Source organism: Eurytemora carolleeae, unplaced genomic scaffold (genome assembly GCF_000591075.1).
Source record: "Eurytemora carolleeae unplaced genomic scaffold, Eaff_2.0 scaffold34, whole genome shotgun sequence".
Classification (NCBI taxonomy): domain Eukaryota; kingdom Metazoa; phylum Arthropoda; class Copepoda; order Calanoida; family Temoridae; genus Eurytemora; species Eurytemora carolleeae.
The window spans coordinates 309,214-381,302 of record NW_019396116.1 but is presented as its reverse complement, the minus strand read 5'-3'; the positions used below and the strand labels follow the sequence as shown (position 1 = coordinate 381,302).

The 72,089-nt window shown below is 31.2% G+C and overlaps 3 protein-coding genes and 2 long non-coding RNA genes across 5 annotated transcripts in view; 4 read left to right on the top strand and 1 right to left on the bottom strand.

Annotated features, from left to right (window-relative positions):
* LOC111695413 (uncharacterized) overlaps positions 1–6,512 on the bottom strand; it is an 8,621-nt gene extending 2,109 nt beyond the window's left edge. The window contains exons 1-7 of the mRNA XM_023464735.1: positions 6,443–6,512; positions 6,062–6,156; positions 5,468–5,525; positions 3,998–4,068; positions 2,125–2,180; positions 1,787–1,830; positions 325–386 (exon numbers count right to left, since the gene is read on the bottom strand). Coding sequence (XP_023320503.1) covers positions 325–386; positions 1,787–1,830; positions 2,125–2,180; positions 3,998–4,068; positions 5,468–5,525; positions 6,062–6,131 — 361 coding nt within the window. The 5' untranslated portion in view covers positions 6,132–6,156; positions 6,443–6,512. The remainder of the gene's footprint in view (positions 1–324; positions 387–1,786; positions 1,831–2,124; positions 2,181–3,997; positions 4,069–5,467; positions 5,526–6,061; positions 6,157–6,442) is intronic.
* Positions 6,513–26,926: 20,414 nt separating this feature from the next.
* Positions 26,927–32,768, top strand: LOC111695424 (uncharacterized). Its single transcript, XR_002763866.1, has 4 exons — positions 26,927–27,021; positions 27,381–27,430; positions 29,588–29,687; positions 32,740–32,768. It is a non-coding gene; the product is annotated as an uncharacterized LOC111695424 (long non-coding RNA).
* Position 32,769: 1 nt separating this feature from the next.
* On the top strand, positions 32,770–34,630 carry LOC111695426 (uncharacterized). The gene is made up of 2 exons (XR_002763867.1): positions 32,770–33,153; positions 34,459–34,630. It is a non-coding gene; the product is annotated as an uncharacterized LOC111695426 (long non-coding RNA).
* Positions 34,631–36,199: 1,569 nt separating this feature from the next.
* Positions 36,200–47,284, top strand: LOC111695412 (serine protease 55; the record flags this gene model as incomplete). Its single annotated transcript, XM_023464734.1, has 12 exons — positions 36,200–36,290; positions 36,765–37,089; positions 38,713–38,764; positions 39,779–39,868; positions 40,474–40,553; positions 40,867–40,951; positions 42,114–42,192; positions 43,089–43,174; positions 43,628–43,746; positions 44,338–44,461; positions 45,212–45,339; positions 47,090–47,284. Coding segments are annotated over 12 exons (1,440 nt in total), but the record flags the coding sequence as incomplete, so codon positions are not given.
* Positions 47,285–70,131: 22,847 nt separating this feature from the next.
* Positions 70,132–72,089, top strand: part of LOC111695390 (angiotensin-converting enzyme) — a 9,902-nt gene continuing 7,944 nt past the window's right edge. The window contains exons 1-3 of the mRNA XM_023464710.1: positions 70,132–70,198; positions 70,921–71,011; positions 71,243–71,282. Of these exons, the coding sequence (XP_023320478.1) occupies positions 70,146–70,198; positions 70,921–71,011; positions 71,243–71,282 (184 nt within the window). The 5' untranslated portion in view covers positions 70,132–70,145. The remainder of the gene's footprint in view (positions 70,199–70,920; positions 71,012–71,242; positions 71,283–72,089) is intronic.

Below are 72,089 nucleotides of genomic sequence, written 5' to 3'. Positions count from 1 at the left end.
TTGTTCCTAAACATCGAATTAGTTTACTGTAAAATTTTTAATAGATTTTTTGTTGTCATTATTTAATAATCTTTAAAAAATCCATTCTCAAAACGTAACCACCCAAATGAAATAATTTTGAACGTCGATTTGCGCTCAATCTCACTTATTATACATTATTAAAACTTTTTATCTGTCTCAAATGAATACCCAAAAATTTCTCCACAAAACTACATTCTCAGTTCAACTACCATATATTCTTAGTCACTCCCTTTAGATGCTTCAAGAAATCTCTATATTATATAAATTAGCATATATCAGACTCAGTATATGATTGTATCTGACCTGAGGAGGAGAAAATTGTGTTTTCATGAACACATACACTGTTAATATATTCACAATGCTCTCTAAAAATAATAATATATACACAACTCAAATATAAGGTCTTTTTGATTTATCAAATTGTAAAAAAGCCGATCATTGTTTATTGAAACTTGAACACTTACAAGTTAGTTCACATTGAGAACTAAATCTAATGTATTCGTCCAAGAAAAATAAAAGTAAAAGCAAAAATTGGTTTGGTTTTTAGGTTATGTAGAGCTGTGCATAGAGAAATATATGCAAAAGGCACATTTCAGTTTCTCCCATGGTAAGATAGAGCTTTCAAAGCATCAATGAATTTTCTTACAATCATGATAAACAGATTTGGTAATATGTTTATTAAATGCTTCTGCTGGTTTTCTAATAATTTCTACAAAATTGTTGCAGAATTGTGAAAATGATAGCCTTTTTAGGCTAAACTTGGGAAATATAAATTCTAACTTAGCTTCTCATTCAAAACCCCATATATGCTGATCGAAATGGAGAATTTGTTTATCATGACTTCAAGATAACTTACAAACGTTTTGAAAGTGCTGACCATGAGAGAAGCTAAGATGTGCTTTTTCAACATATTTCTTTATAAAGCTATATAACCTTCAAACCAAGCCAAGTTTTTTCTTCTGCATTTATTTTTCTTGGATGTACATGCTAGATTTAGTTCTAAGTATGAATCAACCAATATTTGGTTTACCCTATTCTGACTTTTCTTACATACCCAAAGCCCTCCCTTAAGGCCTAAAACCGGGCTTTAATACTAACTGCCTGAGTCCTCAGGCACACTGCCTGAATGACTGCTTTTGCCTGTAACAAACTAAATCTTTGTTTTGACCCACATTCACTTGTCAGATTTTGATAAAATTTAGCTTTTTGGAAAGCCTATGACATAAGGAAACGTATTGCACAAGTTTTGCGAAAAAAAATTGCAAATTTTTTGCAAACAACCTGTCAAAGGAAATTTGCACATTTTTAGTTTTTCTTGATTAAAAATCAGGTTATTTAAAATTTTGCAAAATTTTTTGCATATTTGAAATGGCATGGTCAAGGGCTTTTCAATAATGTATAATTTTTCATTTTTTGGACAAATTTTTTTTGCAAACATTTTTACTATATAACTGGATTTTGCGATAAAAAATTCAATTTTTGCAAATTTGCAATTTTTTTTGCAGATTCTAAAAGTAGAGCACAAGAGCTTTATAATGATGTATCATTTGTCATAGTTTGACATTAAACGTGGGATTTAGAGGGGGGGGGTCAAATTGACCCCCCCCCCAGAATATCCTGGTTTTCAAGTACCCCAGCAGGGAGAGGTTTAGGTAAAAACATAAAAATAATCAGATTTTTTGTACAATTTTATTAATCCTAAAAGCCTGATATATTTGATATTAGTAAATATTAAATTTAAAATATAGATATTTCAAATGTTCACCTTATTGTATCAATCTCTTGAAATTCACTTAGTCGAAAGCTCTCCTGAAAATTTTAAAATCCCTTTTTGAGAAGTTATAATACTTTTCTATCAAAACCACTATTTAATTAATGTGCACTTTGGATTCAATGATGTGTGTCATTCTTTTAGACGTTTGATCGCTAAAAATAATAAAAAGTATGTCAACTTGAAAAAAATGAAAAAGACTAAGATAGAAAATTTTTCTTTAACATTTGTCACAAATAATTATTTACTTAATTCGTGTAACAATGCAACTTGTAAAATTAAATATAACTAACAAATATATACACTTTTAATTTATAAATATAAAATTTTACCTCTGATTTTATAATATTCCACAATCTAACTTGTCTATCCTCGCCACCAGTTATAACTTCACAGTTTCAAACTTTTCTTTAGATTTGGTAGATATTTGGTAGACATATTTGTTGATATATTTGGTAGATATTTGTTAGATATTTGCTGCTATAGATATGGTAGATATTTGTTGATATAGATTTGGTAGATATTTGTTGATATAGATTTGGTAGATATTTCTTGGTATAGATTTGGTAGATATTTGTTGACATAGATTTAGTAGATATTTGTTGATATAAATTTTGAAAATACTAGAATTAACGTTTAATTTTAAACGTGAACTTTATCAATGTAATTGGTGAAGAAAGAAAAATCTCAATCTCAATCTCAAATACAAAAAGATAGGGTTTGTATAATATGTAAATGTAAAAAAGAAAAAAAGAAATTAAAAAATCAATTCCAAAAATCAAGAGTGAGTTTTATACTAAACTGTATTCTATCATCCCTGGTAAAATGATATCCTTGAAATATTAAAAGCTTTCGAAATATGTTTGATCATGAAAAGGATGTGAGGGGGAGATTTACTTTTTACACTGTAAATTGTATAATATTAATTTAGAAAATATTATCAAAGGAAGATATACCAGGAATCATCATACCTTTTGTTTACAATACAGTTACAACCATAAAACTCTGAAATAGGAAGACGACTTTAATAATCATTTCAAACTTTAAAAAGTCCAGTACACATGAGCCTAAACATTTATGCAGTGTAAGCAGACCCGTTTCACTCAATTAAAGGTTCTATAAGTGTCTAGTAACTTGTAACAACACTAATTGCTATAATTTCGTCTTCCATATTACATTGTTTTCTGGTTATCACTGTATAAGTGTACTGCAGTTTCTGGGAGGAATATAAACACAACCCGGCCCAAAGAATCAAAATGTAAAGATGGTCATTTCAGAGGTGTATGCATTTTTTGTACTGCAGTGTCTCTGGGCTGTAATGCAAACACAAGACGGATGTCACCGCCTGATATGAGATCCATTTTTCACATTAAACATTAAAATTCAATGAAATATTCTGGCCATAGGAAAATATTATGGGACTTACTAAAATTATCAAAATTAGAAGCGAGTATCCTCCTCGGATACGAGAGAGAACACTGATGCATCTATTCTTCTTTATAAATACCGCCCAGAGAGAATAGGTTTCAATATGTACGCAGAGAATACGAAACAACAACAAACTTTCATTGCCTTATTACCTTGATCCGGCCTAAGCAGCGCTGAGTTGGTTTACTGAAACTCAAGTACACATAATATACACATTAAACCTTAATCAGATCAATATTGTGAAATGAATCGATTATTAGAACCACGGGAGTAGCAGAAGGTTAAAGATTATATATTGGATGGGTTGAATTTTAAAAAAGAAGTTTAGATTTCTAGGCAAATCTGGGTTCCCCAGCTAAATTATGATATATATTTATAAACATATTACCTACATGATAGATATCCAACATTAAAATAAACATGACTTTGATGGAGGCGTAATTTGACATTGATACTATTAGGCCTTGATTGATATTTAAAATATTTTAGTATTCAAAATTAGCTCGATATCGTCACATTCCCCACCATGTTTTGTATCTGGTAAAGACAAAAACGTTTGTGGCTTGGGAACCCTGCTTTACCTGGAATCTGAAATTTCTCTATAATTATAGGCTAAGTTAAACCAGGCTAAGAATATTCCCCTTGTTCTAACGAGTTATTACAAAATCGGCAAATCGGTGAAGGGAATCGGGAACATGGGAAATTCAAATAAACAAACAGACGTCTGAGGCGAGAAATCAGCTATTTTAATGTATAGAAAAGTTTTTATGAATGTGCCTAATTTCTCATCTTGACTGTACTTTAGTGAATCCACGCTGCCCTGGTGAAATTTCAAGGCTTTCCGAAACCTAAGTTAGAGTTTAAGATTNTTAACAGGGGCTGTCGATAAAGGTTAAACTAAGAAACACTTCATTCAGACAGTTACGTTGCTGCTTTACGACAGTACCCTTGAGTCCGCAAATTTGTTATCTTTGTTTGTTTCTTCTAAAATTTTATCATCAATAACAGACCGGTGGCCGAATTTAAAGAATTTAAGCGGCGGTTTAAATTCAAGCCGCGGCTTAAATATGGTTGGTTCCACTTAAAATTGTATCAAATGTTTCAAGATTTAAGCCGGCGCTAAATTTAAACCAGGTTTTGGCGGATTTAAACCGCGGCTCAAATTCTTTAAATTCCATCTCAGAAGACAATGCCAATCTTCACAACAGACCGGAAGACAATGCCGATCTTCACAAAAGACCGGAATACAATGCCGATCTTCACAGCAGACCGGAATACAATGCAGATCTTCACAACATACAGGAAGACAATGCCGATCTTCACAACAGACCGGAATACAATGCGGATCTTCACAACTGACTGGAATACAATGCGGATCTTCACAACTGACTGGAATACAATGCCGATCTTTACAACAGACCAGAAGACAATGCGATCTTCACAACAGACCGGAAGACAATGCCGATCTTCACAACAGACCGAAAGACTATGCCGATCTTTACAACAGACCGGAAGACAATGCAATTTTCAAAACAGACCGGAAGACAATGCCAATCTTCACAAACGACCGGAATACAATGCCGATCTTTACGACAGACCGGAAGACAGTGCCGATCTTTACAACAGACCGGAAGACAATGCCGATCATTACAACAGACCGGAAGACAATACGATCTTCAAAACAGACCGAAAGACAATGCCGATCTTCACAAACGACCGGAAGACAATGCCGATCTTCACAACAGACTGGAAGACAATGCCGATCTTTACAACAGACCGGAAGACAATGCCGATCTTCAAAACAGACCAGAAGACAATGCCGATCTTTACAACAGACCGGAAGACATGCCGATCTTCACAACAGACCGGAAGACAATGCCAATCTTCACAACATACCGGAAGACAATGCCGATCTTCATAACAGACCGGAATACAATGCCGATCTTTACAACAGACCGGAATGCAATGCCGATCTTTACAACAGACCGGAAGACAATGCCGATCTTTACAACAGACCGGAAGACAATGCTGATCTTCACAACAGACCGGAAGACAATTAAAGGAATTTAACTGTTTTCAAGATTTGAAAACAGCGACATCTTTTTACCATTACTATTACTATAGACAAAGTTTAAATGGTACCGTTGTGAATTCGGCATGTAATTCTCAAAATGTAAGGTCTGTAGTCTTAATATAGAGGGGTTCTTTTAATTGTTTAATTATGAATATAAAGAGAAGATGTTTAACCTGTCCATGCTGTATTTGATAGAAGGGATGACAATACTGCTCTGTCCGCTTTGCAAATCTACAAATTACACTCTTTAAATCATTTTTTTAGAATTGGGGGGAAATATTCCCACAACCCCTATCTTAGGAGGTTTTTGAATATTTTCTGCTGACACACTTAATTTTTAATTTTTTTGTTATATTTCATAAATAAATATTTACTTAGTACTTAATTCTCATGAAAACAAATAATATTTCTAAAAGAATAAGAGAATTTTAAATCTATTTTCAAACTTCTACTTCAGTTGAACAGTTATGAATTTTCAATGTTTTTACAATATTAAAGGAAGTATTGACTTGAAAAGTTGCTTTTCATTTGAAAAATTGCATTAAGGTTAAAAACTATTCTATTTAAACCTTGTTCTGATAAGAGCAAAGTCATGGATAAAAACTGTCAGAATTCAATATTTGTTTACAATAGAAAACTTACGAAATCTTTCTTATTTTTGCCAGATTTAATTACATTAACAATCTCTTTATGATTCAAACATATTAGTTTTCAAAGTAAAAGATCAAAGGCTTTCTTTTGTTGGTAGTATTTTGATAGTAGATTACCTAAAAGAGACACTTCCCCTTCCTTTCCTCCGAACAGAGCTAGATTTAAATTGATCAGGTCGAGAGACATAACTGGAGAAAAAACTGGATAACTCCTGAAAAAAAATTAATTGAATAATTTGAAAGCTTTGATAATTATGAAACTTATTTCTAATCAAATTTTTTAGATGACTCGTTAATTTTATTAATTAACTTCCCGAAGTGTCGTGCAAACTGTAATTTTGATAAAAACAACAGAGATTCATGTCTCTAGCCATGCTAAGCCTTTGCACTTTTACATGCAAATCTGTTTTACTTCCAAGTTTGCAGACTTTCTGAGTTTGCACATTGGAAATAATTGGAAAACCCGAAAATAAAAAATGATGGTTTGATTTTTCCTACCTTGTTTGATGTCCGGTCCAAAGATCCCAAATTCTTACAGTTGAATCCAAACCTCCGGACACCAACGTGTTTCCTATGACAGTGGTAGGCGATTATATCAATACAATAAAGGCGACTTTCAATTTATTTTTGATTTATATCAACCTGTTAAATAGCATGATTACACATAAACTTATGAAGTCAAGAGAATCTGTCTTTAATTACTTGTAAACTTGTGATTAAAAAAAAGATAGTTAACCCTATCTCTGCTGGGGTACTTGAAAACCAGGATATGCTGGGGGGGGGGCAATTTGACCCCCCCCCTCTAAATCCCATGTTTGATGTCCAAATATGACAAAATATACATCATTGGAAAGCTCTTGTGCTCTACTTTTAGAATCTGCAAAAAAAATTGCAAATTTGCAAAAATTGAATTTTTTATCGCAAAATCCAGTTATAAAGTAAAAATGTTTGCAAAAATAAATTTGTCCAAAAAATGAAAATTTATACATTATTGAAAAGCCCTTGACCATGCCATTTTAAATATGCAAAATTTTTTGCAAAATTTTTAATAACCTGATTTTTAATCAAGAAAAACTAAAAATGTGCAAATTTCCTTTGACAGGTTGTTTGCAAAAAGTTTAAAATTTTTTTTCGCAAAACTTGTGCAATTCGTTTCCTTATGTAAAAGACTTTCCAAAAAGCTAAATTTTATCAAAATCTGACAAGTGGAAGTGGGTCAAAACAAAGATTTAGTTTGTTACAGGCAAAAGCAGTCATTCAGGCAGTGTGCCTGAGGACTCAGGCAGTTAGTATTAAAGCCCGGTTTTAGGCCTAAAGGGAGGGCTTTGGGTATGTTGGAAAAGTCAGAAAATTTCAACAGCCTCAGACCAATACTTTTTGAGTTATGTAAAAAAAAACAAGAAGGGGGGGTCAAATTGAAGGGTTAAGGAATAGGGAATAGGGTTAACAATCAAAACTGAATTAAAAAAGTCGTCTTAATTGTATTGATATAATCGCCCATCACAGTACATAATTATTTAAAAACATTAAAAACCGTCACAATCCAACAAAATGGATTTTTTATGGACAGAATGAGTTAAAATAACAATGAAGATATTGAATCCACTACGGTAGTAATAACTAAGTATAAATATGACGTTATTGCGTCAGGTTAAATCATACAAATTGACAGGAGGTCTAACTAAACAGATAAATAGTTCTCAATTCTATATTTAGAGAATATTTAGAGAATTTAAAGGGACTGTTAGCGTAATTCCAAGTGACCTCATATGCAAAGATGGCAATGTCTGAATCACAAAGGTACCCTTTAAAAGCTGTATATATCAATGTTTATAATTTTTAAAAACTGATAATTTTCAATTGGGATTTAATGACTTGCGCATTTCTACTGAAGGAAAACATATAGGAATTATTAGAACTTCTAAGCCTAGAAATACAACAATATCTTCCACATTATTCATCACATGAAGGTTGTGAAGCGGGTATTGACATCTTTGCATGTCGAGAGTCACTTAATATAACGCCACAGTCCCTTTAAAATATGTGTATGATACAGAAACTATTTATGGTATTTAAAGGGAGAGTTCCCTATTTTAAATTTTGAGATTTTGAACACTTAAAGATGTTACTAGGGGACCGAAGGTAAAAAGAATTGAATTATTGAACCAATCGGATTTTTGTCTAATCTACCTAAATTCAAGGATAGATTTAAAAGCAAACTTCATGAGCTTACATTTTTGCTTTAGAGATTGCTTATTTTGGTTTGCAGTGATATCCGAACCCTCTAGATATAGGCGTACACACAACTTTGGTGGTAAGGGCTCTTTTTTCTGAGGGGGGGGGGTGAAACTCATATTTTTTACTTATTTTATTAACATGATAAACTAGTTATTAACATGATTAACTAGTTATTAACATGATTAACTAGTTATTAACATGATTAACTAGTTATTAACATGATTAACTAGTTATTAACATGATTAACTACTTAATGACATGATTAACTAATTATTAACATGATCAACTAATTATTAACATGATTAACTAAATATTAACAATTGTATGAATGTTTTTGAAAAAAAGAAAAAAAAGGTTTTCTGTTATAAGGAATGTTTTGTTTGAAATATATCCCACCTTCTTGTCTCCTTGTCCCCCTGTTGCAACCCAGGGATTGTTGAAACCTGTAAAAAAAGTTTTTTACTACAGTAGTCGGCGTTTATATCAATACAATGAAAACAACTTTCTATTTAAGTTTTTATTTCTACCAAGCTTATTAAGTGAATAAGTTTATAAGTGAATACAGAGAAGCTGGTAATTGACGAAATAAAGAAATAAAGATGAAATGTGTCCCTAACGAACTATGAACGAACTATGAACTAGCTATGCACGAACATTGAATGAACTTTGAACGAACTATGAACGAACTATGAACGAACTATGAACGAACTATGAACGAACGATGAACGGAATATGAACGAACTATGAACGAACTATGAACGAACTATGAACGAACTATGAATAAGCTATGAACGAACTATGAACGAACTATGAATGAACAATTAATGAACTTTGAACGAACTATGAACGAACTATGAACGAACTATGAACGAACTAGGAACGAACTAGGAACAAACTATAAATGAACTATGAAAGAACTATGAACGAACTATGAACAAACTATGAACGAACTATGAACAAACTATATGAACAAACGAATTAAAGAAGGAAAAACAGAACGCGTCCATTTCTATCTGCAACATGGCGCGGAACTTCGAAATAAATTACTGATTACCTAAACACTGAACATAGTCTGCATGATCAGAGACCTGATCCAAACATTTGCCTTCATTCAAGTCCCAGCTCCGTAAACTCCTACAATAGAAAATAAATTCGAAATTATATGTTATAAAACATAATATTGAATTATATAATTACATATAAGAAATATATTTGCGTCCATAACGTACGTCCACAATATGCATTCACAAATCACCTGGGGAACACTGGGTTCTCAAGCTAGTATACATACATAACGCTACATCAGATAGTAAAAGTTTGAAATTTTGAAATATCAAAAATGGAATTCAACAAATATGAGTAGAAATTGGGCTCCTATGAATCCAAATTATTAGCGGGAAACTACAACGAAGTGCGCATTAGGTCTGAATTGGAATATTTTGATCTCTCATTCATAATCCGTCAAAAATACCGTAAAAGACCTGATAACTGTATAAACATATATTCTATACTACCAGTGTTCCCCTGGTGATTTGTGAATGCAAATTGTGGACATACGTTATGGACGCACATTGTTGACGTACGTTATGGACGCACATTGTGGACGCACAGTATGAACGCACATTTTGGACTCACATTGTGGACACAACTTGTAGACGCACATTATAAATGTTAAAGCACATTGTGGTTGCACATTGAGGAACCACATTGTGGACGCACATTGTGGACGCACATTGTGGACGCACATTGTGGACGCACATTGTGGACTCACATTGAGGACACACATAGAGGACGCATATGTGGATGCACCTTGCAGACGCACATTTATGATGCAAAAAGTGGATTCACACTGGGGACGTATATTTTGGAAACACATTGTGGACTCACATTTAGGACGCACATTATTGATGCACATTGTGGACGCACGTTTTGGACGCACATTTTGGAAACACATTGTGAACACACATTGTGGACGCAGATTGTGGAATCACATTAGTTCATTGTGAACGCACATTATGAACGTACAATGAGGATGCACATTTTGGTCGCACATTGTGGAAAAACAATTTGGACGCACATTGTGGAAACACATAGTGAACGCATATCGTGGATGCACTTTGTGGACTTTGTGGACGCACATTGTGGACACACATTGAGAACATACATTGCGAATGCACATTGTGGATGCACATTAAGGGTGAACGTTGATGCCGAAAATTGATTGCGTACATTATTGTTAACGCAAAAATATATGTGATATATATAATACATTCATGTTACAGCTTCATATTATAATATTGAAATGTTTGAATTCAAATGGAAAATGTTCAATTTGATTTTAAAAGCAAAGAAGCAGAAGAGGTGATAAAATAGACTCTGCCCACATCCAACCTTTTCATTTTTTTTTATTTTAAACTTACTGTTTCTGTATATTATCTATACCTGAAGTATAGAGATATCTCTGTATACAATCAATACCTGGAGCCTACAGATATCTCTGTATATAATCTATACCTGGAGCATACAGATATCTCTGTATATAATCTATACCTGGAGTATACTGATATCTCTGTATATAATCTATACCTGAAGTATACTGATATCTCTGTAAATAATCTATACCTGGAATAATCTGATATCTGTATATAATCTATTCCTGGAGTATACAGATATCTCTGTATATAATCTATACCTGAAGTAAACTAATATCTCTGTATATAATCTTTACCTGGAGTATACTGATATCTCTGTATATAATCTATACCTGGAGTATACTGAAATCTCTGTATATAATCTATACCTGAAGTAAACTGAGATCTCTGCACATAATCAATACTTGGAGTAAACTGATATCTCTGTATATAATCTATACCTGAAGTAAACTGATATCTCTGTATATAATCTATACCTGGAGCATACATATATCTCTGTATATAATCAATACCTGGAGTAAACTGATATCTCTGTATATAATCTATAACTGGAGTAAACTGATATCTCTGTATAAAATCTATACCTGGAGTAAACTGATATCTCTGTATATAATCTATACCTGGAGTAAACTGATATCTCTGTATAAAATCTATAACTGGAGTAAACTGATATCTCTGTATATAATCTATAACTGGAGTAAACTGATATCTCTGTATAAAATCTATACCTGGAGTAAACTGATATCTCTGTATATAATCTATACCTGGAGTAAACTGATATCTCTGTATAAAATCTATAACTGGAGTAAACTGATATCTCTGTATAAAATCTATACCTGGAGTATACTGATATCTCTGTATATAATCTATACCTGAAGCATACTCATATCTCTGTATATAATCTATACCTGAAGTATACTGATATCTCTGTATATAATCAATACCTGGAGTAAACTGATATCTCTGTATATAATCTCTATACCAGAAGTAAACTGATATCTCTGTATATAATCTATGCCTGAAGTATACAGATATCTCTGTATATAATCTATACCTGGAGTAAACAGATATGTATGTATATAATCTATACCTGGAGTAAACTGATATCTCTGTATATAATCTATAACTGGAGTAAACTGATATCTCTGTATATAATCTATACCTGAAGTAAACAGATATCTCTGTATATAATCTATACCTGGAGTAAACTGATATCTCTGTATATAATCTATAACTGGAGTAAACTTTTATCTCTGTGTATAATCTATAACTGGAGTAAACTAATATCTCTGTATAAATCTATACCTGGAGTAAACTGATATCTCTGGTTGAACCCAATGCTGACAAACTATATACAAGGGAGTAACTACAAGGCTTGTCACTTCATCTTCACAAACTATCCTACTAACCTAGGGAAGGACAATGTTAGTGGCATAGATTAATAACAAAACAAATAGATCACAAGATATCGTCTTGTCAAGATTTAGGGGTTTTCTCTTTCTTGTAATTCAATTAGGCAGAACTCCCTTGGGATTCATACTCAGGGTTATTGTGAACAAACACCTATCAACTATCTTGATGTTTAAAAAGCAACATTGACTTTTACCCCCTGCAACGTTCATGGTTGTAAATGATAAAGTAATTGAACAATTGTCACAAAATCTAATTTTCTAATTACTATATCTGTGTAATCTAATTTTGTATACCTTTGATATTTAAATTTTTTTAAATCTCAAAGGTCTATGCATGGTATCAGGTTGGAAAGTTAAAGGAAGTATTCAGTGATTTTATTAGAAAAATCGTAATGATTGATAAGGTTATAGTTGATTACTAAACTGTTTAGGCTGCTGGCAGCACACATAATTATACGGGAGAGTAGTTTCTGCATCTGCAATATTTCTCAGAGTGGTTGTTTACTTACATAATAGGGGGGGCGGGGGGTACAGGCCGACTTTTACATGTTGTAAAGGCCCGTAAAAAAAACATCGGTCCATCCCTGATACCATTATCGGTCCATCCCTGAAACCATTATCGGTCCATCCATGATACCATTATCGGACCGAATCCATTATCGGTCCATCCTTGAAACCATTATCGGTCCATCCCTGTAACCATTATCGGTCCATCTCTTAAACCATTATCGGTCCATCCCTTTAACCATCCTCAGTCCATCCCTTAAACCAGTATCGGTCCATCCCTGAAACCATACCATTATCGNCTTCTTAGTTTTTTTAATTAGGATATTTCACTTTTAGATTTAATTTCACGAAACTTTCCATTAATATAGTGGCATGTCCGATTCACAACGGTATCCTTGAAAGCTTTGCCTGGTCAAAAGTTCCTAAAATTTGTATGATTACCTTGGGGTCAGGCACAGTCCAATCTACAGACATTTTTGAAAAATTATCTAAAATTATCTAAAATTATCTAAAATCTCTGAAAAAAAAACTTATCTTTACAAATGCACCGTGCACTAACAACAGATAAATCGGCGCTTTGTCACTATTTGCGCGAATGCTCAATAAGCGCACTTACCGCTGATGATTTCTTGGATTTTGATTTACATTAAATAAATAAGTCCTGGGGCTTATTTCAATCTTGACAGAAAGAAAAAAATAATTGACTTTTATTTCAATAATAATGTTTTTCATCATACATCTACCATTTACCCCCTTTTTTGTCTTTAAACGATTAAAATATTTTTTTAGTAGAAAGTTCGAAACATAATTTTTATGAATGAGTTTTTTAATTTCCTAGTTTTTGATAGATCTAACGGAATTAAAATCTAATCTAATCTTATCCTGGGCCTTAAACAGAAATATTTGTAAAATACAAATTGGAGAAAAAGTGTGACTGAGTTTTAGAAAGTTGAAATTCAAGAATTTCCTAATTTTAAAGTGAGTGTTTGCGAAAAATTAAAGGGGGTTTAGGCTTATATAGAATCCAATTCGATATCGATCATTACTAATTTTACAATTATCTGTTGCGTCTATAAGAAGAAAATGGTTAAATAATAGTAAAATTCGATATCAGCCTATACCCCCTATCATTCATTCATTTGAACACTCCCTTTAACATATCATGTTTCTAGAAAAATAAATATCCTTGTCTATTTTTATAAAACTTCAAGTCTGAAAATAATATGTCCTTGATCCATTATTTAAGCGTACCTTAATTAACTATTTTGTTGTTGTAAGCGTTGTAAATGTAATTCTCACAGAGAAAAATCAAAAATAATTAAATGGGCTCTTCCGAAACTTTGAAGATGTTTTAGCTCGAATCGCCGTGTTTGCTTTTTAATTAGAATTATTTAATTAAAAGTAACTAGAGTTCCCACAGAATGGAGGGGAGGGGGGGAGGGGGGGGGGGAGAGTCGTATTAAGTAAGTTTTACTTAAAAATACTTTTTAATTACAACAATTTGTATTATTTATAAAATCCTTTTGTTGACAATTATTTTGTAATAAGTTCTACATCGTCGTATCGATAAACAACTCAAATGAGAAAAAATTCTGAAATTGTTAATATTTGTTGTTCTCAATAGAATTAAAGCAATTTTTTTGTCAAAATTAATTTATCAAAAATCAACCTATCTCAGTTATAAACGGCGGTAAACTTTGGAAAGAGTAAAAATAACTGAAATCCATGATTGTCTACTTGTCTACTCACGGAGAAATGTTGTATGTGGTTCGAAAGGAAATATTGCCTTGGTTTACTTTTAAAAATATTTTAATTCGAAAATGTTTAAGTTTTGAAGTTTTGAAGTTTACTATTCCCTCTGAGCTGAAAACTTTAGAGTGGTGGATATCGAGATCAATTCTTGATCTCCTCTTTTTCTTAAACTGCAGATTAAACAGTGCTTGTTCTCCTTTTGTTATTAATCTCCAGATTAATTAACAGATCGGGATTCTAAAGTTTTCAGCTTTGAATGCTTTTCTGGCAAGATATGCAGTTGAACTGAGTTATATTGGACCGTAATCTGAATATATGTATGAATGTATTCGACTGCCTCATATTTAATCACTGTGACTGCTAGACGCTAAATCAAAATACTACTGGGTTTATTTAATATTGAATATTTTTAGGATTAGATTATGAGACAAGGAAATAATGTTCTTACCTACTCTAACAGATGCGTAAATATTCATACCTGAAATTAAACATAAATCAAATATTATTTTTAGTTTGTTTTGTCTTTTTATATGTCTGTCTCAGGAGACTGATGACCGATTTATCTCAAATTTATATTGGGGAACTCGTTAGAAACTAGGTAATACTCTTTGTTTGGTTAAAAATTAAGTTAAGATCGTGAGAAATAAAATATTTCTAAGGAAAACCAGATGGCAAAGCTAGTATCTTTATATATGTATATAAAGTAGTAATCTCTTGTGTTCTCCAGGCAAAATGCGTTTCCAAGCTATTTATATATTTATAGAAAACCTCATAATAGATGTATGTCTGAGGAGTATGCACGATACCTTTAAGCCGGTCAAAACGCAGTAACTCTTTTAACAAGAATTTAAAAGAATTAAATTTGTGTCATATGTTTTATGGGGGGTGGCCCAACTTTGTTGTATACTCTGTTTAACTTTAAAAAAAGATAATGTTGTTGAAAAACTTTTTGAATTTTTGCTTAAAGTTTTTTTTCACAATTTAAACTGAACTACAACTTGAAACTCATCTCCGCCAAAAAAAAGAAATGTTATAATCTTATATTTAACAGGCTGAGGTGCCCGGGGAGTTTTAGAAAACAATATTCGATGTTTCCTCCCAAGCACTCATGGGTTCTCTCAAAAAATGTCAGCCTATTTGGTCCAGCCGTTTGGCCAGATTTAGCTAGTTTATACAAATATTGTTTAAGAGCGGAGAGCTTTATTATTTAAATAACACAAACTCAATTTTGTTATCAGAAAAAAAATCCAGCCCAATAACACTACTCAACATGAAAAGTCATAAATCCAAACCCAGCCTTAATCTTAAAACGTGTATCACATTCAGGTTTTAATAAAAACATTCTCAAGATTTAGCTCTCATTTAAGCCATCGAAAAAAGCAAAAATTGAAAGGAACCTAAGCAAGAAAAATGATGGTTTATAGAATGCGCTGCTAAAATTAAATTTTTATTTTTCTGCATATAAGAATAATATATATTTCAGATTTCTAAAAGCCTGATTCTAATATAGTGTTATGGTATGCTATCAAAGTGCACCTAGCTTTCTATAAAAAAGACAAAGGTCATAATTTGCAATACATTTTCAATATAGCCCAGTTTTTATCTCATCAGAAAAATGTTTTTATAAGTAAAATTTAGTTTTTGACAAATGATTTACGTGACAGAAGTTTTTATATCTATATATGGCATTGTAATGGATATTATCCTACAACGAGAAAACTAGGTATGAAATTTGAAGTTTTTATAGCAGGATGAAAAAGTAACTTTGTTGCCCTGCTGTAGAGAGATAAAGTCATTTATTCACCCAACAACGGAAAATCTTTGGTGTGATGAATTCTTTCAAAATTGAATAAAATTAATTTCTATCAGGGCTAAAAAAAAAATTAAGACCATAAAAAAACTTTTTTGCCTAAAAAATCCTTTATATTACTTTTTCTTAGAACTGCATGTTCGATTAACAACGATACCCTGAAAAGCTTTGTCTGTTAAAGAATGTATAGATATAATCCATTATCTTATCAGAATTAACACTTTTTAAGCTATACAAACGACAATATCCTCATAATTTTTGATCAGTTAAAGTTGAAAAATGACCGTTTTGAATGTAATGTAAGCTCTTTAAATGAAAATATAATTGAACTTACTTTGCCATTGTTTTTAATTTTGAAGACTAAACATTTTAACTTTTTTTTGATAAAAACGTATATATTTTCATACATATTTTACGAATATTAATAATGCGCTAATTCATTTTTTCTCCATATATTAGTTTTTCAGGTAGTTTTGGTACTTCTCGAGGGTATTAAACTTATCCCTAATCAGAAATATTTTAAATCGAATCTCGTGAATCAAGATTTGAAATCATGATTTCTATATTTGATAAATTCAAAATGTTAAATGATGCGTAATCACTAAGCATCGGGTCATAAAAAGTAAATGTTTTTTTCAAAGTTTAATAAAGGGACAGTTCTCAGTGATCCAGCTGTATTTAAAAAGCGTCATCTTCGATTTATAATGTATTTTAACTTTTATACATGTATGAAGTTGAAATATTTGTTGTAGTTAAAGGGAGTGTTCGCGAAAAATTCATTTCTCATAGGAGAATTGCCGGCTGCTGCGTCATTATCATTAAATCGTAATTTTATTCAAAGCGAGAGTAATTATGACTATCAATAACATAAACCTGTGTATTTAGCTTCAAAGAAATAAGATAAGATTAAGGATCCCATTAGCTGACATCACCTAATCTCTTCGTCATCTACGCTATCACTTTCTTTGTTAACATTTTTATCATAAACATGTATATCTTTCAAGCCGGGGAAGATATCAGCAACAGAGTACAATCTCAGACCCCCTTTCAAGACCCCTTATTGCATCTTATAGGACACCCCCAGATTTTCATTGGAGACCCCAAGCTTATCATCGAAGACCCCAATATTTGCATTAAAGATCCGCTAATTTTACCGGAAAGCAAAGGGTGCCACAATAAAATTGGGGTCTCAAATGAAAATCTGGTGGTCTCCTCTGAAAAGTTTTCAGTATTAAATGAACTTCTGAGGGTTTCTGATGAAAATCGCCATGATCTCTAATGAAAATCTGGGGGGATGGGTGAGTCTTTGATGTACAGCATGGAGTCTCCGATGAAAAGCTTGGGGTCTCCTATAAAAATATGAGATGAGATGGCTGTGTGGGTCTCCAATGAAAAGGGAACCCCATACATCGCTCCAGGGATAATTATTCTCGGACTCTTGTCTTTCAGAAATTATCAAAATGAATGTAAAGCAACATTATGTTAAATAAAATACATGTTGGTATAAAAACAAAACTAGTAGAAAATAATAAAACTACACAAAATAATGAAAACATGGAAGCACAATATATTCCGAAGTTAGAAAATTGTTTAATGACCGTCGTCTTTGTTCTTTATCTAACCTAAAAAATATCGCAATTTTTTATATAAAAAATTCAGAGCATTTTCTTAGAAATAATTTATTTGGATATTATATTTTAAAAAAGCTGAGGACGAGAATTCTCCTGTATTCTGGTTCTCGCTGTATATTGAATTAAAAGTATCTGACGCTGTTTCTAGAGCTAATTGGTCTATAGTTGACGACAGGGACGTCTGGGACTTATAAAAATAATAGATTAGGACTAATGTGGATTTGTGGACAGATAAATCGATAAAATGACCTTAAACGACGCAAAATTTTCTTTTACAAATTTACGTATATGCAGCATCGTAGAAAACTGTACAAATGTTACATAATTTTAATAAAAAATGGGTTGATTTAATAATTTACAGGGTTAATAAGCTCACCTAAGATAGGATTTAAAGGGACAAGTAAGGGTAATTTTTAAGCATAATTTAATAATAAAAATAAATTCCAGCTTTATGGTCATTGGTCGTGCATGCTCAATTCATGTATTTAAAAATTAATTATTTTCTATTTTGGTTTCTCAATAAAATTGTGACTTACGGATTTTGGTTCAGAAACAATGCAGGAAATTGTCAGTGTTTTAGTTATTTGACACAAAAAATCGACAATATCTTCCAAGTTATTGATCAGATTAAAATATTAGTGTGGACTTTTGGTTCGCTATCGATATTTTATATTAAATGATAAAAAAGTGCACAATGGCAACCTGAAGGCCGCTAAAATGGCTCTAAAAGTAAAATTTTCGTCATCGTAACCCGAGCTAACAGATTAAACGATAATGTGTTTTTAAATCACAATAATAAATTGGTTATATCGATCGTCTTGTGTTTAACTAGTTCTGGATATATTATAATACCTAATTCTACGCACAATTTAACAATTGTCTTTGTATAATGTAAATATATATATATCCCTTTTCCACATCCAACCCCACCCCCGTAGAATTCATCATTACATAAATCCCTCTCGGTCCCATTCCCTCTTCCGTCGTATTCCCTCCCTTCCTCCCTCAATATCATCCCTTAATCCCTTTTCCATTCCCATTACGTGAAATAATCCCTTTTCCATTCCCATCAAGTGGAATAATCTCTTTTCCATTCCCATTACGTGAAATAATTCATTTTCCATCCCATTACGTGAAATAATCCCTTTTCCATTCCCATCAAGTGGAATAATCTCTTTTCCATTCCCATTACGTGAAATAATCCATTTTCCATTCTCATTACGTGAAATAATCCCTTTTCCAATTCCATTACGTGAAATAATTCCTTTTTTATTCTATAACTTTGTATTTCATCTTTTTTTAATTGATGTTGAGGATTCTCATATTACGTATACAAGATACAATTGTAAAACTTGTATCCCGTGTTTGTAAAGAGGTTCTCCATTTATAGAGTGCAGCATGGCCGATTCACAACAGTATCTTAAACAGCTGTATCTGATCATTAATAAAAGTGATATCATTTATCTTCTCTTTAAAAACTTATTCTTTTTAAATGTGGTTTCTCTGCAAAGTACACAATAGAAAAAAATGATAGAATTGCCAGCAAGAAACGTAAGGAAGGATATGAATTCCACATTATTGTTTAGATAAATGTTTAAAGGGTACCGTTCTGAATTGGACAAACCCCCTTCTTTAAATGGAATGTTCACGAAAAATGAAAGGGGGTATTGGCTTACGGCGATAAATAATCGATTTTGGTCGCTACTAATCTTAAATTCAAACTGTTGCGTCAATAAGGAGAAAATTGTTAAAAACGACGTATACCGAAGAACTTAGTGTCCATACAAATTGAGAAAGTTGCAACATACGACTAGGATCATAGTAAAATAAAAAAAAATTTCGCGAACACTCCCTTTAATTGATTAAATTGTACAGTTCATTTTAAGAAAATATTCAAGATTCAAAATAGAAAGGCAATTGTGTTAAGAACTTCAAATTATTGAAAGTAGATTTAGGTCGTCATTGAAGTATCATACATTTTGAGAAACTGTAAGGTACACGATTACTGATTTAAGTATAGATGCAGAATAAGTAAACAAACTAATTGCAGCTAGTTTAACTAACTTTCTCTATTCCTATATATACCCATATTTGGTCTCTGATTCTACAGGATTATAATGTGTTTCTAAATTAACTCTTCTTTCAGTATATTTACAAAATGTTGTACAGCCCATATGGTTCATTTATGTGTCTAATAACGTCGGGTATTAATCGATATCTGTATCTTTGTATTCCCCCCCCCGCACCAGCACACCTCCTCCCCCAGTACTTATCCCCCCCATCCCTTGCATCCCATCTTATTCCCCCCTCCCCTCATTTATGTAGTTACTTGCACAAGGCGTAATAACACGGACTCAAAAAGTTACATTCACAAACATCAGACATACTAATCCAGATAATAAACATTGACGATGTAAAGGCTATCAGACATTTAACAGACATCAAGACTTACTATAACCGGGATAATAAACATTGACGATGTAGCGGCTATAAGACATTTAACAGAAATCAGATTTACTATAGATGATAAACATTGACAATGTAACGGCTATCAGACATTTAACAGAAATCAGATTTACTATAGATGATAAACATTGACAATGTTAACAGCTAACAGACATTTAACAGACTTCAGACTTAGTATAACCAAGATAGTAAACATTGAAAATGTAACAGCTTTTAGACATTTAACAGACATCCGACTCTCTGACAAACTTTTTAAATGATAATAATTAAATTGTATTTCAAGTGTGAATATAAAGTATGATTATGAATAAATTCAAAATTGTTGACCTCTTAATTTGTGGGACTCTCTGTGTCTGTAGACTTCTCATAATAAAGCTGAGATTAAGCTCATGTGTTGCTGAATGACTCAGAGTTCGGGGTCTTTTATGTCACATAAAATTAGTTAATATTGATCCACCATCAGTAAAGGACGGGGAAAAGATTAAGATTAAAAAACTAAAAAAAAACTAGGACCCTTGAACATCTTTTAAACTCAAACTAAGATAAAAAAAATTTAAAATCTTAAAGGAAAAGTTAAATCAAATCAATTTTAAGTTTTTAAAAATGTCTATATATTAGAGATGGTGCTGCAGTTATTGTTCTGGGGGGGGGGCCCCTGACACTTCGCAATTATCTTCTTATAAGCAAGAATAATATGTTTTGGAATATGTCTCAAACAGATAAGTCCAAAATGATATATATTATTGAAATATAATCATAAAATTGTTAATAAAATAATATAAATAAAAACAATATTTTGTTGGGATATGTACTCTAAATATTTTATGACAATTTTGGCGGATTTTTAAAAGTATATAATTAGTAAGCTGTTAAATAATAAAAGCATTTTTAGAATTGCTTTTATATTGAACCTAAGCATTTTGATTCAGTAAAAGTATCAATGTATTCTCGTCGACTTTAGTAGACTTTGACATCCATCATTAGCAAAAGGGTGAATACATATTCGTTGATTGTAGACTTTGAGATCCATAATTACCAAAGGGTAAAAACCCATTCTTGTCTGTGGTAGACTTGACATATTTCCCTCCCCCCCCCCGGTCCCTAATTCGTTTCTAATCCCCTTTATGATTCAGTTTAAACCGACATAATAATAGGATAACAAAAGGGGCAATGTTCAGTCAATATAAAATGGTATTTTTTGTGCGATTTGCACTGTAAGAAATAAATATCCCTAACAATTTGTTCGTAGAGTATGATGTTTAGTAAATTTATCAAAGGATTCACCAAAAAATCATCAGAAATCACAGCAGTAATAAAACATTTGAACAGTTCATTATTGCGTTATAATAAAAAGATATTTTCAACAATTAAAAGGAACAATTATTCGTTTATTAACATATTTTCAATATCTTAAAATAAAACAAATTTTGACAAAACACTACACAAACAAAGTATTATTATTAAATATTGAATACACTATTTTTTAGAATTTATACGCAAGTACAGAAATCGTAAAAAAAATGATACAATAAATCAAAATAAATCAGACTCACTGCAGCAAACTGAAAACTGATGTAAAAAATAGTCGTAAAAATGAATTTTTGATCACAATCCATGAAAATATAAAGACATGCTAATTGTGCTCAAAAACGCTTTTTTTCAACCTCAATTTTCCAATCTCATACTTTTCTAGGACTTGAATGTGACACAAATGTGTTGTTTATATGAACTGAAGATGCTAAAATAACAATAGAATTTATAACTGATTTTTTAGCTGAGTTCGCAGAATATTCCCAAAAAAAATTTGGGGGATTTTTAAAAAACCATTTTATAGTTTACATTTTGAAAAATTCAATTGATCTTGATTTTTTCATATTAAAAATTTTAATAACTATTTTGATCACATTCTAAATATATTTTTATTTTATTTTAAGAACTGTTTCCATCAATATTCATATATCTTTATATTAGTATAAATGTGTTCCCGGTCTGTAGTTTCCGAACCTTGAACCTAGAAGTGCTTGAGTTTGATGAGTTTGCTAAATAACCCGTTTTCTAAAATTTCCAACAAATATACCCAAACTTAGGCATATTCGGGATATTTTGAAATATTTTTAAATGAAATTTAAACTTATACTTTAGAGTCAATAAATGTGAGGTTTTGTTCTCATGACATTTTAATACTTTTTATCTAATTCTTAAACTGAAACAAATATACCCAAACTTAGGCATATTGGGGATATTTTGAAATATTTTTAAAATGAAATTTAAACTTATCTTTTAGAGTCAATAAATGTAAGGTTTTGTTTTCATAGCTCTCTACATCTTTTTTTATATTTTCAAAACGATCGTTTTTTATTATCGAATACTATTATTTTTATTATCGAATACTATTATTTTTATTATCGAATACTATTATTTTTATTATCGAATACTATTATTTTGACATTTTAATACTTTTTATCTAATTCTTAAACTGAAACACTTTTTGGATATTTTTTTATTGTTTTTAAATTTGATTTTTAATTCGATTTTAACAAAAATCAGTTGACTTTAATATTGTTAAATTAATGTAAAGATGCAGTATTAGGATCATCTGTTATGATTTTTCCTAGATTTGTTTACAATTCTATAAGGTTGTAGATCAAATTGAAATGTATGCGTAATTGTACTGCATAATTCAGCATTTGAACATTTGGCATTTTATATCCTGATATTTTTCAATGTGGATTTGTGTCGATAAAGTTAAATTGATCTAAATCAACAGTTAAATGAAGGTTTATATACACCTTTATAAGATTTTTTTAAAATGTCGTCTTGATTTTTACTGGAGTTGAGAAATATATAATATGAAGGATTTTATGCGTAAATAAGCTCCAACTATATCATTGTATGAAGATTTTTGTCGTATTTCAGGGCAAATTATGTAGCTTTACAAAACATAAATTTAGAAAATTTCCGATAAAATCTTTAACTTTGACTAAAGCTGCGAGAAAATACAAGACAGCTTTAAGTTCAAATAAAAGGCGACATTTTATAAGTTCTTCCGATTCTTCAAGATTAATTTATTTCGTCTGGCCCGAATATTGTCTTTAAATGGCTTATTTAATGATTTAGCAAAGAGAGAAACGAGTTTACGGTTGAAGGGAATCATAAATGTAAGGAAACAGAGACAGTATACATTTCTTAAAGTCGTCTCTGAAGTTTTATCCTTTGTGGGTAACCCTGTATAAGTTTAACTGAGAAATGAAAATAAAGCTTTGATTCAATTAGTTCAATTATGTTTGAAGATTAACAAAACTGTGCTATGCTCCGATTGAAAAACAACAAGGATTTTTTAATTTTAAGTTTACAAGTAACCAAATAGAAGATGTTAATTACTGCCAACTTCTCTTTGTTTGCATTTTTTAGTGTTTCTGCTGTTTAAAAGCTATGGTATTCAAAATTAAAATCGAAAGTCGTCTTCATTGTATTTATATATTCGACGATTACTGTATATCAAATATCGAATTTTAAATTCTAATTTTACAAAATTTGTCAAATGAAAATTATGATTTTCTTGTGTAATTGGCAAATTTAAATATTACCAAAATAAAATATTTATAAAAAAAGAATTGAGTTTTGTCACAAACTCTAATTTTCTATTCCCTATATCATTGCGTCTTGACGATATAACCTTTGATATTTTAAACTAAGACTATTCGATTCTTTCATTCATTCTTCATCCTTTCAGCCTTTCATCCTTAGTTTCAAATATCTAAGGTCTACAACACTGGGTTGCAACGATAAAGGTATTAGAAAATCAGAGTTTGTGCCAAACACTCAATTCCTCAAAGTAGGAAAAGTATGAAAACTTTTGAACTTAGAGAAAGAATGCACAATTCAAAGCGCGAAGGGCCAATTATATTTCTCGCACTTTATTTTGCAATTATGGGTTTTCCTAAAATCTGGGACAAATCTCAGTGTAAAAAAGTGTTTATATATATATCTACAAGTTTATGTTAGATATTCAACATATGCTACAGTTAGTTATTCAAGTTCTTTTACAGTCTACACACTACACACATGAAGCAAATTATTAAGGTAAAGTAGTTTTTTAAGTTTTCAATTTTATTTTACTAGACATCTTCTATTTCAACTATTAACTGTGGCTCTATCTGTGAACATCTTCTCTTTTTACAATCATAAATAATTAACAAAAAAAGTTTGCAGATTTAATAGTTTTTTTCGCGCATTTTTAACATTTAGAAAAAAATACAAAACTTTTGGGCATAAATTTTTGTAATTTTGAGCATCCAAAAACCTTCCCTGGGTTCTTATAAGTTCGGTTTAACCGTACTGACGTTTATTGGATACAAACGATCAAAATAGAGCTGGAAAATATATCTATAGATTCGGTAACCTTTTTACAGTGTGTCCAACTAAACCCAAAAAATGAGAAAAATTTTAAGATCGTCTCTGATCTACAAATCTTTTTATTGACAAGGTTTTCCTCATTTTGAACATTTTTGTGCTTTAGGGAACAAAAAAAATCAAGTTTTTGATTTAAACATTTCATTTATTGTTTAATATTTGAATTCTCCAAACAAGTTGAGGAAGATACTTTCTTCTTGTCAAGGAATTATCTCGTTTTGTTGGAAAGACTTATTTTTATATTTTGTTAATTTCTGAACTTCTTTCTTGACTATATAACAATACAATTAAGTTTATATACTCATATTATTGCTCAGATGATCGATTGTTGTCCCTTTTGTTTTATTAATTATTTGTATATTTCAATTTCTATTATAAATAGTCCTTTGTAATTATCAGCAAAGTTGCTTCATATGAAGACGACATACAAAAGTCTTCTGCTTTTGGTAATGATATTATCAAAGACGATATTAGAAACGTTGATCTTAATAAAAAATTAGCTTAACTTAAACTATTGATTGTGAAATAAGGGCAAAAACTTAAACACAAAATTGTTGACTGATTCTTGTCTTTTTTGTCTCTACCTCTAAACATTTATAACTTGTAAATTAAAATAGAAATTATAAAATTTTAGAATCTCCTTTAACTATAATTAAATAATTTCATCAAAAAACTTGATCGATGAAGTTATCACTTCATCTTAATATTTGTACAGTAGTAACCAGAAAAGATTAACGCGTTTGATCTTTCAATTATTATAAGATGCTATAACATGTTGCCAAACATGTTGTAATTTACAAATAAAATTGCTTCCTAAAAATTGCTGGATAATATTTTAGTTATTAAAGTTACAAATTACAATACCATTCGCAACATCTATGAATTACGGGAAAGCATGAAGTCGACAAAAAATATCTAGACATCGTCTTCTTTCAGTTTTTTTTCTTTTTATATATTATTTATAATTGATTTACATTTTTAATTTATCTCTTTACATAATTTATATATTTGCATAATTTTTTGTTTATTTTTTCTATAATTTTCTTTATTTTTAAAACATTTTTAAAACATTTTTAAAACACTAATTATGTTTTTTTAGTATTCTTTTCCTTTTTTTATGTTTTTAAAAAAATATTTTTATTTACTTTCGCATACATGTATTAACTGTTTAGGTGTCAGCCTGGTTGATGGCAGCATTCAGATCAAAAATGACTATAACATTCTGACTTAAGAAGTTGGTTATACTTCTAAAAAGTTGGAGGGGCAATATAGATAGTTGTTAAGATATTCACTACAATTGGGTCTAACTGTTCGTGAATTTACTCAGGAATATATGAGATTATGTCAAGATATTCCTGAGGTAGGCTTGAGAAAATCTTGGGAATAGTTCCCAGGAAATTCCCAGGAATTGGTTCTGAAGAACTTTCCTCCACAAATTTGGTCGACATTTGCACAAGTTATTTTCCAGAACTGGTAACAAGAAATTCCCTGGAATTGGTTAAAAAAATTCCTTGAAATGTGTTACGAGAAACTCCTAAGAATGGGTTATGAGAAATTCCTCGAAATGATTTAAGAGAAATTCCTCGAAATGAGTTATGAGAAATTCCTCGAAATGAGTTAAGAGAAATTCCTCAGAATTTCTGTCAACATTTTCATCGGATTTTCCTGTAAAAAATTCCTTGAAATTTCCGCGGATTTTCCGCAAAATTGCTACCTGGGATAATAAGCGATTAAACATATTTTCTTTTTATCGATTAATTGTCCATCAGATTTTAGGTATCCTATGGCATCCTTACCTTGACGGGTAAATTTAGTAAGTCTTATCAGAGATACATGGTTTTGAAAATATTGTAATTTGGCGGATTTTCTTCATATTGAATTTTATAGAAGTACACCTGCAAGCTGGAGTATGAGTTAAAAAAATAAATCTTTAATTTAAATTTGTCCCCATACTGTTCCTTTTAACTCTAGGGTATAGTTGATAAATAACATTTTTTAAATCTGAAGAAGAATAACCTGTATTAATAACCTGGTGAAAGAAATAGATTTTTTTCCTCTCTTTTTTCTTCACTTTTCGTTTTCACTTTCCTTTCATTTTTTCCTTCCTCTTTTTTTGTCTTACATAATCTGCCTCCACCCCTTCTGGGTAGAAGGGGAGGCATGTGTCCCTGTGCCCCCCTCCTATAGATACGGGCCTGATAGATTCATTACTACTACTTCACTTCACAGATACTTTTTGCTTTTCATTAAATCTGGTTGGGCAGACTTTAAAGATATTTAAGTTTGTTGCAGGGATTCATTTCTTTGACTTAAAATATTTAAAAGTTAAATTTTGTGTTTGTTTTAGTCAATATTCGGAGCTGGGATGGATTCTGCTCGCTATGGTGGAGTAGGGGAGGAATGGGAGGAAATTCAGGTTTATAGGAGCAAAATATATGTTACCCACTCCCCCTACAACCCTCATAAATATTGGATATCCCCCCCCTTATCTCCCTCCCATAAAGTGTCAAATGCTGTGAATTTACCGCACTTACTTATGCTTTTTTGTAGCTTTAGACAGGGAGACTTAGAAAGCTAACAAACTTGTTAGCTTTAGTTTTTAAGAACTATTCCGCAAAGTTCTCATCAATTTTACGTGAGAGCTTGCAATTTTTGAACCCCTTTTTTAGGCTTAGAGGTACCTTTGTCCCTTAATTATTACAAAACTTCCTATTTTATCTATCAAAAATATCCCCCTCCCCATAACAAGGACAGCAATTGCGCCTATTTATACAGGTTACCCTAATACCAGAGGATGGGGAGTGTAAACCTATTCAGAAACCAAGGTATGAGAACTCTTATAAACATCAGAATTTAAATATACCCTTATACCAGAGGATGGGGAGTGTAAGCCTATTCAGAAACCAAGGTATGTTAACTCTTATAAACATCAGAATTTAAATATACCCTTGACCTGTTTTGTAATCTAAACCCAATGTTTGTGAAAGTCTGAAGCCTGAAGCCTGAAGAGGCTTTATAGTGGTTTGAAGTCAAAATTCATATTGAGGTTTCTAAATATTTGAACTTTGAACCTAACTGCAAGATTATATTTAGACAAATGCATTTGCAATTCAACTTATTTTTTTAAATAACTTAAATAATTCTTTAATTCTTTAAGCTTCTGTTTTTAACTAAAATTGTAACGATTCATAATATTTACTGTTAATTTTCAAAATTCCTTAAATCGCTAAACTTTCGTTTGTTGACGAAACTTTGAGCGCCCTACCACTCAATCTAATTTGAGAGCTTTTTAAGAACAAAAAAAATCGTTTAAAAAGTCAAAGCGAGGTTAAAATTTTAAAAAAACATTATATTATCTACTTTTGGTTCCGATATTTTTCAAATTATAGTTTTGGAGCTTTTGTCAGCCCTACTCTGCAATCCTGCTTGCAGTCAAAAGTTTCTGCGAAGTTGAAAATTAAATCCCGAAGTTTCAAGATGGTTGGTTACCAGCATAAACTGGGTATTCAAACAACCAATCTTTAATAAAATTTAAATTGAGAAAATGTCAGTTTGAAGAAACTTACAAAGATATATAGATTATAAAATAAAATTAGGAAAAATAAAGATAAAAAGAAATTTTTCTATTTTCATTAAAAGATCTTTAAACAAACTTATAAGTTTTGAAGCTGCATTCTTTTTTAAAATTTCAACCGTTTTTTTATCTGTTTAAAGTTTAAATATGTATGGTTGAAAATCCAAACATAGAATTTATAAAAAGATACATAAAGAAACCCAGATTGTGACACTCTTTTTTTAAACTAAACTTTGATTTCATTGTTATTTTATTATTATCTTCTGGGATTAAAGGTAAAAAAGAGACAAAGAAATAAGATTTTTAATTAGAAAAGAAATGAATTGAATATCGTGTTTGAATTTGATGTCAATTTAACAGAATCGAAAACTTTTGGATTCAGTTGGAGCTAATTGCTCCAACGCTTTAACTTGGAAACTTTTGGATTTGAGAGATGAGGATTCAAAATTACCGTGAGAAAAGAATAACAATTTTTAGATCACCCTTTAAATTAATTTGATTTAGTATTATGATGCCTACACTAGTAAGCCTGTTATCCGTAAAATGTTTTAACTTTCTAAATTATGAATTACAATGGTTATAATTCTTAGTCTCTCAGTTTTTATATTTATCAAAATACCCTGTACCTAGTTAGCTGGGTGAAAATTCTTATAAATTCCAACAGAATTAGGGTTTTAAATTATACCGTTGTACACCGCTGTAAAATTATATCGTTGTACACCACTGTAAGATTATACCGTTGTACACCGCTGTAAAATTACACCGTTGTACACCGCTGTAAAATTACACCGTTGTACACCGCTGTAAAAATACACCGTTGTACACCGCTGCAAATGTAGTTAAAGGGAATAATGTCACGTAAATTCAAGTTACCTCCAAATAAAGAATATTACCTCCGATTCATAACTGTACCCTTTGTACAACATTATCTGAGCAAACATGAGATAGATATTGTTGTATTCCCATCTTTTAACAACAATTATTATCAAATTAAAAATCATAATTTTTAGTCAGAAAAAAAAGGATATTCTGGTCTGCTCCATAGATTAATTAAAATAACAGATAGGACACTAGATGTCGTCTTTTCAAGATTTCTGTGTGTTTCGTTCACAATAACCTGGAAGCTGAAGCCCAAAGGAGTTACACGAAGCCGGCGTTTAACAGGCTTTCTCTCTGTCTTGTTCTACAACGACTACAGTAACTTCTTTGGGCTTTGCATCAAGGTTATTGTGAACGAAACACACAGAAATATTGAAAAGACGATATCTAGTGTCCCATCTGTTATTTTAATTAATCTATGGTCAGCTCAGTCAAATATTGAAATGGTACCATTTGGAATCTAACATGTAATAAATAAATATTCAGATTTCTTTAACTAAAAAAAATGTATTATTTTTTCTTTATTTAGACAAGCTCCAAAAATGATAGAACTTCATGAGGAACTGAAGAAAGTGGAAGTTCTACGGGAAAGCGGAAGCAAAAAATGTGATTACTACAAAGCAACTCAGGTTTTTATTTCTTGTAGTGGTACATGGATCAAACTGTTAGATCAGCGTGTAGTGCTTATAGTGGTACATGGATAAAACTGTTAGATCAGCGTGTAGTGCTTGTAGTGGTACATGGATCAAACTGTTGGATCAGCGTGTAGTCCTTGTAGTGGTACATGGATTAAACTGTTAGATCAGCGTATAGCGCTTGTAGTGGTACATGGATCAAACTGTTAGATCAGCGTGTAGTGCTTGTAGTGGTACATGGATCAAACTGTTGGATCAGCGTGTAGTCCTTGTAGTGGTACAAGGATTAAACTGTTAGATCAGCGTATAGCGCTTGTAGTGGTACATGGATTAAACTGTTAGATCAGCGTGTAGTGCTTGTAGTGGTATACGTATCAAACTGTTAGATCAGCGTGTAGTCCTTGTAGTGGTACATGGATTAAACTGTTAGATCAGCGTGTAGTGCTTGTAGTGGTACATGAATCGAACAGTTAGATCAGTGTGTAGCGCTTGCAGTGGTACATGGATCGAACTGTTAGATCAGCGTGTAGCGCTTGCAGTGGTACATAGATCAAACTGTTAGATAAGCGTGTAGCGCTTGCAGTGGTACATGGAACGAACTGTTAGATCAGCGTGTAGCGCTTGTAGTGGTATATGGATCAAACTGTTAGATCAGTGTGTAGCGCTTGTAGTAGTATATGTATCAAACTGTTAGATCAGCGTGTAGTGCTTGTAGTGGTACATGAATCGAACAGTTAGATCAGCGTGTAGCGCTTGTAGTGGTATATGGATTAAACTGTTAGATCAGCGTGTAGCGCTTGTAGTGGTATATGTATCAAACTGTTAGATCACCGTGTAGCGCTTGTAGTGGTATACTTATCAGACTGTTAGATCAGCGTGTAGTGCTTGTAGTGGTACATGAATCGAACAGTTAGATCAGCGTGTAGCACTTGTAGTGGTATATGGATTAAACTGTTAGATCAGCGTGCAGTGCTTATAGTGGTAAATGGATCAAACTGTTAGATCAGCGTGTAGCGCTTGTAGTGGTACATGTATCAAACTGTTAGATCAGCGTGTAGTGCTTGTAGTGGTACATGGATTAAACTGTTAGATCAACGTGTAGTGCTTGTAGTGGTACATAAATCAAACAGTTAGATCAGCGTGTAGTGCTTGTAGTGGTACATGAATCAAACTGTTAGATCTGCGTGTAGCGCTTGTAGTGGTACATGTATCAAACTGTTAGATCAGCGTGTAGTCCTTGTAGTGGTACATGGATCAAACTGTTAGATCAACGTGTAGTGCTTGTAGTGGTATATGGATTAAACTGTTAGATCAGCGTGTAGCGCTTGTAGTGGTACATGGATCAAACTGTTAGATCAGCGTGTAGCGCTTGTAGTGGTACATGGATCAAATTCATATATCTACTTGAAACATAAGTAAAGGGTTTGTATACTTCATATATCTACTTGAACAATAAGTAAAGGGTTTGTATACTTCATATATATACTTGAAAGATAAGTTAAGGGTTTGTATACTTCAGATATCTACTTGAAAAATAAGTTAATGGCTCGTATACCTCATATATCTACTTGAAAAATAAGTTCAGGGTTTGTTTGCTTCATATATCTACTTGAAAAATAAGTTAAGGGTTTGTATACTTCATATATCTACTTGAAAAATTAATAAAGGGCTTGTATTATCTATACTTCATATATCTGCTTGAAAAATAAGTTAAGGGCTTGTATATACTTCATTTATCTACTTGAAAAATAAGTTAATGGCTTGAATACTTCATATATACTTGAAAGATAAGTTAAAGGATTGAATACTTCATATATCTACTTGAAAAATAAGTTAATGGTTTGTATACTTCATATATCTACTTGAAAAATAAGTTAAGGGTTTGTATACTTCATATATCTACTTGAAAAATAAGTTAATGGCTTGTATACTTCATATATCTCCTTGAAAAATAAATAAAAGGATTGTATACGTCATATATCTACTTGAAAAATAAGTTAAGGGTTTGTATGATTCATACATCTACTTGAAAAATAAGTTAAGGGCTTGTATACTTCATATAACTACTTTAAAAATAAGTTAAGGGTTTGAATACTTCATATATCTACTTGAAAAATAACTTAAGGGCTTGTATACTTCATATATCTCCTTGAAAAATAAGTAAAGGGTTTGTATACTTCATATATCTACTTGAAAAATAAGTAAAGGGTTTGTATACTTCATATATCTACTTGAAAAATAAGTTAAGGGCTTGTATACTTCATATATCTACTTGAAAAATAAGTAAAGGGTTTGTATACCTCATATATCTACTTGAAAAATAAGTTAAGGGTTTGTATGCTTCATATATCTACTTTAAAAATAAGTTAAGGGTTTGTATACTTCATATATTTACTTGAAAAATAAGTAAAGGGTTTGTATACCTCATATATCTACTTGAAAAATAAGTTAAGGGTTTGTATACTTCATATATCTACTTGAAAAATAAATAAAGGGTTTGTATATTTCATATATCTACTTGAACAATAAGTAAAGGGCTTGTATACTTCATATATCTACTTGAAAAATAAGTAAAGGGTTTGTATACTTCATATATCTACTTGAAAAATAAGTTAATGGTTCGTATACCTCATATATCTACCTTGATTAATAAATAAAAGGCTTGTATACTTCATATATCTACTTGAAAAATAAATAAAGGGTTTGTATACTTCATATATATACTTGAAAAATAAATAAAGTGTTTGTATATTTCATAGATCTACTTGAAAAATAAATAAAGGGCTTGTATATTTCATATATTTACTTGAAAAATAAATAAAGGGTTTGTATACTTCATATATCTACTTGAAAAATAAGTAAAGGGTTTGTATATTTCATATATCTACCTTGATTAATAAATAAAGGGATTGTAAGTTTCATATATCTACTCGAAAAATAAATAAAGGGCTTGTATATTTCATATATCTACTTGAAAAATAAATAAAGGGTTTGTATACTTCATATATCTACTTGAACAATAAATAAAGGGATTGTATACTTGAAGGGGTTTGAGTGTGTACCGTACTATTAAATGCCATATGGGGACACAAGAGTAGCTTATCAATCTAGCTATTAATCAGGCTCTAAATGCCACAAAGTGACACAAGCGTTGCTTATCAATCTCGCAATTAATTTGGCTGTAAATGCCACAGAGGGACACAAGCATAGCTATTGAAAAAGCTATGGATTAGGCTCTACCTACATGCCACACAGGGACACAAGCATAGCTATCAAACAAGCTATGGATTTGGCTCTATAAATGTCACACAAGGACACAATCTATGGATTCAGCCCTAAATCCCACAAAAGGACACAAGTTTAGCTATCGAACAAGCTATGGATTTGGCTCTAAAGGCCTCAAAAGGACACAAGCATTGGCTATTTATCAAGCCCTTAAACAATCTCTACCCTAAACGAGGTATGACTTCAACTCGAATACTCAACAGGGGACAATTACTCTACACTGTAATCAAAGCAGATTTGATTTGATTTACAAAATCTATATGTTACATGTTAAGTTCCAATATGTATTCATAGTATTACGCAGGAATATAATCTAATCACATTACACAGCTAGTCTATAGTTTTACATATTTAAGGATTAGTGAGGATAGATATAACGTAGTTAAGCTATCTCCGCACATATTTATAAGTTGAATGTACGTATTAAAAGGGGTTTAAGCTAACCATGCTACATATTCATTTGAAACACAGTTCAAATGAATAATTTTGTTTTACGTAGAAGTTTACAAACATAGATTATAAATTATGTACAATGTACTGCAAGTTTACAGAATATCATGTGACCGGATATTTCTTACAGATGTTCATAATTGTCCCTTCCCNGACAGTTTCCGTCTTCCTATGTCCGTTGACATGTCCCAAATAAAATCCTATATGTTATAAACTGGAGACAGTTTCCGTCTTCCTATGTCCGTTGACATGTCCCAAATAAAATCCTATATGTTATAAACTGGAGACAGTTTCCGTCTTCCTATGTCCGTTGACATGTCCCAAATAAAATCCTATATGTTATAAACTGGAGACAGTTTCCGTCTTCCTATGTCCGTTGACATGTCCCAAATAAAATCCTATATGTTATAAACTGGAGACAGTTTCCGTCTTCCTATGTCCGTTGACATGTCCCAAATCAAACTTTATCAGGGAGCGTAAGCCCCGGCTCCTTGGTAAATAATTATCTATATTTGTTTTAATCCTCTTCATGCATCGAGATCTTGCCAGGATACATGTGTTGCATGAAACGTGTTGGGTCGTCTTTACATTGGGTAGTCCGGACTGGACGGTACAGGTTGTACCGGCTTGGATTATACAACTTTTATAGCGATATGCATGACTTCTTTGCAATAAATAACAAAACCACTTTTTAGACTTTAGAGCTGAAAATTGAGATAAATGCTTGATTTCCTCTTTTTGTTTATTATAACTTTATTTCAATCTTTAATTTGTATATAGTCAAGTGTCTAAAATTGAGCCAATCAAACAGCCAATCAGAAGCCAGGAAATTCGAACTTTTGCTGGCCATTTAATGAAAGAACTCTCATTTGTTGGAATCCAGTAAGAATATCCAAAAAGAGGAAAAAAGAGCGAATAAAGCGGAAATCAAAAGTGTCCACAGTCGATATTCAGATAATCTATCTCTATTAAGGGATCCAATTTCTAAAATTTTCACCTTAGATCAATTATATTTTGATTTCCCTTCAAGGTTTGGGGGAGAAAGTAGCAGCCCTGAACTTGCTGTACTGGATTCTACAGATCTTATGTGCCCTGGTAGCTTGGATGTCTGTTGCAAGGTAAATTTAAAGGGAGTGTTCATCTAGAAGTACACGATGTATCTTAGTAAATTCCACTCTTATTGTAGATTTTAAGAATTTTTTTGAAGTTTTCAATAAATGAGCGTGTGCTCACTCGTTTCTAGGATTGTGCTGTGTAATTGATAAAGACTGAAATGGTTCTAATGTAAAAAGTTGATGCATTTGGACAAACAGAAGTTTCCTTTTAGATTTAGAAAACTTTTTCTTTCGCATTTACTGTTTAAACATCTAGGGGGGAGGGGGGGCCGTGTGGGGGGAAATAACCCAATTAAGAAAAATCTAAAAAAAAATTTGAAGGTTGAAAATGATAATTATCTCTGTACACTGACCCCCCCCTCCTTCTCTTCCCCCCTCCACCTACCTCCCCTCCCCACACTTGTCCCTTGGGATACATAATGGTCCTGTAGATAAGGCAATACAATTACTCTTAATACACTTTCTTACTGAAAATAAAATAGCTTTTTCGATAAACTCCTTGAAAGAAAAAATACTTATTCTTTTATTGCACCTGCGCTGTGCTGAAATAAACATTAAAAATTGGCTGAAAGGGGGGGGGGGTTGTGTTAATTTTTTAAGTTCTTAATCTCGGCCACTTTGCATTGGAAGTCACATCATTTATGCGACATAACTGGAACGAGACTTGGTGACCTCTTGCTCCTCTAGTTGCGATTTTACGCACAATTTTGATCAGGTGGGATTATGTTCTCCAACGCAATTGTATTTTACTTGGGCGCAATTGCGATCCCTGTAAACTCCTAACAATTGCGCTCAACGGAATTGAGATTGGAAACCCTAGTTGGGATAAGTTTGGCGTGCGGCGATGTTTTTTTAAAACCATTTAAGGGTAATAAAGCATTTAAATGCAAGCTTTTAAACTTTTATGGTTTAAATATTAAAATTAGAGGCAAAAATGCTCATTTTTTTTGAAAAATGAAATTTCTTAGATATTAGAATCGAATTTTCAGGGGATATTAGTTCCAAAACTAACACTTTTCCATTTCCAACACTGAGCCAAATCTGCAAAGTTATCTTTTTCAAGAGTATATATCTTCAAATCCAAGTCGAGTAGAACAAAATTACACCATATATTTATAAAAAATGGCTAAAACTATATATTGAAACAATAAATGTCAATTTTTAACTAATAATAAGGTGTGAGAATTAGTTTTTGATGATTCTTGATTTCATTTTCGAACATATCCCTATATTGAAACAATTACCGGATTTCAGCTCATGTCGCGTTTTAGGAACATATCCTGGTTTTGAGACAATTACCGGATTTTAGCTTATGTCGCGTTTTCGGAACATATCCTGGTTTTGAGACAATTACCGGAATTCATATCAATGTCAATTTTCAAGTATTTACGCATTAATGAGACAAAAAAAGATTTTTTGATTTGATAAGGTAAAATATAAACAAAATAGAAAATAAAAACAAACTGTTCCTTTATAATTTAAAAATCATTACAGCATTTAGAAATCAAAATATTAATATCGTTTGTTATTTCAATATAGATTTAACTAGAAATGCGGAAAACTTTTGTTTAAAATGCTTGAAAATAAATCATCCATAATTTCTAATTTAACAGATAAAATGTGGAAAGCTTCTAGAAATAATTCAGAAGTTAATTTTCTATTGTGAGTACACCCACCCCAGGCTATGGAAACACAGGTAAACCAGCTCCTATTGTGAGTACACCCACCCCAGGCTATGGAAACACAGGTAAAAATAACAAAAAACCATGAAAAGATTTTTCCACAAACTCAGATTTTCTGCAATATTTCAATATTTAATCTGACAGAATCGTTATTTTCATAACATCTTATTACATTATTATATTTATATTTAAATTTCAAAACAACGAAACAATAATGTGAAAAACTGCAAGGGGCGCAAAGCTGCCTAAATTTAGTGATTTTTAAAGGGGCTGTGTGTAAACATATCGAAATCCGCGTGTATGTTCAGCTGAAAAATTCCGTGTGTGCTACGTTGAGTTCAGAATGGAGACTCAATGCGCTACTCAGTGCACATCGAAATTTTCAGCTGATCATACAAGCGGATTTCGATATGTTTACACACAGTCCCTTTAATCATCACTGAATTGACGAAAGGTTCAGTTGTAAATCGGACATTGCCCTCTTTAAATGCAGAGTCACAAGATTACGCTTTCAGTCCTTGTAAAATATTTTTTTCTAGAAGATTCCAGCGAGGAGGTTGAGGACGGAGGTTACAGAGGTGGAGGGGATGATGAGGATAAAAGTGATGAAGATGAAGAAGAAGAAGGTTATGGAGGAAATGCAGAGGACAAATCTAAAGATGGAGATGGTGGTTATGGTGGTGGAGATGGTGCTGCAGGTGGTAAAACTGGAGATGGTGGATATGGTGGTAAAGAGGGTGCTGATGGTAAGACTGAAGAGGGAGCTGGTGGATATGGCGGGGATGAGGCAGGGGGAGATATAGATGATGCTGTGTGCACTGGAGACTGTTCAAAAACAAAACTTCCATTAAAATTTCAAAGCAGGTAAGGACGCTAAAGATAAATACCATAAAATTAACTGAACCGACGCGCCGATGGAGACCAAATTTTTTGTGGATACTCATTTAACCACTTTGCGTAAAATGACGGAAGATTAAAATCTAAAATGTTTTCAATTAAGTTTATATCTTGAATATTTAATATGTAACCAATAAAGGAACGGAGTTCTTTCATAAACTAGTATTTTCTAATCTTTATATCTTTGAAACCCGATGTCGTAGATTTTTTAAATTTGAAAAGTATTCTTATGTTCAGTGCATGGAGTATGAAAGAAAAGCTTTATGCCTAGTAAAAAAATGTGATATTTCATAAAGTAGAAAAGCGTTTACTAGTAGTCCACTATTCTACTAGTCTACAGTGAAAAAAAAAACTCCGAAATAGGAAGACGACAATATAGGAATATTTTAGTGTATTTGTTGTTCTTACAAAGCAAATAGTTTTACTACACACTTTTAAAATCACTGATTAAGTGAAATGGGTCTGTTTACTTTGTACAATTGCCCTGTCCCATGCTGAATGGACTATTTAATGTCATATTTAGAGTCTAAAAGTCGTTTTCCTATTTCAGAGTTTTCTGGTTAGCACTGTACTAGCCAACTAATTCTGTGAATTAATTGTTAGCCTCTCCTTACATCCTATGCATTAGTTTCAACTCTTAAAAGGAATTGAGTTGTTGCCAAAAACTCAAGTTTTCTCCACCATATGCAATTTTTCAACCTGATGGTAAAGCACCTTCTATATTTCAAACTAAGATTATTAACAGAATTCATAGATTAAAATATCTAAGGTCTACGACATTGGGTTTGGTAAGAAATAGGGATTCAAAAATGTGTGTTTGTGACAAAGATTTAATTCATTTTTGGTGGTTGGCTACTGAAATGCATTTCATAAAATTTGATTAACTGTGTTTTAAAAATTTCAAATAGGCAAAACTTTGCTTGTGAGTATTTTTTCGCGAAAATCAATTTTGCGATGGAAGCAAAAACGATGCGGAATTTCGTACCAAAAAAATGCGACCATTTCTTTAAAAATTTCTCATTAATCTGTTTTGCGAAAAAATGAGAAATTTCCCGAAAAAAGGGAAATTTTTGCATTTTTTACTTTCTTCGAACGTAACGTGATGAAATGCGAAATTTTCTCATTTCGCTGGAAACCCTACTTGTGAGGTTCAACAAAAAATGAAGCTTGATCGGTAATCAGTTCAACCGTATTGACGTTTATAGGATTCAAACAAAACTACAAACCGCATTTATAAATCAAAGAAATATATATTGGTTTTTTAAATCAATAATTCCGTGATATTAAAAATTTGGTTTTAAGAGCTTCTCTTGAAATGTTGAAGATTAAAACTTGAAATAAATGGAATAAATAATTTTATGCAAACTATTCCCTTTGTCAGCCCTCTGCAAACAGACAATGGGAAAAAAATGTCGAGCTTGTCAAAATATAAAGAATTTATAAAAATATAAAAAATTTAAATTAATTTGATGGAAGAAATGTCTAAATCTACAAATAGATAAACAGACATAAAGAATTTCTTCTCATCTTTATACAGAAGTGTAGATTTTAAAAATCAGTTTTGAAAAATTTAAAAGTGTTTTAATTTAGGTGTGGAAGAAGAAACCTTTATGGACTTGGCGTTAGGGTCCAAAATTACAAGGTATCTTTTTTAAGATTTAAAAATTTCGTTAACCCCATAAAAGCAGAAATTTTTAAGTATAAACAAGAAATTTCTCAATTTCTTAATTTCTCATAAAAATATATAGTTTGTCTGACAAACAAACAAAAATTTCCTATTTTCCTGTACTTCATAGTATTTTTTTTTTATATAAAGTACGTGCACTTAACCCTATTTCTGTTGGGGGGACAATTTGACGCCTCCTGTAGTTTTTAGCATATCTCAAAAAGTATTGGTCTGAGGCTGTTGAAATTTTCTGAATTTTCCTAGGCACGCTGCCTCAATGACAAGCTTTTCCTGGATCAAAATAAATATTTGTTTTGACCCAATTTAAGTAATCAGATTTTAATAATATTTAGCTATTTAGATTTTTTTGCAAATTATTTACATACAACCAGTCAGAAGAATTTTGCACATTTTTTCTTTTCTTAATTACCCATCAGGTTATTTAAAATTTTGCAACATTTTTTGCATATTTGAATTGGTATGGTCAAGGGCTTTTCGAAAATGTATATTTTATCATTTTTTGCAAGCATTTTTATTATATAACTGGATTTTGCAAAAAATTGCAATTTTTTTGCAGATTCTAAAAGTAGAGCATAAGAGCTTTCCAATGATGTATCATTTGACATATTTGGACATCAAACANGAATAAAAAATATTATGAAATATCAACTATATACGAATGCGTCGAAAAAAAATCGATGGTTATAGGTTGTAATGTCTGAATGATTTGTTAGGAATTAAATTGATCTTTTTACAATCCGAGTCGAATATTGCAACTTTGTGAATTTCTATGGACGCTATGGTCTTCGGAATGAGTTGTGTTTAACAATGTTCTCCTTATAGACGCAAACCAATAGAAGTAAGATTAGTAGCTATGACCATCGAATATTTTTCAGCGTAAGCCTATACCCCCTTTCATTTTTTTGAACACTCCCTTTAAATTTCGGGCTCTGGTGCTAACAGTGAAACTATTTTATCTCTGTTAATTAGGATGGAGAGTCTCAGTTTGGTGAATGGCCGCATATTTGTGCAATTCTAAAAGTGCAGACCACCTCCTCAGGTTACGGGGTCTTTGAAGAGGTAAGATAAACTTTTCAACATGAAGGAATTCAAATACAAAAATTAGAAATCCATTACTTTTTCTCCTTCCTTCTAAATTACTTTGTGCTTTGTAATATGCATAAATTTTTTTAATTTCAAAAAATTAAATGTATGTATGAAACTTCGGAGGGCCAGTCAATCAAAACAGCTATAAATTATGAAATATAAAATGTATTGATTGTGATGCTATCCGAAATATACATATCTATCTATCTAAATATAATAATGTTACATTAACATTGATTTCTTATATTTTTAACTAGCTGTTGTGCCCAAGCGTTGCCCAGGTTTATATTATTATTCAAAGCTACTACGGCCATTTACCCGCACTTGGTATTAAATCATGATTTTAGCTGAAATGCTCGGCGTTGCCAATGGAATTTCAAAAATGTAAAACAAAATGTTACCCTAAGTCACCCCCGGGGTACCTACATACGTACATTTACTATTTAACTAGGGAACAATATTATTTCCAGATCACATGGTTTCCATAATTATTAGTATTTATTTTTAACGTTTTCCACCAATAACATTGTTAAAGACAGGATATAGTAAAAATGTTTTTTTAATTGTTTATTTTGTAGGTGAAAGTTTTTGCAGGCGGGGCTTCTTTAATAGCACCAGGAGTTGTTTTGACAGCAGCCCATAAAGTGAAAGATTTTGTGTAAGTTAAAAAATTGTATTATAAAAATTCTTGATAATTTATTTAAGACTAGGTCGGAAACCCAGCTTTGCCCATGTTACTCATATTATCTCCCGCCGTTTACCCGCACTTTTACTGGGAAACTAAATTTTCGAAATAAAAGTCGACCCACTCAACTCAGAATCTTAAAAGCAAGCATTCCATTTCATTGGCTCTCTTTAGTTTCCCAATCAAAATTTGAGGCAAATTGGTCCAGGTGTTCCTGAGTTATGATAGGACAAACTAACAGACAGATAGACAGACAAACATAAATTGCAACTTTATATGTATATAGAAAAGAGCCAGGACAGTTGATTGTAAGATGTGGAGAATGGGATACACAAACCAACAGTGAACCTCTTCCTCATCAAGATCGGAAGGTACATGTATACAATTACGCTTATTGTTCCTATAATGATGGACGATCGTTTAATATTATTCAATGATTGTCTAATCAAATATTGAAGTAAAAAATTGCAAGGAGCTCTGAATTTAAAAGGAGAAAATTAAGTTAAGAAATTGTGTAGATTCGTCACCTTGTGGGAAACTCTGTCTTATTAAAAATTATGCAATTTCTAAGTAAGAGCAAAAGTGAAATTGCTTATGATATACAAACTGAAGTTTATGTCTGGTCTAACACTACCGCTATTCGTGAATCGCAATTGTTAAATGAATTGAAATGTCAAGAAAGGGTAAAAAGCTGATTTTTCCATAATATTCACTCTTGGGTCAAAGCATTTGTATTGGTAATCCCTTCATATAAAAGTATTTTATAAATCCTTATTGATTTAATGGTTATAGTTTAATGCTTTCAGCTTCTACCAAATAGGAGCCAAACAACATCTATCTCTGCCAAGTAGAATGCATATCTACTGATTAAGCACTTAATAGCTTCGAAATAAAATTTTCTGCTATCCGCTATCAAGTTCATAGCTTTAAGAATTTAGCTTCCCTTATGGTGTAAAGTTGGTCTTGAGTTTATAAAACTTTTCCTTTTATCATCATGAATCTTAAAACTTGCGTTGTTCGAAAGAAATTCAGATATATCTAGAATTCCTTTATTGTTAAATGAGAGTGTTGAAAGAAAAATATGGAGGAAGATAAGTTTACTCTAACCACTAATCTTGTACGTGTGAAGTAGGTCAAATAGGTCTATGACAGGCTAGGTACTGTAAAATATGTTTACTCTAACCACTAATCTTGTACGTGTGAAGTAGGTCAAATAGGTCTATGACAGGCTGGGTACTCTAAAAAGTCTGGCCGAGGCAATTAAAGTTGACAGAGTCGGCATAGGATATGGTACAACAGGGGTCGGTGCGGTGTGAAATCAAATTGACCCTAGTCCACCGTGATACCACATTGATCCAGAGTGTGAAAAGTAGCATCAGTTGTCAAGACTGTGTTGACTTTAAAGTGTCGTAACACTTGTTGTTAGTTTTAGCTTTAAGATGTAATAGACAAAATTGTTATCGATTATTGTTTGAGAGCTTGCAACATTCTAATAACTGTGATAACATTGTTTTTATCCAATATTGTTGGTAGGTTAAGGAAGTTGTTCTACATCCTGAATTCAATATAAAGAACCTGGCTAATACTGCATCATTACTTTTCCTCGAGCAAGGTCATTTTTTCCTACAACATTGTAAATTTTAAGAAACTTTTAAAAATGGAACTGAGTCATTGTCACAAACTTTGATTTTCTCATCACTGTATCTTCGCAACTCAATGTCGTAGATCTTTGATATTTTTGAACTTGTAATTTCTTTTTGATCAAATAATCTAAGTTTGAAATATCAAAGTTTGTAGAACTAGTAGCTTTGAACTTGCTGCAGCTGCTCTGAAAGTCGCCATTTTAAATCTTTTCTTATTTTCGCGGATTTTTTGTTTAATTTACATTTTATGAATAATTAAATTTAGACATTTCCGGGCAATATTTTTCAACTTCGACTAGTGAGTTGCTACAAAAATGTTTAGCCATTTTAGCGTTTATTGGACACAAAGAAGCGTATATAAGAAAATATATGTCTTCCTTTTTTATACATAATAAGTTCTATAAAAAAAAGCCTGAAGACTATATGTAGATAAATCTACAGAAAAGGATAATTGTCTCGCTTTTTTATTATTGCCCAATTATAGATAGACCCACAGAATATATCTTTATATAAACATTTATCTTTTTTCTAAATATACAATATAGAGAAATATTCTAATATGTAGACAGTCAGGAAAATATTTGCTAGCTCTGATTTTAATATTTTCAGCAAATAGAATATTTAGATTTTGTGAAAACTTCATCAAAAATTAAATATGTACACTTTATCTGGAAATGCTCCATGCAGGCTATATCTTTAGTTTAGATGTTTTTTTTTACCATATTAACCCTATTCCAGCTAGGAAGGGGGGGGGGGGTGATTTNTATCGACACTATATGTTTTAGATTTTATTCTGGCCGAGCATATCGACACTATATGTTTTAGATTTCATTCTGGCCGAGCATATAGACACTATATGTTTTAGATTTCATTCTGGCCGAGCATATCGACACTATATGTTTACCTGATATAGGAGAAGAATTTGTGGATGAATCTGAGTGTTTTGTAAAGGTAAATTATTCAGCTAATCAGAGCTGGGAATCATCATAATCCCGATCGTTTGATCTCGATATCCTTTGATATTTTAATTATTCCTCTCATGAACAAAACTCCCTTCAACCCCTGACTGGGAACCATTAGCATGTACGGAATAAGAAATAAAGATTTAACTAATATGCAGAATAAACAAAAGATTGAGATCAAGAATTGATCTCGATATCCATAATACAGGAGTTCCCAGCTCTTAGAGAAGAGTTTTGGAAGTTAATCATGCTCAGCATTTCAAAAATTCACAATTTTATGAAATTTTGATGTTGTAGAATCTTAAAGCTTTATTTATTTTTATTTTTTTTATTTAATCAATTTTGATGAGAAATGAAAATTTTTCCATTCACACTTCTTGAAAACGTTGAATGGCAAGTTTGAAATAAATTTTAATAAAATTATATTTTCTTTATTGCTCAGGGTTGGGGCAAAGATAAATGGACTGATGGTGAATATCAAGTTGTATTGAAGGAGGTTTCCCTTCCAATGGTAGAAAGACAGGAGTGCTTGAGCTCATTGAAGAAAACCAGGCTTGGAAGGTAAGTTGATAATGTTCCGAAAGAAGATGTAAATTTGTCAATGTTTTACCCTGAAAATGAAGCCCTGCACGAAAATTCGAGTAAAATACTTTTTTTATTTTTTAACTTTTTTTTAAAATGGTAAATAATTCAATTTGGTGGTCGTCTTGTTCACGTACTTTGGGGGACGATAATTTGACCGCTAGATGTATCACGCAAAATACTTATCTGTATAGGTAGATAATTTATACGACCATAGTACGACCACAATTGTTGGACATCATGTGGTCGACCACTGTAATGTTGAAAGGAATGGCCTCTGAATACTGTACACCAGTAAACAAGCGAATGATATATTTTACAGAGAAAAGCTTTAAATGTTTTTAAAAAATGGTTAGTTAAGGAATATAAAGTTACCCTAAAAATTGATTTAAATTACGAATTAAGTGTAATTTTATATCTTTTATATCAAATTCTTAATATTTTGCAACATTTAATAGATTTTATCATGTTCTTAATTTCCAATTACAAACAGTTATTAATGAAAAACATGACATCACTGAAAAGCGATGATTAAAAATAAAAGTTTCAGATCTTAAAAATAATTTTTAGAAATTTCCGATTGGATCAAAGTTTTTTGTGTGCTGGAGGGGAGGTTGGTCAGGATGCCTGTAAGGGGGATGGTGGGGGACCTCTTGTCTGTCCAATGAAATCCAATCCAGACAGATTTGTCCAGGTATACAAACACACACAAATGACGTTTGTACAGTTGTACAGCATGTCTAATTCATAGCAGTTCCCTATAAACTCGTGACTAATCAAAGAAGCAGGACTTAGTTTTATTAATTTATGAACTACTTTGTTTGCAAGCTGTTTTATATCTAAGAAAATTCTTCGGTATTTGCGAGGGATTGAAGTAACGTCAGCTGAGTTGAGTTTACACTGTGCATTAGCGTGTAGACACCCCTTTTATGGAAATTAGAACACTATTTGAGAGAAATATACAGGGAGTTCTCTGTCCTTGATGAACTGCCCAAAAGCATGAAGGGTCACTTTCAATCCACTGCAAACTAAACAGAAGGAGAAGGTCAAATTTATGCGACAGTTACATTATTAACAACTTTGTGACAGCTTATAGCTCATCTAGTTTTGATTTTACGCACAAGTTTGAGAAAATCAAAATATATCCGGTTACATATTAGAAATATATCCGGTTACATATTAGAAATATATCCGGTTACATATTAGAAATATATCCGGTTACATATTAGAAATATATCCGGTTACATATTCCAGTTACATATTAGAAATATATCCGGTTACATATTAGAAATATATCCGGTTAAATATTATATATCTGTTTACATATTATTATAAATATATTCGGTTACATATTAGAAATATATCCGGTTACATATTAGAAATATATCCGGTTACATATTAGAAACTTATCTATTTATTAATTCTAACTGTAATTTTACTTAAGGTTGGTATTGTAGCGTGGGGTATTGGTTGTGGTGACGCTATCCCTGGAGTTTACACATCAGTGGAACATATTGGATGTTGGATAGATTATACTCTCAAGTGCAAACTTGGAGATAATTATCAACTCAGGTAAATTAAGATTTACATTTCCTTCTGGATCAGTTGGATTTCGTTAACCATCTAACAGGGAGATTTCAAAAGCTCTGAATAGTCAACAATTCACGCCCAACCGAAGAACATTTGAATATCCGAGCTGGGCCAACCTTTGCACTCCTAGCTTTTACAGTTATTAAAGCGGCAGACCTGTGTGAATTGCTTGAAAAAAATAAGACTGTAACCTTTGAAACCCCTTGGACCTAAATAACATAATAATTTTTTTATATGAAATTAATCTTGAATGTTTATGCACTCAGTTTTGAATAGTTTCACATCAATGCAATAATATATTCTTTGGGGGGAAAAAACAGCTGTTGAACGAGCAGTTGAGTTTATACTCAGCTAAGAATAATTACTGAAAACTTTTTTTACAAATTTTATATCTTCAGCCAATTTTAGTTTATACATTTTAAAATTCAAGTTTTTTTTCAACCCCTGGAAATGCAAGTTGTTATATTACTTTTTTACTTCAATCATCACATTTACACTTTTTATATTGTTTTTTTGTCTTCTGCCACTGTAAGAAATAAATACACATTTTTATAGCAAATCAAGTAAGAAAAAATGTTAAACCCAGTGGTTGAAAGAACAAAAAATTGGTAAAAAAGTGGAAAGTCACCCTGGTCAAAAGCGATATTAAACTAAAAAGTACAATCACAGCGGTTGAACTATTTTCAATTACACACAATTAATCTAGAATCAAGATTCAATCAATGAACTATTCAGTCTTACAAAGCCCAAAACACTATTTTATTTATTTAATTTTCTGTTTTAAAATTTACCATCTTTAACACAGGAAGAGAAAATTGTATACACAAAATGTAGAGTTAACTCTTCCTGTAAACATTTGCATAAATTTGAATATTACATCCGCTTAAACTAAAAATGGATGCACAAATGGGATAGTAATGCAAGTTACACAAATTCTTTCAACCTAACAAAAAATCTTGATTTAATGAAGTTTCAGTGAACAAATCTGAACAATCCTGAAATGTAAAATTCCCAAAAACCATCAAAAATTCTTTTCTTTTATTCAAATCTTTTCTAAAATTATACTTTAAAACACTAATCTTTTTTATTCCTTTCTTTGAACAATTGTGTTTTCTCAAATTCATTGATTTCACAGAGCAAATTGATTGATTGAATATTGATAATAAACAGAACGAAAACTAATGCTTTTTTATACAACCATGACATTAATCACAATTTCACCCTGACTGACTTCTGCACCTACGTAACCAGAGTAACTTCGCATCAGGAATAAAAAACTTCCAGTCAGCTATAGTAGGTCTCAATTACATGTGCTGGTTCAAAAGCTTGATACACAGGAAACGTATTTTACACTTCTCCACTACCCAGGGAGCCGGGGAAGGCAGACGGCCAAAAGCCACAACATTTTTCCTTCCATGCCATATATAAGCTTTTTTGTCTTTCAGCATGGTCATGAGCCACAACCATACAGTCTACCATGCCACAGCATTTAAGTCTTCTGGCAGTTATATATGTTTTAAAATGATAAATTTAGTACATTCAAATTGTGACTTTCATAAATCCAGCGACGTCATGCAAGATTTGATATTTGCAAGTTGCCTGAAATCTCTTAATTTGTTAAAATTTTTGCCGTTTTAACAGCTATAGGATAAGTTCTATTAGGTATTTACAAACTCCGATTGTTCCAGAATAAAAATTTGTTTAAACCCTAGTTTAATTACTTATATTTCAGATATGGTACTGAGTGTACTCCATGGCTCCAGGGTAAACAGAATAACCCCAAATCCGCAACTGCGTACAAGTGTACTGTACAGTGGACAGACAGGGAGAGATCAGTTGATGACTACTTGTCAGGTGGAGGTGAGGCAGGACAAAGCCTGCCGGAGAAAATTCAGATCCCTGCTGGATATTAATTATTTAGAAATGACCAAGAATGTAAGGCAAGGAAAGTCAATTGCGGTTGTGTATACTCTGTGTACATATTGAAACCAGTTCTCTCTGGGCGGAATTTTTAAACAATAATAGATGCATCAGTGTTCGTTTAGTATCCGAGGAGGTTAAAAGCATTAAATTTTGATAATTTTGATAATATTCACATAATAATTTCCTATGACCAGAATATTTTATTGATTTTTTATGTGAATAATGGATCCCATGTCAGACTTTGACATCCCTCTTGTGTTTACATTAGCGCCCAGAGACAGTACACTGCAGTACTAAAGATGTGTACACTTCTGAAATGACTTTCCTTGCCTTACATCCTTGGAAATGACAGCCTGTTCTCTGTTTATTGAAAATATATCATGTTTATTTTGAAAACCAGTAATAAGATTAGGGAATAAATTTGAAGCAAACAATTGATAGATTTTATATTTTTTGGGGTTTAGATTGGCATTTTCAATGCATTATCTTTAATGCCAAGTGCTTCTTAAAATTGTTGACCTCAAACAACAGAAAGTGGGTCTAAATAAAGATGAAGTTGGTTTTAGAATTAAGTAGTAATTGATGTACTTTGCCTACAGATCTTGATAGTTGGTAAGCAATGGGTATAAATTATTTGTAAGGACATAAAAAAGCATGTTAACAGCCACAGAACAAGTCTTTTTAAGTTAAGTAGCAATAAAGAAATGACATGAATCCCGCCCCCACTACTCAGGAAAATACTGTATAGTGATTTATAAAATAAAACTTAAACCTGGTTATCGAATCATAAAATGAACATATGGAGTCAAATGATTAAGAAATATGTTCATACACATGTTGTAAATGAACTAAAATAAATAATGATTTTTTGCTTTTAATATATACACGTGTTATTTTTAAATATAAAGCAGCTCAATGAAGCTTTGTCTGAATGGTAGTTAATATTAAAAACTTGTATATTCTGATAATCCATTATTCTGTTGAAACATAATCTTGTACCCTAGCTTGTAGGGCTAATTAGGTGGTTTGTTTTTTATCTTTGTGAAGAAACAATCTCAAGAACTGACGAGGGTCAACCCAGACCGAAATATATTTTCAATAAATGTGGAACTAACATCTACTTTTTTACTCTACAGAGGTTTGGTCCATCACCATCACTGAATTTTAAATCTAGGTGGAGATTGTAACTTCTGTAATCTTGATTTTGTTAGAACGCATATTGATCAATGACTTTTGTTGTGTATAAGCTTAAGTCAATTCCATTTTGAATATTTCTGAAGATTTTCCTTGATTCTCAGATTTAAGTTCAGACAAAGTTGACAAGCACCATAATTAACCTAAAATCTTAATCCCTGGATTAAGTAGGTAAACAGTAGACTGAAGGATTAAATTAATTGTTATTGGGTATCCTTGTTGAAAGTATGCCTAAAATTTAGGGATCAATTTAGAGGCATAGTTTTAAAATTTGAATATATTACTAGAGTAGATAACTAGATCTCAAAATGTTTACAAGCAGTTTTGGCCTTGGAAAAATAACAAAGCATAGGTTAAATGTTACATCTGATTTTGATTTGATTAATTGTATTATTGTAGATCAAAGTGCTATCCTAATTGCATGTTAATGCCATGTCTTGTGTCATGCCATGAGAGGTTTTGCAATGAGACTGTTAAGATTTCCTGAATCATTACATACCTGCAATTTAAAGAAGTAATGAGATTAGAAAAAAAACTTTATTTAAGTTTTAAAAAATTGATTTGCAAAAACTTAATCTAAAAAAAATCTAAACTTTTAATTAAAAAATTGTATTGTGTGTGAATAAATCTTTAATAATTTATATTTTGATCTGGGTTAAAACTTGAAGGAACATAATCCTTATTCATAAGATTGTAAAGTTTCACCATATTTTTTAGTTTCAAACTTTAAATCAACATCTTCTTATGCAGCAAAATATGAACCATAGACTTTTCTTTAAGTAAAAAATTTCCTTCAAGAATTAGATATTTTTGAGTGAAATGTCAAATCTAATTGATATAATAGAATAAGTTGATAGAAGCAATTTACTATAGATCTTAACCTTAAAAAAAACAGCTGAGCAGGGGGAATTATTTCATTTTTATATCATGGGATGATGGGGCATAGCATCAATCTCTGTAAAAGCGAGATAAATTTACATGAATCTGAATTTATCTCAACGAGTTCAGGGATAATTTTTTTTAAATCATTTTTATTTAACAACACTACTGGTCCAGATTATGGGCTGAAGAACACTTTTGTGAATTGTTATTAGGACAATTTTGCTGTAGGGTCACCTAAACTCTTTTATGCAATTGAATATTTATTATTGTACAGTTAAACCCAAAATGAGCCATACATCGAAAGAATTTATTAAATGTCGTCTTGACATTTTTTCAATTGGTTTTATACTATTTTACGTAAATCTCAGTGTGCGAATATAAATAAACAGCCATGAATATATATGGGAACAGTTTTAAAGAGCTAAATATATTCATTTAATTAAAAAAACTTTATATCTGCAATATTCCATTAACAGAAAATTAAGAATATGACATTTGATGAAAAAACTCAATTACAAAATACAATTACAAAATTAAAGATAAGATTTCTATTAAAGAAAATTTTCCAAATATATCTGTACAATCCAATAAATTTTTTATCTGTTTCAGTGTTAAGTAGAACCATAATTGTCTATTCTATAGTTTCATTTTATTTTCAGTTTTTAGTTTAAAAATTTAACTATTTAACTGCAAAAGGTTATTCCATTTTAGAAGACCTTATGGTTTAGATAGCAATTTAAAGTCAGCAGGTCCTCTTCCTGAAATATTTCAGTTCTGTTAACAAAACAGATGGTTTTTGAAAATTAACGGCAGAGTTTGTTAACAAACGGCGAGAACCGTTAGTTTTAAATTTTTGAACGTTGTCTTGAAAACTTCTCCAGCTATTTGTACATGATTAATCCTTTACGACTGGCACTGTTAACTATTTCAAAAATATCTGCCATTATCGCAATAAACAATATTAAGATTATTAACAAAAAGTAGCTTTGAAAAAAATGGAAAATTCCCCCAACGAAATGAACGGTCCGTTTTTAGCTGAAAAACAAAAAGCTACTTGAAATGTTTTAACTTACTGATAACGAACGCCTTGAAACAAGTAAGCATGTGCCCAGCCCTAGTAGGTTGTAGTTTAGCAGTCTCTATATTATCTCTTAAGTGTTTATAGTCTCTTTATTGTCTCTGGAAATTATCTTCTAGTGTAGTATAGTCTTTTTATTGTCTTTGAAAATTGACTTCCAGTGTTGTATAATCTCTTTATTGTCTCTGGATATTGACTTCTAGTAGTGTATAGTCTTTTTATTGTCTTTGAAAATTGACTTCCAGTGTTGTATAATCTCTTTATTGTCTCTGGATATTTATTTCTATAAGTGTAGTATAGTCTCTTTGTTGTCTCTGAAAATTGACTTCCAGTGTAGTATAGTCTCTTTATTGTCCCTGGAAATTATCTTCTAGTGTTGTATAGTCTCTTTAAAATTCAGTGATGGTGATGGACCAAACCTCTGTAGAGTAAAAAAGTAGATGTTAGTTCCACATTTATTTATTTATAGTCTCTTTATTATCTCTGGATATTGACTTCTATAAGTGTAGTATAGTCTATTTATTGTCTCCGGAAATTATCTTCTAGTGAAGCAGTCTTTTTAATGTCTCTGGATATTGACTTCTAGTGTCGTAAAGTCTCTTTATTATCTCTGGGTATTGACTTTTAGTGTTGTATAGTCTCTATTTGTTTCTGCTGTGTGTATCTTAGTGTATAGCAGTCTCTATTTATCTCTGCTGTGTGTATCCTTGAGAAAGAGTCCCTATTTGTCTCTGCAATGTGTGTATCCCAGTGTAGCAGTCTCTATTTGTCTCTGTGTGATCACAATTACTACTTTGTGCCAATTTTATGTCATGTTAAGGAAACAGAGTACTCGAGATTATTCAAGAAAATCAATTCAGGTTCTAGATACAGCAGTACAGGGTGTCCCAATAAACTGGAAATTGAGTGCCGACTTTAATATCGTCTTTTATCCATACGGCATTTTTTAATGAAAGCACAATTATTGCAGTACTTCAGTTCATACATCTAATATCGAAAACACCTAGTGATCTTCATATTTTCAAAATTTGGTTTACTATTTCTGTATCTTCAAAATTTACAGAGATATTGCAAAATTTGTACAAATTTTAATTTAATCAATAAATCGAAATTGATATAATGTCCTTTTTGTCAATTTTAAGGACACAAGAAAGGTATAGACCACTTTATTAAAAAACTTTTTTTAGTCTTGCATTAAATAACAGAAATCAAAGACGACTTTCAAGTCGTATCTCAATGCCAATGTTTATTGGGACACCCTATACTTTCGATATGTGATATCTGATTGTACACCGGGAATTCAGGTTCTAGATAAAGCAGTAATATAGATAGGTGATATCTGATTGTACAACGGGAATTCAGGTTCTAGATAAAGCAGTAATATAGATAGGGGATATCTGATTGTACATAAGGAGTTCAGGTTCTAGATACAGAAGTAATATAGATATGTGATATCTGATTGTACACCGGGAATTCAGGTTCTAGATACAGCAGTAATAGTGATATCTGATTGTACACCGGGAATTCAGGTTCTAGATACAGAAGTAATATAGATAGGTGATATATAGTAATAAATAGTAAAGACTTATGATAGTTGGAGAAATGTGAAAGAATCAAATATTTTCTCAGAATACATTGTTGGACTGTATATATTCAACATATATATAACATAGGCAAAAAAATCCTATTTAAAACAATTCCACGGGCAACGCCGGGTACTTCAGCTAGTAATAATAATAATAATAATAACAATAAAAAATATGAAAGAACGTACAGCTGAATCTTTAATTGCAAAGCGCACTCGAGTGTAAAAGATAATTATTTTTAAAAATCAATTCTTGTCTGGACTCGCCCAACTTTGGCCGATTAATATTATCTGATTTTTGTGAACAGTAATATTCATCTATATTGTTCAAAAGAATACAGGATCGAGGACAATATATTTTCAATTTTTAAAAAGTTGTAAAGAAACACAAAAAATGTCCTTCAAATATTCTGTTTCTTTGTTCTCTTAAAGAGACTGTAAGCGTAATTTTATGTAATCCTTCATTCCAAGACGATATTGCCCGATCAACAACGGTACTCTTACAAGTTTTTTCTGATCAAGTATGTATTTGACATCAAAGTTTAAAATTTTGAAAACTGATTATTTTCAATTGTGATTTCTTTGTAAATATTGACTTGCGCATTTGTACTGCAGTAAAACATATACGAATTATCAGAAATAACCACTTTTAACCCGAGAAAATGGACAAAATGTCCATATTATTGATCACACGAAACATCAAATGATGATTAGTTTTGACAGTCAATTCTTCCATATACTTTACTATATATATTAAAAACCTGTTTATTATGTTTTAAAAAATCTTTTACTCTAAAATGTATTTACTTTTGAAATCAGTTTTACTACATTATATGACTGCCGTTTTCATTATTTGTTTGGTATCAAAGAACTTAAAACAAAAATATTAAAGAATACATTAAAATTATTCACTAAATTTCATCTTTCGGAAGACACACTGTAAATAATGGTTGGTCACTTGAAATTACGCGCTCAGCCCCTTTAAATGTTTATAAACTTACTGTAAGAAGGTTTACTTTGTAATCTACTTATAGAGTTAAAAACTTTTTTCATTTCAGCTTCAGAATATACAAATACTAGGCTTTCAGGGCTCTCTGAGCCCATTTTCTATTTCAACTTTTTATTGTGGTTCTATCTTTGAGCATCTTCCCTTCGTACATTAAAAAAAACAAAAACAAAAAAAATTTAATAAAAAATTTTCGTGGATTTTTAAAACTTCACCAGTAGGACTGTGCATTGTTAACTTCACATGATGCTGATCGTTTTTGTTAATTTGTTTTTGCATTTAATAAAACTTTTTGTTAATAATATCTGTCAGGTTCTAAATTTGGCAAAGTGTAATAAAAGCAAATGTTTAAAATGAACAACATTGAAAAAAATTGTTGTTCTTACGCTGAGTCAAACTCAGGGGCGTACGAGGGGGGGCCGGGCCCCCTGCCCAGGGGGGCACCCATATAAAAAATACTTTAAAATCTCATTTTTACCCTTAACTAAAAAAGTTTTATTCTAAAAGCTTTGATCAAGACTTCCTTCAGTTTTAATATACACTGTTAGAAAAACTTCTTCTGTCCCGTGCAATATATACAATTTGTCAGGTTACACTGCAATATATTGCATGGTTCAACAATTATATTAGTTGCGACGTTTATCTCGGAAATTGTTCTCCCAGTATTATTATAAATATATAAATGGCGTAATTTAAATTTGTTTACATATTTCAAATATAAAGTTTGCAAAAGAAAAAATATGCAAAATTGTGCAAAATAAACGACATTGATCATAACTTAATACATAAATCCTTCAACATATAAATCATTCATTCTTGTATTTATGATTTAATAGTTCTTGTAAAATCGGAACTTTATATGATGCTCCATATTTCATTTGTTTCTTAACTAACATTTTACTAAGATCAGATAGATTTACAGAACAATCATTTGGAATAGAAAATAAATTTCTGCCAAGGTCATTTTTCATAAATTAGAAAGAAATCTAATGCAAAGCTTAGAACTTGCTTCAATAGTTTTATAGAAAACCACATATTGACGTGAAATCACAGAGTTGAGAAAAAAAAAAAGAGTTTTCCTCCATATTCATATTTTAAATACCTGACCTGACCTAACCTCATCATTTTTCTCGACCTTGTTCAAGCTATTTAACAACAACAAATTCGCTTCGCGCACCATTTTTTTTTCAAATGAATTAAGTTTTTGCCACAAACCAACATCTTTGCAACCTGATGGTGCAAATCTTTGATATTTCAAATTTCGAATACGTACTTGATCTGACAGAATTTGTTCGAAATATCACATCGGGTTGCAGAGATATAGGAATTAATGAATCAGAGTTTGTGGCCAAGTTTCTTTCACAATTTTCTCTTTTTTACCACGTGAACAAAGTAACACAGATAAAAACACGAAGCAACATCCACCTCAAGTAAATATAATGAATTTATTTAAACACAAACTAAGCAGAAAACTAGAGTATTAGGCATTTTCCCAAGGGCGATATCCCAAGATACAATTTCCCAAATGGCAATTTCCCAAAATAACAATTTCACAAGCGGCAACTTCCCAAAGATTAGGTTAGACCATATGAGGCGACGCAGGCTACAATGGGGGCCGAGCACTGCAAGAAAGATGGGCCGAGCGCTGCGGCTAGGACAGACTTGGAAAGTTGCACATTTGGGAAGTTGCAACTTAGGAACATACCCTTGGGAAGTTGCTGTTTAGTAAAATGCCTTTGGGAAAGTAACTAACATCCTAGGTTTATAAATATATATTATCCTGATACAATATATATTGGCTGAAGTGCCCGGCGTTGACCGTGGAATTGTTTTTCATTTTGTAAAGCCTTTGTTAATCCCGGGGTAACCACGGGTTCCCTGAAAAAATGTTGGTCCTGCCGTTTGGCCAGCTGTAGCTGAAATATAAATAAATATATATATGAACGAAGATATATAGATTATCCTATAGGTATATAAAAATATATAATCCTGATGCAATATATGCTTTATTGACATAGTGTAGATACTCACAAAACTAATATTGACAAACAAAAATACAGTTAAAAACTTACAAATAGAGTAAGGGATTAGGTTTAACGTTTGCCAAGTGAGTAATTCATCTTAAAAATGCGACCTGTGTGATTTGGACTTGATAAATTTTGTATTTTTGTGTGATAATGTGAAAGTATTTTTATTTTTACTCACAGAATATTAAAGGAAAAACATTATTTACTTAGAGATTTATAGACCAACTAATCTTAATCTATATTATACTTCAAACCCATGTTTTATACACAATTTTGTCTTTAAAACTGGCCTTATTCCTTACTCCCTACACTTGATGATTTTTATATTTTGATGTTTATCAGATACAAATATGCAAAGATAGATAGATTAAATGATACAATCGTCGTCGTATTCAAGAACTCTTTCCAATTAAATTTGTATTTCTACTAAGGTTTCAAACAGTCTAGATTATACACATTACGCATATGCACATTACGCATATGCACATTACGCATATACACATTACGCATATGCACGTAAACAAAGAGAACCTGTCATTTAACAGATTCTCCTTGTTTACTTGTAAACTTGTATTTTGAAAAAAATCAAAACTTAAATATAAAAGTCGTCTTCATCGTATTGATATAAACGTCGACCATTGTATATTAAACATGTTTTTGTACTGAACCCCCCCCCCCTCCTTCTCAAACCCTAGATCCTAAGACTAATTCTGATTGTGTCTCGATTAGAATATTTAGAAATTAATTTAATTAAACTAATCTAGACAAACATTTACATACAACTGCAAATATACAAGACTTAGTGCCAATATTTGCCAACTTAAAAATGTATGCAGTATGCAGTATTCAGTATCAAAATTGCAAGTAACGAATGTTAAAGGGAGTGATTGCGAATAATTGAGTTTTAGGCGGAAGCCGACTCTATCACGTGGATTTAACGGTTCAGTCAATATTCCAGAAAACTGTGACTTTCGATCACAATTTGTTCTATTAAACATGATTTTTTAGCCTTTTTTTATATACTTTTTTGTCGGCATATGCATTTTGAATTAAAAAAAAAAGACTATATTTTACACGCAGAACTAAAATGTTTTAAAAACTATGAAAATAACAAAAACAGCATTTAACAGTACTGCTGAGACCGAAATTTAAAAGAGTATCGTTAACTACAGAGTTTTCTTTTTGGGGTCTTAACATTAGTAGAGAATGGAGAATATAAACATAGTAAATAAAACAGTATTTCATAACAAAAATATTAATATTCACAAAACTACCTAACCGTGAAACCCGATTTCTAAAACTGGTTAAAGCAATACCCTGTCTCAAGTTTTGGGCTCTGCGCTACTAGCTATATAGTACACTGGCTCTGTAATGATTATATTATTTTTGGCATTCACAAATATCATAATTAAGTATTTCACATACATTTATATCATAATGTATATCACAGCTTTAGAAAATATTTCTTACATAATATCATCCAAGCACAGAGTAGACATTAATAGAGGTTCAGTGTACTGAGTACAGCAGGAAACTGTACAATTTTAGAAAAATTGTGGTTGTTTGTGTACGTTTTCTTAAAAACAAGTTATTTTTCCAGTGCTTCTTTTGTTTACTTTCTTATTTTTTGTTTACATTAAAGGGGAATATATCTATCTATCTTTCAAGTCATTTAGTATTGAAGTGTACGGCGGCAAAATGCCTTCTAAATATATGATCTAAATATATGCCAAAATCGAAGTTTAAAAGAACCAAGTCAGTAGTGTATTTCTACACATCAGGGTGTACATATGGAAAATATAAAATTATACTTTACAGAGGGAAAATATAAAATATAAATAAAAGAGCAAAAGGTAAAAAAATGTTTTATAATATTTAATGTTTCTTTTTAAAAATAAATAAGAATTAATTTTTTATAATGTAAAAACTGAAATGAAAAAAGAAGGTTTTAAAACGTATAGGTCCAAATCCGGCATTGTATAAGGAAAATAAATGTATAAAATAAACAATGTTAAAGCTTAAAAGTTGTTAAAACAAAAACCAAGTTGTATCCCACCATCACTGTCTGTTAGGACCCCCCACATTTCCAGGGACGGCCCATGGGATATGTCCCCCCTCTTTTACCCTTTAAAGGGACTGTGAGCGTAATCTCAAGTGACCCTCCACGGGACGCCTGAAAGCTTTGTCTGGTTAAGTATGAATTAGATTTTCATGTTTTTCTTTCTTTAAACTGTTTATTTTCCTTCACGGCTTCTCTGCACAAGTGACTTGTGCATTTCTTGTTCAAAAAAGCAAAAATAAAAACTTTTCGAGTTAGAAAACTGACGGTATCTTGTAATTTTTTATCAGCTAAGGGTGCAGTTTTAAGGATGCAGTTGTAAATTTGGCATTGCAATCTTTCGATGAACAGTCAGTTAAAATTACGCTTACAGTCCCTTTAAGCCGCCTCTAATTTATCTTTATAACCTGTGATTCGCAATAACGTTATCTAATCGAAAACAAACCGTTGTACGAGAAAAGATATTTTTTGGGAAAAAAAACAAATATGTTTATTAGTTTTATCAAAGGCTGCTAGGTTGGCTCTTAGGATTGTTGACAACTAGAGCCAACTCGTATAAACACAACTTCCTCGTGGAAAATCAAATAGAAAAAAAATATTATCCACTAGCTGCAGTGCGCCGCCCGGCGTTGCCTGTGGAGTTTAAGAACAAATTTTGAAAATAAAAAAATTCGATTTTTGAAAGAAAAATTTTTTTTTTTTTTAAATCTGAATCCGAACCCTAGCATAGTACCCTAGCTAAGTACCCTACCTTAGTACCCTAGCTAAATACCCTAGCTTAGTAGCGCAGCTAAGTACCCTGGATGTGTACTCTAGCTTAGAATCCTAGCTTAGAACCCTAGCTTAGTACCCTAGCTTAGTACCCTAGCATACTCTAGCTTAGTATCTTAGCTTAGTACCCTGGCTTAGTACCCTAGCTTAGTACCCTAGCTTAGTACCCTAGCTTAGTATTCTAGCATACTCTAGCTTAGTATCTTAGCTTAGTACTCTAGCTTAGTATCTTAGCTTAGTACTCTAGCTTAGTATCTTAGCTTAGTACCCGAATTCCATGATAATGCAAGGTAACTAATTTAGTGATGTTACAGTGGTAAAAAAATAATATTCTGTAAGTATATATTTCTTTTTATGCGAATAAAACATCTAAAACTTTTCATCTTTGATCAAAGTCTAAGCCTTAAATTACTAATTCCCCAGAAAATATCTTTAATTTTTTAAGAGCTAATAATTTTGTGAATTTAATATTTGGAGCAAACTTTGAAAATAGTCACACATTAGAAAATCCATTTTATACTTTTTCTGTGAAACTTCTTTGGGACACCCTGCTGCCTTTTAACTATTTAAGAAAGAAATGCAAAGCATAATTTTATCAATATTCGCGAAAAATAAAAAGGGAGGCTAACGTCGAATAGAATTCGATGATGATCGCCACTAATCTTACAATTCTCTATTGGGCCTATAATCGAATTCAATTCAATTCAATCGAAAATGGTTAAATTTTAATATATTATATTAATATTAATATTGTATTTGATATTTAAAAAATTCGTTACCTGACTCTGAAGTATCGAGGCTGACCTCGTTATGAACCTGGTGACTATCCATCATCCTCGAATTTGAAATTGTCCTTCTGAGTAATTAATGAAGAAAAAAATTAAATGTTTTTTCTCATTTGTTCGTGATTTTGATCCTTCGAATAAATTTACCGCCGCAAATTCACTAAAATAGTTCCTCGGACATACTAGCCGGAGTAGTACGAGAACTCAGCAACGACAGTGTCTCCAAAAGTTTATCAATCCACTTTCTTTTATTTAAATTTAATCACTTTTATTAAATTCACTCCATGGCTCCCGTCAGATCACTCGAAACAAAACATTTAAAACTAGACATGATGAAAAGTTTATAGTTTAGACAGATAAGAAACTTTTTTTATATATTTCTGAAAGTTTTACAGATTTAATAAATTTAGTCAAAAGTAATTTAAACTTTAATGTGTTCAAATGATTTAGAAGGATTAAAGATAGATTGAATCCACATTTGTGTACGCTAGCGTTTTTGTACGCTAGCGTTTTTATCGATGTTCACCATCCATGTATAGAGAAGGCATGCACGATTAGGAAGAATACCCCAAGGCTAAGAAAATAACATGATGTATTTCTTGATTTTCATCCAAAAATTTGATAGTTTTTAATTGTGATTTCTCTGTAAATGTGAATTGCGGTTTTATGCAGCACTGGCAAAATAAACAGTCCTGCCAGAATACTCATTGGAGGGAAAACAAGACAATTTACATTATTTTAAATATTTCTTAATTATCCTTTTCTCCTTCGAATACCCTTATTCTTCATAATCAAATACAAATCTTCCCAATTAGAGAAATCATTAAGATGCATTAAGTCTCATTTACTGCTGGATTGAGAAATAAGTTCTTACATATATGTTACATATTATTTCCGCCTAATCTCTAATTTTTGATTTGATGATATTCATATTTTGAAATATCTAAGGTTCATTACATTGGCTTGCAAGGATTTAGGTATTGGCATTGGCTCAATTCTTTTTTACATGAATCTGAAATTAATCTTTTTCGTTTTCAAATATTTTTTGAACGTTTGTCCACATACAAACAAAATCAAAAAAAAATGTTTAGAATGCTAATTGTTATCTTTGAATCTCTCTGAATCCGTGGTTTAAAGTATATTTAAATCATTTTATTAAGCAAACAACTTTAGTCAGAGTTGAAATATTCATTTTTGACAAATTATACCAAATCTAAACCTTCTTAACTTTAATTCAAAAATGAGGGGAAAAAGTAACTTTACTTCCGAACCGAATCCCCCAGTTTTGGCTAGCATTAATATAATAACATAGCAAGTTGTATAACCTTCAGGCTGGGGGTCTGAATATAACTCGAATCACCCCCCCCCCCCTCTACTAGAAAAGAATGTACATTCTAATTATTTATTTTCTTAAGCCGATTTTAAAGGCAAGCACATTTCAAACACTTTAAAAACATGAAATCCTCCACTTCATAGCCCTCTTTTTTTTAACTTGAAAATACCATTTTGCGTGAGAATAGAAATTGTAAGTTTAATCATTTATTTCCGAATCCTTTTAATCTATTTTTCAATTATGTATGTAAAACAATTTCATGTCAAATGTAAAATAGCCCTTGAAAAATAAATGTATATAAGTAAATGTAAAAATAAGGGATAAAATTAATTTAACATTTTTCGTAAATTTTTTCGTAGTTGCATTTTATTTTTAACCCTCCATTAATATTCTATCTAGTTCTAAGTAATGTATTTTCAAAGATAAGTTAACAGGGGAGACCGGCCCCTTTTTATCAATGTTCATATAATAATTATAAGAACTAAAAGAACTTTTGCAAATTGAAACTTTATTTTCAAACGAAATATATTTAATATATATTTTTGCATAAACTAAGGAATTGAGTCTTTGGCACAAAATCGGGGTTTTTAGCCCTTTTTCTTGAAACCCAATGCCGTAGCCCTTAGATGTTTCGAACTATGAATTATGCTATATTGAATCGTCTAAGTTTAAAAAATAAATATATACACCATCAGATTGCAAAGATATAGGAGTTAGAACATTTGAGTTTGTGGCAAAGGCTCATTTCCTTTCAAGATTGATGAGGATATGTATTTCTCTGGTTTTGGTATGAAGACTGAATCTAGACTGAGTATAGTGTAGAGATCTAACAGCCTCTAACCTTGCTTTACATACCAGCAACACTGGCAACTCTACTCTACTTCAAATTTACAGAAATTATCAAGAAAATTAGAATAATTTCTCTTAAAATTTCATGTCTTTTCAAAATAAAAGATATGCGAAATCGTCTTGTGTTTATTATGCTTTTACATTTTGTCACATTTACTAAAAAATTACTGAGCTTGGAACTTTTTTTCTTGGAAACTTTAAAAATACTTTTAATTCCAATCCCTTGATCTTGATATCCACAGTTAATACTAACTCTGTTTATAGGCGTTATGAACTTGTGACATTTTATAGAAAGACGTTTCATAGATAGGACATTTCATGGATAAGACATTTCAAAGACAGAGAAGATTTTTTATAGACAGAGGAGATATTTTATCTACCAAGTTTTTATTTAAATTCTAAATTTGGAATTTTTTTAAACATAACATATATATATTAAGAGTATTTTATTTGTTTTTCAAGACCTTATTTCATCTGTGAAAACCTTTCTGTCTATTTAAAAGTTTTAAGTTACTCATAGTTACTTCCGCCGTTTACCCGCGTTACACGTGAAATTAAAAAGTTGATTTGAAAATATTGATTTTGAAAAAATTGATTTTGAAATGTCACAACGCCCTGTTTATATGGTAGGGTGAGAAGTTCACGTCAAATTAGAGTAAATTTCGAATAAAATTTAAATCTCTTATGGTTCAAAACCACGATTATCTTTTTCAGAATGGAAAAATATAAACTTCATTGCACAATGTCTTTTCGATCATTTTTGCAAAATAATGTTTAGGGTAATTTTCAAAGGTTTTCTTATGTTGCCTCAAATTATTAAATAACTATTTATAACACTGTTATTTGGGTTCGCTGTGTTATAAAGTTTTTGAACAGATCTTTTCTCTTTAACGAGAAGGTTCAAGCCTTTTCAAATTTAATTTTGTCCAAACAAAACTTTATAGCACAATGTACAATAATGTACAGCTAATTTAACCTTATAGCAAATTCATTATTAAATTCACGAATTGAGCCTAGATATCAAACATAAATTTTTACGTTTTCTTCATCTTTTGTTATGCAACAATTCGATTGAGTGTAGTAATAAAACTAAGGATTTCTCCAATTCTTAATTTTACAAAATTCGAACACGGTAATTGTCTTGACTGTACGGAACGAAACACAAATTCTATCCTACCAGAATGTACCTAGAACTAGCGATGGGCAATAGCTAGATGCATTTTACAGAAACTTTAAATTTTTAATATTTTTAAGAATTTTAAAAGGTTTTACGACAATCTGAAAAGGGTCTAACGATTTAAAGTGTATTTTTTATAAGTTTGCTATTGTCAAACATATAAATTTGTTATCCTAGGTGGGTAAAATTATAAGGCAAAAACGAACCAAAAACTTTTGTTTTAAACATCCAAAAAAAGTTCGTTTTAAAACGATCGTTTTTGCCTTGTATTTTCTTCTATATTAAAAAATTTCCATGTTTGATCATCATTCCAAAGTGTCCTACTAGACTAGACTAGACTATACTAGACTAGACTAGACTGCACATTCCGTAAAATGTGTTTCTTGGCAACTAATATAAATTTAACAGTTGTTTTTACACACTTTTTTATTTATTTACTTGCTATGCTTGTAGTAGCATACTTTTTAGTAGAATTATTTAAACATATTTTAAGGTTTTCATATTTTTACAATTTAAATGATAATGGCTAGACCTTCATTGTCTTTATCATCTTACAACTATAAGTAAAGTTCGAATTGTAAACAATATTGGCTAGGCTTTTACGGTCTTTACCATCTTACAGCTATATCTTTACAATCTTACAGCTATATCTTTACAATCTTACAGCTATATCTTTATAATCTTACAGCTATACACTTGTTATGGTAAAATAAACAACTGTTGAAATCCACCAACAATGATAGAGCACTGAAATGGAGAAAGAAAACTGTTAAAACTACGTTAAAAAGTCCTTCTTAACATTCTATCCAGAATATTGACCAAAATTTTAAAAGATTTGACAAACACAAAAATCACAAAAGTTAATGCCTACAGCACTAAGTATTCCCGGGCGGTCACCCATCCAAGTTAGTTCAATGTTGCTTAACTTCAGTGATCAGACGAGAACTGGTGCTTTCAACATTCCTAGTTTTCCGTTTATCACTTTAAATAACTTAAATATACAGGGTGAAGCAAAAAGTGTGATAAGCGGCGTCTGGTGCAAAATTGTACTTTTTGTGCCACTCTCCTTTGTGGTTTTTTTCAATATTTTTTCGAGTTTTTTTCTATTAAGTTCTAAAATTTTATTAATATTGAATCACAGAAACACCGAAAATTCGCAAAATTGCGATTAGAAAATTCGCAATTTTTCAGTTCTGGTTAATTTTTAAGAAAAAGTTGGTTTTCACTGGCTCCTCAGTTTTCAACTTTATAAAATTTTATAACTTGATAGATTTAATATATATAAATATTATACTTTTCGAAACTTTTGATTTTGATAGAAAAAAAGTGTCCTGATTTAAAAATATTTAAAAAATTTTATAATATTTTATATTTATAGAAAACGTTTTAACTGATTTGGAAAAATGTGAGTGGTCTGCGGCATTCTTAAATAGTTGCGCAAGTCACAAGAGAAATAATCAAATTCAAAACAAATTAGTTTAAAAATATTATAAAATATATACTATATACAAATGTGGCGAAAGATAATCGACGACTATAGGTTGTAATATCTGAATGATTTGTTTGCAATTTAATTGCTTTATTACGGTCTAATTTGTATGTTGCAATTTTCTGAATTTGTATGGGCGCTAAGTTATTCGTTATGGGACGTCTTAAACAGTTTTCTCTTTATAGACGCAACAGATAGAAGTAAGATTAGTGGCGATCAGAAGCGCTTTTTTATCGCATTAAGCCTATACCCCCTTTCATTTTTTGCGAACACTCCCTTTAAGTCCGAACACTGAAGAGTGGGCAAAACTGGGTTCGGATTCGGACCCTACTATAGTCCCTGTCAAAAAGAAAGGGAAAGCTGTTTTTCTTTTATGAAATTTTTCATGTGTTTAAATGGCAATCTCTGTATATCCAAGTTTTGGAGAAAATGCATGTGTTTGCTCTTATATCTGGAAACGGTAAAGGGGAATTTCTGTATGTTTACTGGTTTGTACGATGAAACCATAAAAAAATGATTACTTTTTAGAAATGTAATTTTTTAATTAACTTAGTCGCGTTTTTTCTTCTTTATTATTTTTAAAAAGCTATTTACTTTTTAATATTTTAAACCAAAAAATGGAAAAAATAAATTGAAATCAAAGCAGTATGCTCGTTTACGTTCCTCAATACTTTTTTTAATTTCCGCCTCTGTAAATTAATACTAATGAGTTGAAGTTTTTATATAACATGCTCCAAATCTGGTTTAGGTTAAATTCAGGTTTTGATTATCATACGGAAATATCTGGTATAGGGATGGGCTATGGCTTGGTCCAAACCTTAAAATAAGGAAGAATTATTTTATAAAATTGGAAAAAATTTCTTTATTTAAAACATTGTATACTATTATTTAAATTTATGTCCAAATAGTCTCTAAATTTGGCTTAAAAATAAATTCTGCCCAAAATATTTCATGACCATTGTAGATCCAATATCCATATTATTTTGTTTATGACAGGGGATATATGACGAAATTGTAGATATCCAATATCAATATTGAAATATTCTGGTTATAGGAAATTATTATGTGAATTATCAAAATTATCAAAATTTAATGTTTTTGTCCTCCTCGGATACTAAACGAACTTTGATGCATCTATTCTTGTTTACAAATTCCGCCCAGAGATAACTGGTTTCAATATGTACGCAGAGTATACGCAACTACAATTAACTTTCCTTGCATTATAACCTTGATTCAATACATGTCTTTTAAAAAATAAAATTGACCATATAGACGGAAAAAACTCAACAAATTTGTCTTTTATTTCTTTTTTTTCTAAAATTTGTATAAATATTGTTTGAAAATTGAAAAGGAATGGTTATCACTTAGAAGGGTGGATCACAGCGCCCACAAATCCTGTTATGTCTAAAAGCCTAAAAGGTGACCAGCTTTAATCTTTAACCAGCTTAAAGGGACAGTAAAGGAAAAATGAAAGGGGGTATAGACTGAAAGCTAATCACTTTAGCTCTCGATCGCGACCCATGAAAGTTTTATCTGATGTTCCTATCTCGAGAAATTGATTTACAACTGTGTCAAATTTATACGAAAATTAATATATATACAATTTTGTATAAAAGTAGTGGGTTTAAGTAGATCAAATTCAGCAAATAAGCAACCAATCTGAAAACGATAATATCCCAGAGAAAGCTAATTATTACTTAGGTTTACTCCAATTCTAATTTTATATTTGTTATTTCTATTTTTAATGGATTTAATTCATAATATTATTTACACGTCCGCATTGCTTGACCAGAAAATCCACCAATGACAGTGCAGTAAAGTGGTCACGTGATACAGGCAGAGACACGTGATCATGATACTGCTCTGCCATTGGTGATAGTTCTGGTCACGTGATTTAAGTTTAAGATTTTCTAAATTTTACATAAATAAACTTTCGTATGATTTTAACACAGTTTTATATCAATTTCTCGAGATAGTAACATCAGATAAAACTTTCATGGGTCGCGATCAAGAGCTAAAGTGATTAGCTTTCAGCCTATACCCCCTTTCATTTTTCCTTTACTGTCCCTTTAAACATACAGAAAGTCCTGTTTTTAGATTAATATTGTGAGTTTCTGTTTAGTATTCAACAAGCCGCCTTCGCAGTGTAAGAATTTATTATATTTGTTGGGTTTAAATTCTTTTTTAGATATACAGGTTGTCCTATTAAACATAGCTTCCATAAAGACAGAATAAATTTGGTTTCCTCCGTTTAATTATGTAATTTAGCATTTACTTAGCATGTAAATTTATGTAATTTAATCATGTTTACTGTTATAACAGCTAGGTATACCTATTTATCAATTCAGTTTTTTTTCTGTAATTTTCATAGAAACAACTATACATGATTCACTATGTGGTATTTACAATTTATTTGGAAATATCTTGAAATACAGCTGGAGTTAGCTAGGCGTGAAACAACTATACATGATACACTATGTGGTATTTACAATCTATTTGGAAATATCTTGAAATACAGCTGGAGTTAGCTAGGCGTGAAACAACTATATTTTCCGACAAAACAAACTATATCAAATTGTTTCGTTAACGAGGAAAAACAGCAAAACAATCGTTTCGTTGAAAATTAATTTTTTAAAATTTTAATTCGTCGTTTCGTTTAAAAAGGCAGATTGTTTATTTTTTATTTTTATCGTTATCAAAAAGCGTATGTTAACGATAAACGTACCTTCGTAAATATCATATCGTTGATTCGTTTTTAGTTTTCCAACATTTTAAACCTAACAGTTCGTTAGTTGCAACACTTTTCTAAAATAGAATGTTATTCATTTTTTAAAACAAAAATGAGAAAAAAGTGTTTCTGTTCGTTTATGCCAAGCCTAGCTGTAGTGTTTTATTATCTCTGTACACTTCACACTTGTAAAAGATAAATAGTTAGACTCCAATCTCAACTGCGAAATAATATTAACAGACAATTTAGAATTAAGATAACAATACTCGCCAATAAGTTAATCAATTATTGGTAGAATATCTGTTGTATATATATTACGAGTATTTCTGAATTTAACCCTCTAATCCCACACTTGAGAGGCGGATTCATTTTTTCTTCTAGAAAGAAATACGCAAGTCAATTTTACAGAAAACTCACAATTAAAAACAACTATACTAAACCTCATTCATTAAGATTTTCTACAGACTTGAAATGTTTAAAATGTACTGCTGGGTGTACTTGGTCACCTACAGTACGTTTGTGGCGGGTCAGTTCACAGAGGAGGATGCCAAGGTAATTATTCAAGGTTGTTCTTTTGTACAGTGTTGTTCAGTGTTGTACAGTGTTGTATAGTGTTGTACAGTGTTGTACAGTGAGACTTATAAATTTTGGAATAGGAAGACTGGAATGAATTATCTCAATTTTGTTTAGATTTTAATTATTTAATCCAACAAAAATTGTCTAATTCTGAACAAATTTTTCCAATGTAATTATAAAAGCAAAACAATGGCAGACTACATTTTGGAATTGCAGGACTAGGGTTATTTGGCGATTGTTGTATCATGAAAAAAGTTTCTAATTGCAAAATAAAGATAAAAAACTATAAAAAATGTCAAAGACGACGTTAAAGCCTTCTCTCAGTATTAGGGAAAACCTATTCTAACAATACCACTGCATTTTGAAAAAAAAGGTGGCTATATTAACAAACCTGACCCATTTTAGTGATAATTTTGAACTGTATGTGACAACGCGAAGAATAACCTTTTGAAATGTCATCTTTCTTTAACAAATTGTTTAGAAATATAATTTTCACATTGATCTCCTTTTTTGGTACGTGCGTATTTGTACCTATTTTTAACATTTTTTTTGAATTTTGATTTTATCAATGTTTATTAAATAAACTGGATGATTACAAGGTTTTTCTCTCTTTGCTCCCACGTCCGCTAACATTCTTTGATCCTATTCTTGTGACAGTTCTTTTATTTCCGCGGATTTTTTTTTCACTGTTTATGCATTCCATTGCATGCTCCTATCTTTTACACCAGGTAAAACAGGGGGGGGGGGGAGTCTTTGTTAAGGACTACGAACGTTGGTGAATCTTATAAAAACAATAACGAACAATTTACATCATATTGCCATGATAACGGGATTTTTAAGCGATGCGATCTGGGCACTTGGTTTCTACTGGAGAAATTAATTGATATGTCAAGAAATTTTCCCATTTTTTGTTTGATAAAAAATCATAATGTTACCTTTGTCATGAACTATGAACAACAGGGTTACCCATAACGGATGTCGAGGTAACATTAAGTTCTATGACTTAAATATAGTCTTTGTATGGCATAATTAATGATTTGGAATAGAAAGAAAGGAGATTACATTTACGTTGAATCATGAATGTAAAGATATTAAGTACAGATTACATACAGCCGTGTCTGAAGTCTCATTACTTGTGGGTAACCCTGTATTAAAGATCGAAGACGACTTAATTCCCATGTTTAATAGAGGCACTGTTTTCTAGGTATTTCTTGCTGAATATGATACTAAGCTTGGAGAACTGTTAAACCTTGCTACAATAGCACAGTGGAATTATGAAACAAATATTACAGACTCTAATTCAGATATTGCTCAGGTGGAGAAGAAATAAAGTTAAAAATAATCATGATTATAATATTGTTAAAATAAAAGAAAGTAAGTCTAATTAACGTTAGTAGTAATGATAATGATAATGATAATAATAATGATAATGATAATGATAATGATATTGATACTGATAATGATAATGATAATGATAATAATATTGATAATGATAATGATAATGATAATGATAATGATAATGATAATGACAATGATAATGATAATGATAATGATAATGATAATGATAATGATAATGATAATGATAATGATAATGATAATGATAATGATAATGATAATGATAATGATAATGATAATGATAATGATAATGATAATGATAATGATAATGATAATGATAATGATAATGATAATGATAATGATAATGATAATGATAATGATAATGATAATGATAATGATAATGATAATGATAATGATAATGATAATGATAATGATAATGATAATGATAATGATAATGATAATGATAATGATAATGATAATGATAATGATAATGATAATGATAATGATAATGATAATGATAATGATAATGATAATGATAATGATAATGATAATGATAATGATAATGATAATGATAATGATAATGATAATGATAATGATAATGATAATGATAATGATAATGATAATGATAATGATAATGATAATGATAATGATAATGATAATGATAATGATAATGATAATGATAATGATAATGATAATGATAATGATAATGATAATGATAATGATAATGATAATGATAATGATAATGATAATGATAATGATAATGATAATGATAATGATAATGATAATGATAATGATAATGATAATGATAATGATAATGATAATGATAATGATAATGATAATGATAATGATAATGATAATGATAATGATAATGATAATGATAATGATNTTTATTTTGTCGTTAAAGATTAGAGATAATCTAAAATGATATGGGACGCTCTGTAGATATCAATTTAATGTTTTATGATTAAAAACTAAGACTTCTATCAATGAATAGTTAGTTTACTCTGAATAGAACGTAAAGGGAATGCTCCCTTTAAAGGGACAGACCGGCCATGTAAGGTAGTTGAACTGAGTAGGCAGTGTTGTGGACAAATTCTTTATAGGATTTATTTAAAACATATAAAACTTACAAAAGATCTGTAAATCCTGAGTTTGGGCGCAAAGTCGACGTTAAATATCGTACATTTACGTGGATACGTTTTCATGAATCGGTTTTTTTAAAATTATTAAATAACGAAGACAAAAAATATAGACAAAATTCTACAGTAAACTAATTAGTTGTTTAGGAACCGGTTGAGAAAATAAAAATTAATCTTATAATCGAAAATAAGTAATCTTATTAACAACATTGCATACTTACATAGCCGGTCTGTCCCTTTAAAGACGTATAGTTCAGTTCAATTATGCTTTTTTGGTTCTTAACTTAAAAATTCAAATACAGCATTTCGCTGGCGGCTCAAGAAATATCAGATTAAAAAAATTCATTATCTACTCATTAATATAAAATTCAATTCAGATTTAACATTTCATTTTTCGTGGACTCTCCCTGTAAACATGTACATATACTATATCTCACAGTGGTCTACACACATATATATGCATGAATTATTGATACTGGGCCAATGTTGAACTATTGCCAAACCATTAATGTAACCTTACGAACCATATTTTGTCCTTAATATAAAAGCTTAAAATTCTATAGAGCCACAGTAAAAATTCTGATTGATATTTTTTGCCTGATTTTATTGTCAATGGTGGTACATACTATAGAATCGTTATCGTATAAATCAATACAATGAATAAGACTTTCTATTTCAATTTTGATTTCTATCATAGCTTTTAAACATCATGGCATGAACATGAAGACACGTTTACTTGTAAACTTGTTAACGTGAATATAGCTTGTTAGAAGTCTAAACTTGAATTGAAAAATCGTCTTTATTATATTGATATTAACGCCGATCACTGTATAGGCTGAGGCAGTAGAGGAGATGAGTAAGTTTGACGCTACAAATTTTACTCAAGATACACAGAGACAGCTCAGGTTATAGTTATGATACAGGGTGTCCCAATAAACATGGGAATTCAGTGACGAATTCGATATCGTCTTTTTAAATAATTCTTTGATTTAGTATAGTGATACCTACTGAGAAAGCTGTAATCTGTAAGAGTTTCGTCTGCTATGTTCACATTTTGTTTGTTTATGTTTTGACTGCATACAGTTGTACTTAGTAAATCAGAGGCGCAACTAGTCAAACAGAGTAAACTTGTCCGTATTCACTGTTCATCTTGCGGAGACATTATAGACATATCTTTACAGTCTTTTATCCTTTTTATAAAATAAACTCTAGCCGACATAATAATGTTATGGCTTTTAAAATTAGGTATTACAATGCTAATTCATAACAAAGACGATATCGAATTCGTCACTGAATTCCCATGTTTTTGGGACACCCTGTACTTATTTACAGGCTCAAAAAAATTTCAAGTTGTTTTTATTTGTTCTCACAAAAAAAATGATTATTTTTCAATTTGGGTTTTCTATAAAGTCGCTATCAGAGAAAAAGGAAAAAAATTCAAAGATTAACTTCATTAGGATTCAGCCATAACCCTCCACATCTTCCTTTTATTATCAAATATAAAGTAGAAATATCTGTCTGTCTGTTTGTATGTTCGATCATAACTCAAAAACCCCTTGATCGATCTTAATCTCGGCAGAATCACGGGAATATTTCTAACTAGATAATAATAAGAATAATATTTTAGTAAGGTTGGGTCTAAATCCTTGTCTGAAAACTCAACAGTAGAATTATCTCAAATAATTACAGATATGGGCAAAATATACGGCACAGCACAGGTACAAAACATTTTTCTAAACTAAATTAAAATAAACATTTGTTTCAAAAGTTTTTCGAATGAAAGTAAAATTAAAATATTTAAATAAGCATTTTTTTGTTTTTAACTTTTTGGTTTTGAGTCACAATCAAAGAAATTGTGAAATGGAATGACAATGAATAAACTTTGTGAATCCATTTTTCTGAAACCAAAATTCTTTTTTTTGTGAAAATTATTTATATTTATTTTTTAGGTTTGTCTTCCGTCCGGAGAATGTGAACTCTTGGAGCCAGGAAATAATTTTGACTTTGACATTTTATTGGGGGGGAATTTTTTTTTTGATATATCTGGATTGGTTTCTTTTACTTTTACCTGAGCCCGCGATTTAAAAACTTCGGCTCGAGCCGTAATTCCTTAAACCCGACTTTAAGACCCAATCTTCGACCCAACTCTGACGACAGCTTGTGTCACGTGATTGACAGCTGCGAGATCTTAGGCTCGACTTAAGGAGTTAAGCCCAATGAAAATAAAACTGACCTTGGTTGGTTTTAGTGAAGAATAAGGCTCAATGTTGGGTCTTATTCTCATCAAAACCCAGAATGCGCCAATTCCAACTATGAAAATCCGCTAAATACAAAATTAAACCGGTTTTATGAACTGAACTCTGTTGAAAATTAGAGCAACTTAAATCCGAAAGCCCGAGCCGTAAATAAGGCTCAACAACAGCTTAGACCTGAGTGGTATTTTCTTGAATTTTTTAAATCGCCGGCTCTGGAGTCAAGGAGATATTGAATAGAAGGAGGTGGCGATAGCGTTTCCGTACACTGCTGTGACGTTTTTGGACTGCTGAAGATATAGTTTTTGCGTATAACAACAATAATGAAGATTGTAAACAATAACACAAATAATAAACAAACATCTAGGGGGGGGGGCAGGATAACGTTGAATTTCATTGAAAATGTCTGTGTAATTGTGTCCTTTTCGTATAAAACTAAAATCCTTAACTTTTTCAATCTTTTTTAACAAGATTTAATACTACTTTCACAGTTTACTAACTCATGTTTGTTTACATTAGATCGTACGTAAACGGCCTATCGCCC